Source organism: Micromys minutus, assembly GCF_963924665.1.
Source record: "Micromys minutus genome assembly, chromosome: 31".
Taxonomy (NCBI): Eukaryota; Metazoa; Chordata; class Mammalia; order Rodentia; family Muridae; genus Micromys; species Micromys minutus.
Window position 1 is genome coordinate 21596767 of NC_137966.1, and position 72089 is coordinate 21668855.

The 72089-nt window shown below is 45.8% G+C and overlaps 1 protein-coding gene across 2 annotated transcripts; it reads right to left on the reverse strand.

Annotated features, from left to right (window-relative positions):
* Window positions 1-6283: 6283 nt before the first annotated feature.
* Window positions 6284-54514, reverse strand: USP7 (ubiquitin specific peptidase 7). Of its 2 annotated transcripts, XM_080942003.1 has the most exons (31): window positions 53831-54514; window positions 33126-33230; window positions 28700-28898; window positions 27178-27316; window positions 26148-26236; window positions 25033-25141; window positions 23979-24109; window positions 23471-23525; window positions 22485-22565; window positions 22302-22392; window positions 20840-20922; window positions 18800-18909; window positions 17409-17565; window positions 16522-16666; window positions 16078-16208; window positions 15742-15876; window positions 15206-15307; window positions 14924-15029; window positions 14188-14280; window positions 14038-14105; window positions 13272-13372; window positions 12249-12402; window positions 11693-11760; window positions 11211-11319; window positions 11039-11116; window positions 10401-10501; window positions 9787-9886; window positions 9007-9126; window positions 8809-8880; window positions 8598-8688; window positions 6284-8355 (listed from the first exon to the last, which is right to left on the reverse strand). In XM_080942003.1, exons 1-31 carry the CDS (start codon window positions 53910-53912, stop codon window positions 8249-8251), a joined length of 3312 nt encoding a protein of 1103 aa, XP_080798129.1. In that variant the 5' UTR covers window positions 53913-54514; the 3' UTR covers window positions 6284-8248. The 2 variants fall into 2 exon arrangements, with proteins under 2 accessions (XP_080798129.1, XP_080798130.1); XM_080942004.1 differs by lacking the exon at window positions 22485-22565.
* Window positions 54515-72089: the final 17575 nt, after the last annotated feature.

Consider the following 72089-nt stretch of genomic DNA (forward strand, 5'->3'; position numbering starts at 1 on the left):
TAAGCTTACAAACAATTGACAAAGATATAAACTGCCCACCTAAATAAGATAAACTGACCTATAGAAATCCATCCCTAGAAAGTATACATATCTACCCATGGCTGCTCAGGGCTGTGCAGATGGGATGGATCATCCTCTCTTTCATGTTGGATCTCTCCTCCCCTCCTCCTTCCCAGACTTTTCCCCGCCTATCCTTCTCATCCAATGATAAGCTTCACCTTATCCTGGACCTGCCTTGTTGCATAATGATATCATCCTACACATCACACCTTCTATTTACTTTAAAACAAACAAACAAAAAAAAAACCCCAATTTTTCTCTCAGATGTAAGCTGTGCACAACTATTACCATTTGAAAATCATCTAAATGACTATGTTTTCTCAAAGCTAATTAGCTTGGGTAGGCTATGAGACTAAAATAATCTTCAACTCCATCAGAAATCTGAGAATGGCCAAATGTCTATAAATATAGAAAACCTAATACAGCTTCTAGAACTGAGACAGGTTGTAGAGACCAATCTCTACTAGCAGTCTCCTGTTAGCAACATGTGAGAGCAAGTCTTTAGTCTTCTGGCCCAGGATCATATCTGATGAACCTTCGTAATGCAGAAATCTTGAAGGACTGATAATTCTGGCTTGGCAACAATTATCGGCCGACTGTTCTGCAACGTGTTCCTTTTTGGACAGTAGTGGTCTGTAGGTGAAATAGGCAGTTTCTGCCCAATGACTAGCCACAATGTATTATCTCGTCTGGAGGCAGAGATGTTCAATTTCTTTCTTGAATCTACCAAAGGGGAACTGTTAGGAGCAAATATCACCACTCTCTACTTGGAGTCAGTGACTAATTTTCCCTGTCTTAGTTCCTCCGAACTGCAGGTGAAAATCCCCACGTGATTCGGGTGAACTCTGTGCTCTCTTCTTGTAACTATAAAAACAAACTTAATCACATTAAGTCTGTCTACTATCTTTAAAACAAAGAAACCAGCCTAAAAGAAAAAAAGATTTATTTTATGTATGTGAGTACACTGTAGCTGTCTTCAGACACACCAGAAGAGGGCATCTGATTCCTATTACAGATGGTTGTGAGCCACCATGTGGTTGCTGGGAATTGAACTCAGGACCTCTGAGAGAACAGTCAGTGCTCTAACCACTGAGTCATCTCTCCAACCCATAAACCAGCTTTTTAATACATTCTCTAAACTTTTTTTTTTTTTTTTTTTTAGAATCAAGCAGTTTCTAATCTCTTACTCTCTTACTCTCTGTGTTCAGGGTCACCTGTCTTCTCACAGCAGGGGGACCCACAGCCTGCCAGCAGAGGTTGCTTCTGTGTTTCTTTTATTTAAGGTTCCCACACTTGAGACATCATGTGACTCAACATGGCGCTGGCCCCCTCTACTTAGAAAACAACACTCTCTCAAGCTAATAATCTCAACTTTCTAGTGTATTCTTGCCTAACACGTTGGTCTGCTACCTGTTTTGGTAAAAATAAAATGTGGTAACCTTTTAACTGGCACTAGTGCTAGCACCCTTAGGGTCACATGGCACGTGCGGACCCAGCTGCTACTCTTCCAGATGATCTGCAAGCCGCCCTTTCCAAGTGGTTTCCTTCCCAGGAGGTCCACTCCACCCACCCTAGCTGCTTCTGATCCCTGTGGTCCACGACCGCCCCAGCACGTTGTTTTCACTCACTTTCCCTTGGCAGGTTGTTGCCAAGCCTTACACACATCCCATCTCCATGGCGGGTGGGCTTTGTGCGTCCCGCCACTACACCCTCTTTTGAACTCAATTAAGTCTCCACAACAAAGAACACACCAAGATACTCTGATCTAATTGGTATGATATAATTTGCCCACCTACATAAGTCAAAGCATCCTGTCCAATTCCACCCCTTACAAAATATTCATAACAACTTTTATCCATATAGAGATATGCCCCCCCAAAAAAAATCTACGTCTGCTTCCATGTTGTTCCTTCTTCAATCTCCCCTTCTCTTCAATCTCTCCTCTTCTCCTCCTTACCAAAACTTTATTCCTGCCCCACTCTCTACTGTCCAATTATGTATCACCTTGACCTAACTAGTGCCAGCCCTTGACAGCATATAGATATCAATCTACACTCAGTGTCCTGTGGGCTGCAGCTGTCCTCTGGTCACCTCCTAGCAGGTTTCCTCAGTCTTGCTTAAGTTCCCTTTCCCATCTCTCTAGACTTCTTTCCTCCCCTCCCGCAACCCCACAGCCTTTCCCCCTGGATGTCTTGGGCAGCCAGCAAAGACATCATGTTGGCATGGGAAGATGGCCCTGTAATTAAGAGGACTTGCCTCACAAAAATGAGGACCAGAGCTTGGATTCCCAGAACTCACACAAGTGCTGGCTGGGCAGGGTGGCACGCCTGTAATTCCAGCCTCATGAGTCACAGAAAGAGGCTCCCCAGAGCAAGCTGGCTAGTGAGACTAGCTAGCTCTGGGTTTTAGACCCTGCCTGAGTAAGGTAGGTTTGAAGTTGATCCTCTACATCAGCATGCATGTGCATATATGCACACAAGTACCCACACAGGTGCACCTACATATGTGCAAACACACACAGAAAGATAAACCGGCAACCTCACTAGGTCTTAGATCCCCCCCCCCCATAGGAATGGGCATATGGGAGGGGATGGTCTGGCCCCCTCTTCTCTCCCGATGACCTCTACTGCAGCCTGTCCTATTCAGCCATAGCCTTCCCTGTCACACACCTCTACTGCTCCTTCCAACCCTCACTGGCCTCCCCTGTGGCTGACAGACAGGGTGATGCTGTTAACGTGGACAAGAATCCAACATTTATTTGGGAGCCTGAGACAGAGATTGTCAGCCTTAGTTACATAGTAAATGCCCACCTCTCTCTCTTTAAAATCTGTTGCTGCTGTGGTAAACCAAAAAGATCCAGACTTGTCTTGGCGACAATCCTTGTCTGGGACCATGGTATGATTATATTTATGGAGGCAGGATGACCTGCCCTCTGTGGGTGGGACCAATCCCTGGCTGAGTGTTTAAGCATTGAGGGAGCTGGACTGAGCACACATTCGTCCATCTCTGCTTCCTGGTTGTGGGGATCATGCGATTCTCTCAAGCTGCCGCTGCACCTTTGCTTCTCCACCACGACCTACCTGGGAGCTAATCGAGTATTTTATCATGGCAACAGGAAAAGACACTTGGTCACTGCCCCAGACAGACCTCACAGATCATACTCTTCCCATAGGAGTTGATGTGAGACCACCTGTGAGGTGCTTCTTGCCTCCCTGCTGACCCCACCCAGGCAGCACCCTCCCTATACACCCCAGGACAGCCCATCCCTTCAGCAAGCCCACCAGCCTGGCTTTTATTTTCCCATCTTGTCCTCTCTTCCAGGCACTCATGAGCCTGGGATTCATGGTTCAGCCTGACATCCCTATGAACCAACAGAAACTTAGGCACAGGCTACAAGAGAAGCTGGGAAGGGACGGACCCTGAGTTTTTTTCTGGGGTGGGCTCCTCAACCTGACTAACTCCTTATAGCTCCTTTCCAGGGTTACAATGTACAGAAGCCAACAGGAAGGAAGTAGTTGTGGACCAGACTTCTGGGTAAAATGAGGACCATTAGGGGCAAGATCAGGAAAGTGGTGTCAGGAAATCCAGTTTCAGAATGGTTGGGTTTTGTATTTGTTTGCATTTGTGTATGTCAGGCAAGCATGCTACCATTGAGTTACACCCCAGACCTTCCTTTCAATTTTGAGGCAGGGAATTCACTAAATTACCTAGGCCTTGAGCTTACTGTGTAATCTCAGGCAGGCCAGGAACTCTATCCTCCTGGCCTAGTCTCTTGACCACTGGTTTGACAAGTGTGTACTACCACACTGGACACACTGGAGCTCCATTTCATTTCGAAAAACATAGAATATATTGGCACAGCTATCATCATTTGAATAGAGGGGGAGAAGAGACTTGAATTAAAACATTTGAAGAGAAAGGGGGACATGGTAAACTACACGGACGATTTCTCTTTTCTGGGGTTCCCTATAATACCCACACTCACCATAGGAGGGCAGTGTTGCCCCAGCTGACAGAGGGAGTGGATGGGCCACCAGAAACTCAGGTCTACTTCTCTGTATTAGTAGCTTGATATAAAAGGTGTGAACTTGTGAGTAGGTGCATTATGTGGGCTGGAGGTTTGGTGGGGTGATCCCATCTGCTAGCAAGCATTCCAGGCTGAGAAAGTCAGGTGTGGCACACTGCCCCAAGGCAGGCAGCTCTCCAGACCTGAACTCCTACCCCCCCAAGCTGGTCTACCACCTGCAACGAAGGGAATGCTGGGAAACTGGACTTCATAACTGGAATGAGCCTTAACTGCATGGAAACAGGTCTGACACCAGATCACATGATTGTGCCCAAGTCAGTCAGAATGGGCCTCAGACAGCAAGCCTTAAGACTTGGGTGAACCTTATCTCAACTGCAGCCTTCCCTGTTCACACCTGTTCTTGTCCCCATGCAACTTGTTAGCTTTGACTTGTATTCCTAGACAAGTCCAGACAGGAGTGTCTCAGTTGTCAACTTCACTGTGGTACCATCCCACACTGTGAGGTTCTGCCCAGGCTGTGACCCACACACACCAACCCCAGGGTTGCCCACCTCTTACAAAGAAACTCCACTGAACACCCACAGTGCAGCTGTTTGAAGGGTCTGCTGACTCAGCATGAAGTGAGGGGTTTAAGAAGGTGCTGATGGTAGACAGGTCATCTCCAGTCACCCCACCCTATAGGTCAGACCCAAGAGATTCCCTCAGCCTTATCACGGGAGCAGACAGGTGGGTGTGGTGTGCCATGGCTTATGGTATCAGCCGCCACCATGGCAGGTTTCTGTGCCCACCCTGTCAGCCCTGCCCAGTAGGTCCACCCTGGAAATCTGCCCTCCAGCTAGTCTAGGGACAGTGAGCTAGCACCAGGGCTAGGAAGAAAAGTCTGGCAGCTTTTGATGTGCCACTTAACTGGAAAGCTGACGCTGTCCCTCAACAGCAACGAACCTAAAGGCACACCCACCCCACCTCATCTCAACCTCTTCCTCTACTGCAAGTCCAGTTCTGAAAAACTGAGTTTACTAGTAGAGCCCAGTATTCCTGGCTGGCAGGAAAGAGGAAGTAAGCTTACCTCAGAGACTGGGGGCCTTCTGGAGTCTGCTCCAAACATGTATCCCAGAGAAACATCCCAGCTGGGACCCTGCCATTCATCCAGAACAGGTACCTGACCCCTGGCAGGGACAGCAGCTATCACACCCACAACTTTGCCCTCATGTTCTCAAAGCATGCAAGGCCCCATTCACAGATTGCAGTTCACAACTATTCATGTTCACCAACAGCAGAACCAAGACACACAGGGAGACATGGTCCTTGGAACTCCTTCAAGATAACAGGCTGCTAAGAACTGCAGCTCGGCAGCCCCTAGGAGCAAACTGTCAGTGGGTTCACTGGACTAGCCATGGCACCCTGTGGAACACATGACTGCCCCGTCCCTTAGAAACTGAACCCCACTCCTGGTGCTTAGTAGCCACAGGCAACCAGAAACTGCAGTGGGCACAAAACACTGCCACAGCAGCTCCTGTCTAAGAACACCGGGTTGGGAAAGGGATAGCAATGAGAGCCCTATACCTGAAGACAGCCCTAATTCCTACAAAAGCACCTGATCTTTGTCCCTGATCAGCTTCAACAAACTCCTCCCTCACCCCCATGTGGCACCACCAGACTTATAGTTTACACTATGTAGCCCAGAGTAGTCTCACGCCTGGGATCACTGCCCTGGCAGGGATTAATAGGCTCATCTTGATCAATATAATTGCACATTAACCCTAACAGCTGGAAAGCACCATGGTCTTCCCCTTACCGGATGTGGTCACAGGCAGCTGGTTCAATCAATGGGACCCACAGGGAGACCCGGGACACTGCCTGGCTACGAACCAGCATGCTCAAGAGCTCTGCTGTTGAAGACCCTAGTGGACCATGTCTGATGGTTATGTTCCTGCTTTTGTAGCCTGGGTCTCAGCTTGTCCCAGACCCTGCTGTGTAGCCAAGGATGGCTTTGAAGTCATCGCCCTGCTTCCACTTGAGTCTGCACAACCATTCCAGCTTCATGTACGTCCTGAGCAGAAAACTGTGTGGCCCTCACTCAGACGCCCAGCACTCTCCTACATCAACACCCACATGTCACAGAACAGAAAAATGAATGAGGCACACAAGAAACACAAGAAGTTCTTTGAAAAATAGTCATTTAATATTTAAGGGAGAATAGAAATCATGGGTATCTAAGTCTGAGCAACCCCAACAAACCCTGGAACAGGAACACCTTGGGGTTCAAAGGTCAACATTGGGTGAGCAGTCCTCATTGTCTTGCCTGTAAACTACCTGTAACTTCTCATTTGCAGGCCAAAGGGCCCAGTCGGATTGAGGCCCACCTGGTCCCCACGATGTGCTACTTTCCCCACTGATCTGTATACAAGTTATCAGAAGGCACACAATTCATAGTGCAACAGAGAAAGGAAGTCAGGTTACAGACTGGCTCAGAACCAGGAGGCCAGAGGTAACCCACAGCACAACAGTGGCCTCCCCTGGACACCTTACCCAGAAACACTGCACTTCCTCAGTCTGAATACATACATGCATGAATCCTACACGAGGACTCCTGCATGTTCCTTAGATACTGGGGATGAAGCCCAGGGCCTCTCACATACTAGACAAATTTCGTGCCGTCAGCTACATTCCATACTCCTGTCAGGGTCTGTGTAACACAGGCTGATTTGCTCCTTCCTCAGCTTCCTCACTGCTAGGATTACAGGCCTGTGCCACCACACCCTACAGACCCTTACTCATCAAGCTTCAGTGGGAAGCCAGGGGTGGTGTTCACACCTTTAAACCCAGCACTTAGGAAGCAGAGGCAGGTGGATTTTTCTGAGTACATAGCAAATTTCAGGCCTGTGGGGCAAAACCATCTCTCAAAAAAGGAAAATAAAAAACCGCCACCCAAAGGAAAAAGCTAGGTGAGAGAAACACATGGCGGCTGAAACCATGGCAAAGCTCCCAGGCCTCTGTCCAGGGAGAGCACACTCATCCTCGGCTTCCACAGCACTCACTGGATTATAATTTTTATAGAAAATTTTATTCAACATACAACATTTTCCAGCAAAAAGGCAATATACAGGAGGGTTGGTGTACGCTGCTGTTACAGAAACAAACAGAAGCACTGGGGAGGGAAGAGTGGCTTGCTCGTTCTATTCGCACTCCAAAGGACACACAGCTGGCATTAGCTCCAACGAAAAGGGAAACAAGGAGAGGACAAATAAAGCTACGCAGTGTCCAAGTCGGCCAAGTGCACTTGCACTCACCCAGCAGAAAATGACCTCCCGGGGCAAATTGTACAGGTTTCATTCATTAAATATACAATTTCATTTTCCATTTTTCCTTTTTTATTTTATCTTTTTTACAAAGTCAACAGCTTACTAACCACTAGCGAGCATGCGCTCTTGCTAAAAGGCTCTCTCCTCTGCCACTCGTCCACTCGGTCCTCACAGAAGCCTAGAGTGACTTTTCACCTGCTCAGATCATTATGTTTGCCGATGGGCAACAGAGTAAACTAAACCTTAATTGTATCTGACAGCGTATAAAAAGACCCGTTAGGACTGCACTCAGTGCATCCACTTTGTGAATGGGCTGCCGAACATCACTAGTTGACAAACTGACGGTTATTAAGAAGACTCCAGGCAGCAGAGGAGAACAACCCCAGGAAGGGCCAGCAGCGCCCAGGTGAAGGAGAGTGCTACTGATTAGGGCCTTTACAGATGCTCACAGGTCACTCAAAGTCTAACTGAAGGAAGAAATCGGACGAGCCTATTCAGCCTGACTAGTTGCAGTCAGGTGGCCAAGCTGCCTGCACCAACCAGATACCGTCTGCCGGGGACTCACATCCTAGGAACCTCTTCGCCCATGATGCTGATGGCTGCCTTGCACTGTGGTGACCATAAAATAACGCTCATTGGCATCCAAGCTTTATAAAAAAAACACCTTCATTTTGCTCAAAAAGGGCAGTCAATAGATACAGAGAAGCCAAACTGAACAGCCTCAACAAAATAAAATAACATCAGCAGCAAATCCTCTTGCTGGAGACTTCGGGTAGAGTGCACGTGCACCAGAGTTCTACGGCTGTTAAAAAGGGCACACACCCACGCACTGTCCCTCGCCTTGGACACGGGAAGGAAGTCAGTTGTGGATTTTAATTGCCTTTTCTAGGTAAGTGTAGCGACTCCTCTTTGGGGCTTTGTTGAAGTGGTCAAGCCCTAGCCAAGGCCGAGGATGAGACATGTTACCTGGCAGGGACAAAGAACAAATCGTTAGGACCTTAGGTTCTTTGGTAACCCAGATCCACAAGTTTCCTTGCTCAGTCAAGCCAGTGACCATTTGTTAAACCAATAGTTTCCACGGCCTCAGCCCCAAGAGAGCACCAGTGGAGACAGACTAGTGACCTGATCCCAGGGCTGCTGCCTCCCAGTGGTTGCACAGTCCCAAGACCTACAGTCCAAATGATGGCCACTCTTGAGAAGCCTCTTACCAGGTTGTGGCTCAAAGTCCTTCAAATTCACTTCATACTCATCTTCATTGATGTACTGATGCCGGCCCATCATGACAATTGCAAATTTAAACTGGAAAACACAAGCAAAACTTCCCCATTATCTTCTGCTGCCCGCCAAAGTGGCTCAGCTGCCTCACTCTGGGTTCAAGCGCTAGCCATTGAGACAGGGCCGGGCTCTTAGAGCACACACCTTCTCAAATTCCTTTTCCTGGATGTCCAGCAGGCTCTGAATCCGCTTCATTACTTCTCTGAAATGTTCACCCTGGGAAGACAAAAGACAGGTGGGCTCCATGCCAAAGCCAAGGTTGTCTGTGCAGGCAGCTGAGATCAGCAAGGCATTCAACATGCAGGCTCCTGACAGGAGATGCCCAGCCCTTTCAACTCTTACCTGGTGTATCCTCAGCAAAAATGGAATTCCAAATGTCCCAAACACCTCTTTGTGGAAATGTGCCACCGTGATTAGCATCTCGTTTTCCTTATCTATGTCTACCTGGTCCAAAGGTATTTCCTGGAGACACATTTTAAACAAAAAGATTTTAAGTTTAAATTCTAACCTGGCACTCAATGGGGCACACTCCCATTTAGATATAGATGGCCCCCAAAAGGTTCATGTGTTCAGTACATTGGCACTACCAGGGGGTGACAGAAACTGACTGGGATGGGTGGCCAGAAGATTAGGAAGGTCACTGCTGTGGCCTGGAAATCACAATAGGAGCTGGTGATTCCCAGAACCCACAGTGGATCACATCAGTTTCTCTAGCTCCAGCTCTGACACCCTGTTGTGGACTCTGCCTGCCGTACAGACGCAGATGCGAATGCAGGCAGAAGTCTGTCTCCCACACCCAGACCCAACCAATTTAAAGACAGATCCATAGATTCCCTCGTGGGGCCAAGGGTAGCAGGATGAAAAGGCAGGAAGCAGTGGTTGGGATGGACAGTTACTGTGCTTGGATCACCATGCACACTAGGTAGTGGCTCATTATCCTAGGCTATGTGCGTTTTCTCCTTTTGCAGCATTTTTTAACCCTGAAAAGAACTTTGAGAATCGATGAACTAACAACTCAAGCTACTTTGTGTACAGAGCAGATGCCATGGTGGCACAAGACAGCCACTGTACCCGAAGGCCCACAAGCTGGGTCTGAGGCCGGCAAGGTGACAGCTGAGTTACCTCTATTCTAAAAGTCCGACTCGTTGCAGGAGATAAGCATTCTAATAGTTCATCTTCTTGATGCACACCAATAATTTTGTAGCTCACAATTTCTAGCAGCCTAAAAGAAGAAAAGTGGGGCAGTGAGTTTATCTCATGGAAAGACTCCAGGTGGACACCACCACACACCCGACTGGAGTCTCGATCACACTCCAGTGACTGATACAATATAGGAGGGCAGCAGGCTCAGCAGTAACTGAGTCCTGCTGGCTGCTATGAAAATTCCTATGAAAGTATTTGGAAAACTAACCAAGTCAATCTCAAGGTCACCTTTATTTGAGATATCCAAATGGCAATACCATAGAAATAGACTCAGAAAAGTATTATCACTTTACAATCTGCATGGGGGCCACACCAGAAGTCTTTTCGACCACCCAAGATGCAAGGACATCCCAACTATCTTGGAATCCTGCTGTTCTTTGCTACAGGTATCACTCCACTACACACTACAGTTAACAGACGAGAAGTTGGGAGAAGGGCTGGGGCTCTGCAAGACAACAACTGCAGAAGGATGGGGCTGTTTGATTTTGGAGTGGACGGCTGTTCCACCCTCCTGCAGCTCAGGAGATACTTGCCTAAGTCTCCCTGATGCTTTGTCACCAAGCTCCACGGCTTTTTTACATTCTTCTAACAGGTCCCGGACACAGCCATGCTTGTCTGGGTATAGTGTTATTTCCTATGTGATGACAGGATGATAGAAGGCTTTAAAGAAAACAGACTTCTGCTACAACAAATGCAGTCACTAGTTCTAGTTGGGAGAGGCAGGATTTGATATCAAGGTCCTACTCAGTGGATTTAGGCACTGTAGGAGGAACGTCTCCACCAAACCAGGACTTCAGATGCTTCTTTGAAATCCTTCCTGGATTACCCTGAGAGAGCACCCCTGTTCTCAGCAGGAGACTGGTCAATAGCAGGAAGATAAAATGGCCTGCTGACCAGGTGTGGTGTAGTGAGCAGCACAGCTTGGCTGTGTGCACATTCCTGGCAGGATGTTCTCCAGTTAGGCTAGGCCAAGACTGCAGCAGCAGGGTAAGGATAACATGGCACTTGCTAGGCCAAGAAACCAGACTCCAAGCTCCTGTTCGGGCTCCTTTAGCTCAGCAATGCTCACTTTTGGCTTTCAAAGGCCACTACCAAATGCCCACAGAGAATAATCTCGTTTCAGTTCTAGAGGTTTGAAAGGGTAACGGTGACACTAGATAAAAATGCTTACCTCTTCCCTAAATTGGCTGTTTAACCATATACACTTAAAACTTCTCCTGTTCTCAAAGTCTGTGATTTTCATCTTAAGCTATCAAGAAAAAAGAGACACTTGTTTAAACACACTCCTATGAAAACCCAAGTCTTCCCTTTCTCACCCAGTTACATTGATGACTTGAACTCACTTGCTGATAGTAAAGTTTCTTAGGTTGTCTTGGCTTGAAGAATTGTAGAAGATCTCTTAAAGTACCTTCATAATTATGCCTAAGAGGATTACCAGGGCCGTCCCTATAACTGCAAGAAAACAGCACACAAATAAACTGTTTACTAGTCTACAACACACACTACCTAAGAACAGAAGCAGAGTTGGCTCTGCACTGTCTGAAAGGCGTGTGCCTACCTAGCTCACCTCTGCTCCCCAGGCCTTAGTCTCTTTCTAGCTGCATAGGGCCTTGGATCCAATGAAGGGCCAACCAAACCTAGTCCAGCATGAGAGGAGGTGGACAATTACTGCCCCACCTCTGGGCCATGTGGTCAAAGCAGAAGTGATGAAATATACTGGTATTTCAAACTTACAGGTGATCTAGCTAACCACCTAGTCAAATGTGGAGGAACTTGGCACACAGGAAAGAGCAGCCGGTGAGGATCCAGAGTGAGGCTCACTTACCCTTGAGACTTGAAAAACTGCAGCAACATGGGGTCAGTATTGAGCCTCTGTGCAACTGTCTTTGCAACCTAGGGAGTATAAAAAGACCAGAAGAAGGGAGGTTGGCACTCTGGAAAAGGGCTAGATATTTGCTAGTCTTGGGGTTCATTAGTTTCTTTAAAAAAAAAAAAAAAAGTAATATTCACATGCAACCTGAACTGAAATTCCCTAGAAATTTACTATTAGCCAGAACAAAACAACATTCTTAAATATGACACCAAGGAAGTAACCTATGTGAACAAGGGTTTTCAGGTAACTATAAATATATCTATACAGCATAATGTAATGTGACAGGTTGCATCAGTAGCTATAGATATGTTTACAATTAGACTTATGTGATAATATAGAACTAGTATTTCTCTGTGTTGTTTCACTTCTCAGCACTCTTTGGGGCGCCTTACTGTACGGCCCCGGCTGGTCTTACATGTGCTGTGCAGTGCCTGAAACTCACAATCTTTCTCAAGGCAGTTTTTCCTTTTATCGTAGGACTGAAACCACAAGGAGCCCTGTTCAATACCTGAAAATAATTCATCCTATTTGATAATGTGACCACAAATCCAGGGTCATTAGGAATCGTTTTGTCACAGAAGATGACGTCGACTCGGTGGTAGAGATCTCTGAAATATTCTTTAGCAGTGGGTAGCTCACTGTTATCATTTTCTGGGTCATCCCTGGGGAGGAACACCAAATGTAAACAAACATGGAAGGCAGACTGTGTGCTCACTGGAAGCTACAAGGGGTCTGCCTCAGCTACCTTTGTAACAAGGCACAACAAGGCAAGAATATGCCTGGAGAGGTAGCTCACAGGTTAAGAGCACTTCCAGAGGACCTGAGCCCCATCCCTAATGGCCATGTGACGGCTGATAACAAGGATCTATCTTGATACTCACTACTGGCTTCCACCAGTGGCAGGCATGCACATGGTGCATAGATACAAGCAGACAAAACATTCATATATGTAAAAACAGAGGCACATACTTATTGAGGCTCTACAGTAAGACCTGAGGCGCTCAGTGCCAGCTGCTAACTCAGTGACTGCACACACCCCACAGTTAGGCTTCCCTGCAGAGCAGTACACTAGCCTGGTTGCCCTCCACTAGCAGCCTGAACCTGCAGCTTTTGTCACTTATCATGTGCCAGTGTCCCAGCACAGACGGACAGGTGTGGACACAGGCAGCCAAGTGAGTTGCTGGAGGAGGATCTTCCACAGCAGGCCAACCTTGAGCACTTTCAGATGAGGAAATGGACTTGTTTGTAGGACATCAGAGAACTTAGGCTTGAGAGGCAGGCACTCACATTGCCCAAGCAGATTTCAAAACTTACACAGCAGCTCCTGGGTCCTCCAGCCTCTCTACCGCCCAAGTTCTAGGACTACTTTAAGTAAGGTCAATGTCTCTAATACCAAAACCTGACTCAGAATCCCTACTGTCCATGATGAGGACACTCCACTGCAGTACAGATAATAAAAACGTTTGCTGGACCCAGCACTGACCAAAGATCATTCCCTATACACAGAGATGAAAATGACAAAAGTACATACTTCTGAAACACTATGATGTCACCATCCATCAGCTCATCAAGGGCTTTATCTAGAGACACATCATAGTCCTGAATTCTCTCTGTTAAATTCGGCTTAACTTCCTACAGGAAGAGATAGCAAGTGGTTACATTTCAAAACATTTTCATGACCATATGTGGTACTGTTTTTATGCCTTCTCTACATCCAAGCCCTTTTCATCTACATGTTGTGCATTTTAGTTTCTGAGAAAGGGTGTCCTTGGTTTTTTTAGCTTGGCCCTGGATTTGAGCCTGAGCCCCCCCAAGAAACCAAGGACTCTAAATGTACATGACCACACCCGGTTTACACACATTTTTATTAAGCTATTTTATTAAAATATAAATGTAAAAGCAAATATCTAAGTATCTAATGATCCCCAATCCTAAACAGGTAAAAATTAGATATTTAAAATGTGTAGCAAGTAGGGTGTGGTGGGAAGTAGAGTTGAAGATTAGGGGCCAAAGTAGAAAACTATCTAATGTGTAGAGGACCTGGTGGTGGTGCGTGCCTTTAAATCCAAGTACATGGGAAGAAGAGGCAGGCAGATCTGAGTCTGAGGCAGCCTGGTCTACAGAATGAGGTTTTAGGACAGCCAGGGAAATCTTGTTTTAACACCCATCCTACCCACCAAGAAAGAGACAACCCAAATCAAGTACAGAGTAAGCAATAATGATTTTTAAGACCATGAGCATATCCCCCTCCCAAGCAGAAAGAATATAATGACTACAGAGAAATAAAACAAGCAAACCTCATAGAGGATAAGGCTAGTATCCTGGATAAATCCTGCTCTGTCACACATAACCGGGAGCAAGTCACCTAGAGTGAAGAAATCTATTAAATATACAACTGTAATACACTAAGCAAAATCTAGTCTGAAGAAAATGCAACCAGGACTTACGTATTTTACAGGATATGGGTGTGTAGATATGTCCACAGTAATTCAAGCTCCGTGTTTTAGGATCATACATCTTCAAAAATAACATTACATCATCTACAAGTTGATGAACAGGTGGTTAGTGTCCTAATCTTTAGTACAATGTTTGAAAATGCTAACAAGTTAGGGCAAGTGACAAGCCCTCACAGTGACAAGTTCCCAGAAAGTGACAGTGACACAAGGATCCTTCAGGAGGCTGACCCTGTGATGGCAGAGGTGGGCTCCACAAATCACAGCTCATGACCCAATATTTGAGAAGGTGAATAGGACACTCTGTATAACAACTGAGACTTGGCATGACTACTGGACCAGAGTTCCCAGGTGACTACCATAGTGGGGTATCCTCCACAAAAGCAACCCCTAATCTGTTCTTACAGAGCAAAAGCTGGTTTGTGGGACAGCTACCTGTTTCAACATACTTTCACACAGGCCATGAGGCTTAAGGTGCAGCATCTGCAAAGTGACCCACTACATGCCTGCAACCCTGACTAGTCATCTGACCAGAGTGATGAACAGGAGGCTCCCTCAGAGCCTGTGGCCTCCTCTTGAGCCCTCATCATGGAAGGGACTGAATGAGTAGTGTGGAGGTCCCAGGAGCTCCTTCTCCAAGGGAAGGAAGGTTCAGCCCTCTGCTGAGATCAATGACTGCTCCAAGCCTACTGACTGCTCTAAAAGTAGCAGGCGGCTCGTGGGCACTTACGATCTTTATCAAACTTGGGCAATGTTGCTCCACTAGCAGCCAGCTCAGGATCAACTGTTTCCAGGAATATTGTCCAAGGGTTCTCATTATCACTCAGTTCAATCATCTATTTCCAAAAGAGATGCTCATTTTAGAAGGTGGCAAAGGCTTAGGTGAGGGCGACTGACAACTATGCTTGAGTGTGCAGTGTGTCCAGCTCTGCTGAACGCAACCCACAGGGGCACAGGCTGCTAACTGCAGAGCTCCACACGAGACACCCGAGGGTCCGCCAACAATATTTACTGTTTTGTTGCCGTCGGCTTCGCTATCCAGCATCGCAGGCCGCTTTGTCCCGTTACTCCTCGCTTGCATAGGCCACAATCGGATCTGATCTTGTGGAAACCCCTGAAAAAAATCCAGAACTTTATTAAGACAAGCATCTCATTTACCAATTTAATGCTTCTGTGAGTCAAAGGGAATGGGAAAGAATCAAACGTGACACTCTTGTCCCGTGGCACAGACAATTTGTGCCTTCTAGAAAGTCAGTACTACTATGACACTCCAGGGCTCAGCCTAAAATGCTATTTTACCAGAAACTGGTGGTGGCAGTACAGGAACAAACAGTCCCCACAAGCTCCTTCTCAGATCTGCTACAAGGTTAGGTTTGGGGACTGAAGGAAGTAGATCTGAGATTAAAAATTCTGACAGCCGGGTCAGGAGCTTGGCTCAACATCTCCTTTTCAGGTAGGGCTCAGACACAAGTCAATCAATCAATCACACAAGGTAGTGGTATCTCGTGGTATCAATAGCCTAGGTGTGAGCAGAGGAGCTATACCCACCATGGTCTGGGAGAGGCTCTGAACAAACTCGGCCAGGGAGGAATTCTTCAGAACCTTGAACACGGTGTACCTCACTTTTTCCTCATCGTACATGTCATTTCCTTGGTGGCCACAAAACTGGTCCTCTGCAACTATCTGAAGGCACACAGAGCTGAACTTACAACCAGTGAGACACATAACCCTGAGCACACTCAAAAGGCTCCAATCAGCCAGTCGCGTCTCCACCTCGTGAGCACCTGAAGCTGTACCAATGCCCACAATGTTCAAAGAGCTACTGAGATCGGAAAGCACGGGCCCACGGCACTGCACACACAGTCTCATTGGCCTGAGGCTGACCTGCACTTGCATGTAGAGATGGGCTTCCTGCCGCTCCTTCCGCTTCTGAGCTTCGATCCTTTTCTCTTCTTGCAATCGTTCCACCAACTGCTGAGGAATATCATGGTCGGTGACAGCTTGTAACACTTCACCTGCAGGACAAATGCATCCTTTCACCTGGTGCTAACTCTGCTTTCCCTTCCTTCCAAGGGCCTTGTTAGGTCTTCACTAATAACCTAGGATTGTAGAAGGACTTGAGACCATATGTAGTTCATGCCCAGCACAGCTTGCTTTTTAGGTGATGGGGATAGAAAGAAGGGGGTTGGGGAGAACCTTTGGGCAGGCAACAAGGCATTCACTCCATGCTCTGTGGTACTGTATTATACAGTAGAAAGCCAAGGCAGTGAGAGCCTTTGTAGAACTATATCAAGCTGTCATAGTGTAACACAAGCCACTGGTACTCACTTAGCTTTGACTCCCTGATGTACACTAACATATAGGCATTTGTGCAGTGTCGAACAGATAGATCGTCATCATGACCTCCATAATTGTGCTCAATAGCTTCTTCTTTAGTACACCTGGATACCACATCATCATCAAATTTACACCACTGGAAAAAAAAGCAGGTAGATGTGAGTAGTGAACAGCATTAAAGGCACTGCTGAGCAAAAAACACACACCCTCCTCCAATATCCAGAGCACTTTTGCCTTTCTCGCTCTAAGTTTGAGGAAGGAACCATGTGCCCACTTGTACTCCTAGCTACCCACTCAAATAGCCTGTTTTCAACTTTCAATCATTCACATAGCAACAACCTGTGGAGAATCAACAGGCACGGAGTACAATGAATTCATTAAGTAAAAACTTCATGCTGTATTTACATAATTCAATAGATTTTAGTAAAAGAACAAAAAAAAAAAAATGCTGTGGCAAGCTTCTGACTTTAAATTATCTAACAATGATCTTCTAATTTGTCTTGGACAACATCATTTTAAATGCCTTGGCTGAAAAATATCTGTTCTGAAAACCTGCTTTGTCACAGAGCATCACACTCGGCCTTCATTCCCATTGTCATGAAGACCATGGCAGGGTGTCACATGAGGGACTGTGGAGGATGACGGCAGACACAAGCACAGCCCTGATGCAATGAAGCCCTCCTAGCCCAGACAAGGAAACTGCTGTGTCAGCACGCATACCTTCACACTGTCCTGTCAAAAATTAGCAAGAAAACAGCACTCCAAAAAACAAACACACATAACCTCCTTCTCCCCCAAAATACAAAGGCCAGGAAGGAATTCAGTTCATGAAGCATGAAGCAGAACAAGAGGCATCAGCATCCAGGGCCAGCACTTACTTTGCCATCCCCTTTGGGATTTAGGTAAACCACGTAATGTCCGCCATGATTATCTCCACTGTGAACCAAGACTGCATGAAGAATGTAATTCGCAGGGTCCTTAGGGTCTGTTTTTTGCAAAAATTCATCAAGTGGTAACTGTTCTGGAAACTCAAATCTATCAAAATATTTTTAAAAAGAGTATTAAAATTCTTTAAAAAGCAATATTGATTTGCATGTAAAATATGGTGTCCTTGAGAGCTTTATTTTTAAACTCTTATAACTGATTGTGCATCATCAATCATGAACTACGTACGGATGACTGAAGGCTCTTGAAGCTACTTCTAAAGGAGTACCTACTTACCAGAAAAATTATTTCTATCAATTTAAACTTAAGGAAAAATTCAGAGAACACTAAGATACTATCAGATTCACGTTCAAAGAGTTAACCCAACCATCTCATAGTAAATTTACACTGAACTTAGTTATGACTGTGTACATAAGCCTAAGGCATCTACAAATGTACCAAAGAAATCTTGGTGTTTAAGAGGGGCAAACTAGCCAGAAAGATGTGTGTCTAAAAAAGAGCTTTACCCTCAGAACACACTACGTTTGGTATAGTCCTAAATTATTGGCCTCTTAATTTGTGATTTAGTTTGCTAAATCTTATCAATGATAAAGCAAACTGTACTCAAGTATGGGCTAAGTAGCACAGCTGGTACAGTGCCCGCCCAGCATGCATGAGGCCATGATCTCTTTCACCAATTCAGTAAATGCCTATTGGCCCAGTTTGATAGAGCAAAGACAGGTTTATAGTCCTGGTGAGCTGGCAACCAGCCTGAGTTAAACTGTCTGAAAATTAAGTAAATAGCCTTCAGAGGTAGGAAGGAAAGCCACAAAGTAGAACAGAGAACAATCTGAGGGCTGCATGAATCCAACCATATCACCTCGGGACTGTTTGCTGAAAATGTCTGACTTGGACTTTAAGGAAAAATTTCGTAATTTCAGACCTCATATATTGGTAGCCAAACATGCTCCCAATGGAAGCACTTCCCTAAATTCTTGAATCTGTTATCTTAAAAATATGGATAAAAAACTTTAATGGGGTAGAAATATATACATCATCATTCTTGGAAGTCTTAGTGCACATTCTGGAAGCTAAAAATAAAACAATACACCGATTCAAGGTGGAAATTTACATTTAGTCAAAAGCTAAAAACTTTGTGACCTTGTCAGAAAACCTTGCCCTTTGCCTTCAATGTGGCAAAGCAGTGGGTTGGGGTCAGGGTATGATCACTGAGGGACAATCAACTTAGAACAACTACCCATCAGACAGCTCTATCATATTGAAGAGGAAGGAGAACAGAGATAGCACAGCAGAGGTTTAACAGAGCCCCTCAAACTTCTATTACCTGTCATTGATCTTGATATTTTGGTCCGTCTGAGGGTCATACATAAACCTCATAAGTTGCAGGTGTAATACTGGGGGCAATGTTAGGAATTTCACACCTTTCTCGGCTTCCTGGAAGTTAAGAAGAACTGGTCATTTTTAGTCCACCTCTGTGTAGTTTTTGTTTTCTTGGAGATGGGAGTCTCACTTTTAAACTTTGAACTTACAGTGTTCCCCCTACTTCTGCCTCCCAAGTTACCACTCCAGGGTTGTTTGTTTTTGGAGACAGAGTTTTACCAAGTCACCCTGGCTGGCCTGGAACCCCTCTCTCTGCCTACCAAATACTGGGACTAAAGTGTGCCCCATCATATCCAGCTTTACCTGTTTAAGCTAGAAAAGAAGTGTTTCTTATCAGGAAGATAGATCAGAGGTGAAGATAATTAAATGCCCCACAAGGGTGACAGACCTGATGTGATCACTGGAACCATATCAAGATGGAATCAAAGAACCACCGTGTCCAAAGTTAACCTCTGACCTTCCAACAGGTTTACACACATACACACATATATATACATCATGCATGTACACACAAATTAAAATAATAGTTTTAGCACTAAAGAAACACACTTGGGGAGTTTTGGTGGTAAATGTAAAGAAGTTTGGATATCTTTTTAGAGAGCCTCTAGCTCAGTATGAGGGAGATTACAACCTAACCTGGACAACTAGAAGGGTAACACTAGTCATTTAAAAGGCTACTTGCTACCATCAAACACTATGAAAAAAAAAAAAAGAGAGAGAACCACAAAAAATTAAGAAAATGGTGGCTAGAGACCAACCTGGTCTACAGAGCCACTTTCAGGACATCTAGGGGAACAGGGAGAAAGAAACCTTGTCTCAAAAATACCAAGCCCGAAAGCTGCTTGAAGTCATGTGAAGGAAGAGAGGTATGTGAGAACCCCCTTGAGAACAAGCACAGATGTAAACAGACCCCTTCCCTGAAGGCTGGCCAGACTCGGGGCTCAGGATGCTTTAGCCCTACTTGTCACCAACACCACAACCTCACCCCTGATCTTCATTTCTAACCCCTCTCCCAGTAAACAGATGGGAACCTATTTGGCAATAATCTCTGTAATACAAGAGGATGTTGAGATAGGGCTCCACACCACCAAAACCCAATGTTCCATTTCCACAGCTCCCCACTTAGTGAGCACTTCTTCCAGCTCTCTTATGTGCAGCAAAAACTTCTGACCCTCAGTGAGTCAGCAGAACAGAGCCATGATCCCATGAGTTTCAAGTTGGTAGGGCTGTTAAGTGATCTGATAATACAGTCCCTAACTCTGGCCCAGCACCCACCTTTACTCTAGGCCTGTGGGAGGCAGAGGCAGACAAGTCTGAGGGCAGCCTGGTCTACAGAGCAAATTCCAGGACAGTGAGAAAAAACAAAGAAAAACTCTGCTAATGAATGAATGAAACTCACAGCCAGTCAGTCCAGCTATAAACCTGAAAAGGAGCCTGGGATGCCTGAGCAGCAAGCACAGCCCAGCTCCCACTGCAGTCCAGGTCACTTGTTCACAATCAGTCCCTTGGGCACATCCTAGGGATGCATTCCTTACCCTATAAGCTACTGCTAAGCATGGCAGCAAACAGCACCTAAAAGCAAAAGGTCCACAGTTCCAGCAGATCTGCCAAAGAGGCAGAGGCAGATGGATTTTTGAATTTGAGACTAGCTTGGTCTACAATGCAGGCTGCAGGTTAGCCAGGGCTACACAGAGTAAATCGTGTATCAAAAAAATGATACAAAACAGTAACAGCCAAGAAACTTTTTGATAATCAGGCCAGAAAATGTTCTGATGAAGCATAAAACAGAAACTGTCAGTTCTCACAGCACACTTCACCTACTCTGCTGGTATAAAACACTTCACTTCTTCAATCAGACATTCCCTCACCTCATCAGACCAGTGACTCAAAAGAGAGAAAATGCCTGTAGGCTCAAAATCTCAAAAGCATAAGAAACAGCCCCGCATAGCAGGTCAGGGACTGGAGACACGGGGAGGGACGTTACCTGCAGGCCGTGCTCCCCAGCGTCGTACTTATTGTCACCGTCTAGTTGTTCTACTGCCACATAATCCACAAATGATTCAAATACTTTAAAAAGAAATAAAGAGAACAGGTCAGTTGGTGTGATCAATAAAAAAGCTCAAGCACATAACACAGGCAGCCTGGGTGTACATTTAAATAATAATGTGACTAGGACACCAGCAGAGTACGAACAGCAGCTTCCCCATCCACTGACACAGGACACTACACCGTCCCTGCTGGAAAATGGCAGAAAGGAAGGGAAACTCAGGTACTTCCTTTTTAATGTTGCCCAAACACTTCTAAGCTTAATCAATGAGGACAGCATGGGGCTGCAACATAGACCATCTGTGGGCTGGAAATCAGATGTGAAACTCAAAGGGGCTGGATAAAGAAGAACCAGGCCAAAGACGGGCCTGCATGGTCGGCCCTGACGTTCTGACACAATCAGAACAGTGACAAGAACAGGAGCAACTACTACAGTGACCACTAAAATCACCTGTCATTAAACATGAGGAGGTCAGGGGTCCACACAAAGGCCTTCCCCTCCAGTAGGGATGGGATAAACACAAGAGGGTTAGCACTCACAGAGGGCAACAGGTGCCGTGGGGTAGAGGTCCTGAGACAAAGGAACAGAAGGGCCAGAAAGAACGAGAAGAGAAAAATGAAGCAGAAGTCAAGGCAGTAAGCATTGGACAGCAAAGCAGACCCATGCAGCAAGAGGCTGGACAGAAAAAGATAGTGATACCTATGCAGACCATGGAAAAAAACGGAGTGGACAGTAATCAAACTCCAGCTTAACAAAAGAAAAAGGGCCCCAACAGGAAGACAATGGTACAAATAAAACCCCTGCCAATCTGGAATCTATGCCCAGGAAAACTTTGACTACACATCAGAGATGCCTAACTTGTTATATAGGCTTTACAATGAAATAAATATACAGAATCAAAATTTTCATTACCTTTACTTCTATGGAAAACCATGTACATTGATCACTAAACTTATTATGTACCCCTATCAAGAGATAAAGTTGAGCCTGCCATAAATGCAACCAGAAAATGAGAGCAATGGCGTGAACCTGTAGATAAGCAATATACCTGTAGATGAAAGCCCCTAAAATGAACTAGGTGATAACCAAGCCACCGGTCCTGTAAGGCACACATGAACACAATGCTGAAAAAGGCATTAAACTACAACGGGGCTGGCCCAAGTTGCTGAATGCTACAAGTGTCTCTCTCCTCTGAGGGGTTAGGGGATCCAGAGACTGGGCAGGCCGGCCACAAGAGGCTTTGGGGCATCTGAATATCTGAGAGTTGGATACGCAGAAGCAGGTACACACTGAGTGTGCTGCATGCTTAAGATGTCACTCGCTACATCTAACCTTAATCACTGTACAAAATAAAACAGCAGGAGATTATAAGCTTATGAAGTATGGAAACAAGACTTACTGTTTTTCTTTCCTTTTATACTTAGCTGGATATCATAATAATCTTCTCTCCTATCAGAACGGTAGTCTACTTCTTTGCACTGAATATAAGACTGTAAAACAAACAGAAGGCAGTTCAGCGTTGGTTGTCAAATCTATGTTTATAATCTTTGAAAGCCGCTCTTTAAAACCAATGCTCACATACCACCATTTTGCCTCTGAATAACTTTGGAATGGTGCCCTCTACACATGTGCCTTTCATTTTATTTTCCACATTATCAAGCAACTGAAAGAGAAGATTTGGGCATTAAAAAAAGGAACTTATACTTGAATAATACATAGTCATTTAACATTTTACTTGGAAATGGCAACAGTCAAAGAATTTCTAGACTATAATATGTTACCTTTGGCATGCAATTATAAAAAAAAACATACAAATCTTTCTTGGCTGGATTTTGTTGCTTTTACAAAAGTATCTACATGCAATAGTTGAGGTTAACCTTTTATACAGTCTTTGGAATGAATTAGTAATCTGGAGTGCCTTTAGAAGCATGTTTTATATTTATTTTACCTCTGTGGAAAAGCATGTAAATTGATCACTAAACTTAACTCGTAATGGTCCACACCAAGAGATTAATGAGGTTGAGCCTGTCAACAGGATTGACTGGTTTGTCCATGGATATTTAATGAACTGATTCAATCCAGCTAGTGCTGCAAGAAAGAAAACACACCTTGCCCAGCCAATCACCTTGAACAGCCATTCCACGTCTGCGTGAACACGCATCTATGTCCTTCCTCAATCCAGGAATGAATGTACTAGTGACTAATGGGGACAGGCAACAGTACCACTTCTGTAGTGTCTGTGGATGCCTAAGTCAACGTGTGTACTCCTGGCTTCAGACTCCTGTGCATATGCTCAGGCAAATAATGAGAAACCCACTACTCACAGGTACATCTGTTCAACCTTCCCCAGCATCACCTATGACTGACTCAGTCCTTCCCACAGTCTGCAACTAGAGAGCAGTAAGCCAGGCATGGTGGTGGGACCCCAGCACTCTTTAACTGTGGCCTACAAACATTAGTCCTAAACCATAAGTGGTCTGCTCAGCTTTGAAATTCTACTTGGTAAGACTTCTAGCATTGCCTCAAACATTCACTTTGAGAACCAAACAGTTACTGCTTGAAACTTACCACTCGACAAAGCTCTTGAACATCGTGTTGCATGAAGCTATCTAAAGTTTCCCACCTTTCAAAGAGAAAAGGAAGTATCTACATTTCAATTTCTGTATTTCAAGGGAGTGAATTAAGACGCAATCTAGACTGTAAACTAAATTGAATAAACCTTTAGCCTCAAATTCAGTGTGTTTTTTGGTATGTAAAGAGTATCTTGGGGATTGTTATAATGCAAAGATTAAACTGAATTTTATTAGAAGTCAGAGAAATTAAAAAAAAATCTAGAAGGTGGGATCTACAAGCTACACATACATACATTTCAAAGCTAGACATGCCCCTTTGTTGAAAAGCAAAGTGGTGAAATCTTTCAAGAAAAACTCTTAAGACAAAGCCTTACTTCCAAGAGGGAAAGCATAGAAGCCCTGGGCCAGCGGTGAGCCTGCCTGAGCCGGATGCCGTGTCATTCCTGTCTCCACTCTTGTCCCTTACACAGAAAGCAGAATGGAGGTGGATTGCTGATACATACCCAAATGACTTTGTGAGCTTTTTTGTTCCCACGGGCTTATCACTGTGCTGTAATTCATAGAATACTCTTTGTAATGCCAAAGGGACGCTTTTAGATGAATCATCGCCCTCTGTTGGCATCATGTACACAGCCTAAAAGAATTGATTTAGAAGTGTTTAATTTTAGGTAAAAGTATCATTTCTAATATCATAAGGAGTAAAGCAATTTGCTAGGGGCTCTTAACTATGCCCAAGTTTGTAAAACCATCAAATGTCTGTAGAGACAATTTAGAAAAAACAAGAGAGTGCAGAAAAAGTCACTACAGCTCACCACCAGAGCACTCTCTGGGGGCAGTGCAAATTTAGCCTTGCCAGTGTTTGGAACCAGAAATGAAATGCAGATGGGATTCAAGCTACCACGCCACACACTCCCACCTCAGAGGGCCACTGTCCCAGAAGTGAGCAAATGAGACACACCAGGAGCCTACCTATATATAAGTAACCCGCTCTGTCCTACTCCATACTGTCTGCAAAACACCCTCAGTCAGAAAAGTACCACCCTCCAGTATTAGACTCAAACTGCTTATTAAGAAGCTGAGGCAGAAAGATCACAAAGACTACTACTAAGTGAGTTTAAAGTCAGTCTAGGAACATATGTAACTCTCCCCCTCCTTAACTATGTAAGGAAGAAGGTGTGTGGGGCTGGGTGTGAGTGGTGCCACCCATCTTTATCCCAGCACCCTGCAGACCAGGCAGGCAGATCTTGGTCAGCCTGTCAGCTACAAAAGAGCCAGTACTACATAGACTTTGTCTCTAAATAAGGTCAGGGGGGCCTGAGAATATCATTTAAAGATAGAAACATTAGTCTTATAATCAATTAATTGTTATCATTATGGTGTTTGTATTTTTAAGTTTCATCACATAAATTAGCTGTAAGAGCAGGTGGACTGTACCAGCATCAGAGCCTGGCAAGGCCTCCCTGTGGGCTGCTGTTTGTTTTGGGAGGACACTTTGCTGGGCCTTTAACATACCTTGTAGAAGGCAGAAAGCTGCTGAAAGGAATACTATTCATTTACCTTTCGTAACTGATTTGTGAAAAACAAGGTCTGCAGCAAGCTATTCATGTAACACGTCGCTCCCTGATTCTTTAAGCCGACATAGCCAGTATGCTTCTTTGAATCCCACCTGAAAAACAGTCCAAGTTTGAGGGTCCACTGCACAGGACAACTGGCTTCTACAATAGCAGTTTGCAATTTGCCCCTGGCATCTGTGTAGCTGAGCATCACCATCTCTTTATCTTCTGTTTTCTCGAATCCTGACAAAGAACGCTGTCCACAGATCATTCCTCCAGGCACAACACCAGGAACTGAGGCCTCACTCACATCGAAAGAATCTTTCATTGCTGTGACCATTCAAACTCAATTTCAGCATTCACCTGTCTCCTAATAGTTTCAGCACTTCTGTCATTTATCTATAAAGATCAGCACTCAGACGCCGGGGATCACCTTTACATCACATATGACTACAGAACAATCTGAGTGCCCCCCACACATGCGCGGGCTCACGCTCTCTCCCCTCCCTGAACAGCAAATGTGAATGTCTAATGCCTCACTGAGGTGTGGCAACAGCTGAATACTGCAGACACCCTACCACCAAACCTACAAAAATACACTTATGCAAAAGGCAGGAATGTAGATTTTGAAGTTTTAGAAAGCACTTTTAAAACCCCAAGGATGGCACCTCTTTGGTAAGCTATCTGAGTGGCTACTTAAAAGAAATGGTAGTCTAAGCTGTGTTTCAGATATTTTCAACCCACGTGGCCACCCAGCAGAGAAATCTACCGGTAAACAGAAACAACTGCTTCTTTCACACACGCTAACAAGAGTATGAGCCAACACCAGAGAGGACGAAAGAGTGTGCTTTCGCAGGGCATGGCTAACAGCCCAGATTAGAACCTCACACCTAAAAAGGGGCTGGACCTGTCAGTAGTGCCCAGCACATTCCCTGTGTCAGGTTGTACACAAAGACTGTGACTGGAAGCAGTGCTGGCTGGCTGTAGCCAGAAAACCCACTGGTAAGGTGTGAAGTAGGCAACTACGATGGAGAACGTTGGGGCCAAACCCAAGATAGTAAGAAGCATTCTGGAGCATCGAAATACAGCACAGGAGTACTCAATTCAACAAAAACTTACGCAACTCCATGGGGAGCATCCGCCTGTACAAAAACTTCAAAGGTGACTTTGTCATCATCTATAAATCCTTTCTCAGGATCAGTCACTTCCTGTAAAATAAGAACCACAAGCATCCCCTTTACTGAAAAGAAGCGATGTCTTTGCACTCTGCACTCTGTTGAAGCACTACTTCGGAATTTAACGGGGCACGCCTTTAACATTCTTGTGCAACTGTGCTTTAGTTTGGAGAGGTCCTTTTTAAGTATGGCCCCCTGGTAACTTTGCAAAGGTAAAGGTGCTCAGGGTTTACAGTCACAGCTGAGAGAGCTGGTGAGGTTCTAAAGTACTCTGACTAGAGAGCAACATGCAATGACCACCCAACTGGCCACCTCTGCAGAAAAGATTTCCACAGTGTGACTAAAATGTGCTGTAGTGGGCTAAAGAAACAGCTCTGCCTAACAGGTGTTCTGCTGTCATGAGAATCAGAATTTAGTCCTAGCACCCACACCCCACAGCTCACAAGTGCCAGGGCTCTAAACCCAAAGAATCTGACAACCAGTCCTAGCCCCTGTGGCACCCTCATACACGAGTTTTTGAAAGATATTCTAAAAATTCATATTTGATGCCAGGTGGTGGTGGCCTGGTCTACCTAGTGAGTTCCAATACAGCCAGGGACACACACAGAGACCCTCCATGCCACGCCTGAGGAGCCAGTGAGATGACACCAATAGCACTTGCCATCCAAGCTTGAATCCATGATCTGAGCTGAATCCACAGAACCCACACAAATGGACCACACCCTAGCTCATGTGTGCCCACAGCCATACACACCAAAAACAATAAAGTTTGCACACCATGCACACACAGCATAGTTCACATAAATTTAAGTGCTGCGACCCGAATCCTTAAATATATTGAACACATAATGCTGGGAAGCCAAAGCAACTTCCAGGTGCCTACCTGCTCAACCCATATGGCAAAATTTTTGAAGACTAAAACAACAAGACCAGCAATACCAGTTGAGATGTTGAGACTACACACTGTCACTTACACTCCAGGCCATGAAATTAGAGAATCCCCAGTCGTTTTCCTTGTGGAAGAACAAGTGACTGATTCTCCGGCTGAATGATTTGTCGTCATCCCTGTAATTTATTATCTTCAACACTGCTTGTGCATGACAGGACCATGACCTATCGGGGAGGAAGGAAACAAAACCCACCAAGCCTTAGTTGGCATATTTAACTGAGACCCACACATTTTTAAAACATCAAAACCAGCACATGAAAATCTACTTTGGATAGGAAAGAAAGATTTGAGGTCACAACTGCAATAGCCTCCTTAGCTCATGGTTCTAGTCTCACCATGAACTTGGAGGTCTACCTGCCACTCTGCGTTCTGAGGGCAAAGATTAAAGATGTGCACCATGACCTGGCTTGTGCTTATTTTTTAACCCCTAAAGTGTTAAATTGTTAAGTATAAAACACAACTTCCTGCCTAAACTTTAAGTATCTTAGGTTTTATACAACTGTGGCTAGGTGAGGAGCATAGCTCAGTGCTTACTCGGCATGAAGTAAGTCCCTGTGACAGCAGATACAAGAATAAACAAAGAGTGGTAGCACAGACAGAATCTCTACCACTCAGGAAGCGGTGGCAAGGGGATTACTGTGAAGTCAAAGCTATCCTAGCACCCTTCTTCTTCCTTCAATCCCTAGATGAAGATGGCCGGGTGCACATCTGAGAGGCTGGCTCCCTGCACACCTGCCCTATGTATCAGGAGGGAACAGGCACAGAAGCATGTGATGCCAATAAGGACACAAAAGGGTGGGTCCATGACTTCCAACTATGCAGTCCAACCTGGGCACCAATTTACTACTGGAGACAAGAAAAATCTTAATACTGACATCAAGGATGTAAATTAAAGGGATGACCACAAACTTCTGAGATTAAACCAAAGGGGTAAAGTTTGAAAGACTCATAGACCATGAAACCTCTTTCATGTAATTGGAAGGACTTACAAGACATCTTTGTTTCTCGGTTACTGAGACAGAATATCATTTATTCCAGGCCGGCCTTGAACTGAACCTCCTGCCTCCATTTCCCAAATACTGGTATTAAGACAACTTAAAAATAAACCTCCCTTTGAAAAGTATGACCAAAATTTTCCCCACAATTAGGCCAGCTCTTTTTAAGCACCTCACTAACTTCTGTGAGGTATACTTTCCAACTAGCCCATAGGCATGAGCCATCAGAGAACAGAAGGGCTATGTCAGCTTCTGACAGCCATACTTAAGGCATCTACTTCTGGGGACAAGTAGTTAGTTCAGTAGCTGACAAAGTCCGAATGGACCCAGTCCAGGCTGATAGGTGCTTTCATACTAGTTACTTTTGTATTACTCTTAATAATCAGGGCTGAGGCTGTAACACAGTAGTAGAGTGCTTATGGAGCAAGTCCTAGGTTCCATCCCCAGAGTCAAAAGAAAAGGGGCTGACAGTTACAAAGAAACTTGGTAAGACTGATGGAGCGTGTCCTCCAGAAATCTGTGCATTTGTAGTTGCATCATTTAAACTCTTACGTGGAGTCAGATTCAGCATTGCACTGGAGAAAGAATCCTACGCTTTTTTGGTGTGGTCTGTCTGGATAAAAGCGTGGCATCACCATAATCTTCCATGGCAGATTTCGCACAAAACACGGAGGGCTAAGAACCGACTCACTCAGTCTGCTGAAGCGCTCGACAGTGAACTGAAAGGTTGCCTCGGAGCGCCAACTGGTGTCTGCAAGAAAACATGCCATCAATCACAGAGCCAGGGCAAAAGCATATCAACACTGCAGTAAACTGCTCTACAAGATCTCAGTCCAGTCCAACTGCTGATGCCTCCTGGAAATGAGTGTCCTTTCCAACTTATAAAAAGACAATAACACAGCTGGACCCACACCTGCCTTCCTCAGAGAACTAAGGGCTTAGGGGGATGAACATATACTTCACTTTTCACCCCCCCAAACCTGGAAGTCAACTGAGGGGACAGACTTGGGAGGGAGAAAGGCAGCTGAAAAGGCCAGCTGTTGTGCTAGGAGCACAGTAGAGCATATGACTGACTCCCTCAGCTTCAACGTCTGTGAAATAACGAGCCAGATCCCTTATGGTAGCAATTTGTTTATAGAGAAATCAAAGTTCTTTCCAATATGAATATTAGCACAAGAATGAAGGTTTCTGCTCCTTCACTGCCTCTGCTCAGAGGTTCAGTATCTCAATAAAAATTGTCTCATCTAAAAAAGAGCATCATTTACCCATCACTGGCAAGTGGCTACTGGCCGGCCAGTGAGCTGATGCAGTCCCAGGGATGTCTGACTGTTGGCTTCTCAAGCAATAGCGAGTGAGCCCTCTTCCGGAGCCACTCTGACACAGTTGCTAGTGACAAGCACCAGAAAAACGTGGCAAAAGCCACAGTTAGCCAATGGGCTGCAGAAGTTTCTGAAGGAATCACTTTCTGTGCTTGTCTTACAAAGAGGAAGCAGTTCCTGACTGGTAGAAACTGAGGGCCATCTCCCCACCCTCACAGAATCAGGCACTGACTTCCCTGGCTACTGGGTCCTAGAACATAATCAGAGGACCATGCATAACTAGATTTATGAGGAGTATGTTCATTAACAGAGACGCCCTGCCCTCTTAAATTCCCAGAGTGCTGAAGGCCATTAAAATAGAGCCCTATAACCCTTTCATCTCCAAACTGTACAACATGGGTTTGTGGGGTCATCTGGTCTAGAAATTCCAAAGTTGCTAGAAGTTTGCAACTACCTGGGTCTGTTCTTAAGAAAACATGTCCATCAGTCCTCACAAGAGGGTATCTTTACCAAAGCCTCTCATAGTTAGTTCCCTCACCCCTTTTTTTGTAACCAAGCACATCCTGGCTCACTCAGGGCAGGAGCACAATGGAAGAGCAGCTCCAGGAAGCTGAGCCAGGGTGCTGATGACTGACCTAAGTCTATATTGGGGTCAGATATTCCTGCATCTGCTTGAAGGGAGAAGAATTCTGTCTATGAATTCTTCTATGAAAAGGACTTAGCAGAAAAAGTTAACTACATGCTTCACTGGACATACAAATCACACCTGAGCAGCATGAATTTTCACTTTACAGATAAGGAAACTGAGGCATACTGACATTACAAATGTCATCCGTGGAGACACCAAGAACAGTGATGGTGCACTCTATAATAAAGCTAGCCCGTCCTTACAATTCAGACTTGTAAGATCACATTTATTCCCACAAAAATTGGAGTAGACTACAATATTTTTGTTCTTCCATGCCACACAGTCAAATCGCCAAATTATTCTTTGAATGTTAAGTAAGAATAGTGGACATTGACCTTAATGTGTAAATTTTTTAAAAGAGAACCTGGCACTGTCCATGGTCCCTATTTGCTAGTTTGCTTCATTTATGTCATACTGGATTTCTACATTATATATACTGAAGGCACATTCTTAGAACAGGCTAAGGAAGTTGAAACTTCTTGTGAATAACTTGAGGGCAGGGATACAATCCAATCAGAGCCAGCCTGCAGCTGACATGATGAACAAGGCCCTTGGTGCTCAAACAAGCAGGATAAATGAGAATTTAAAACTGCCACAGGAAAGGCCTAAGAGAAACCTGAAACCCATCCACTAAAAGCCTGCTGATTACCCTCCTAGAGGGAATTCCTCGAGACTGACCAACCTAGCAACGGCCTTTGCCCAAGAGCCAATGCAGTGGTGCACGGGAGTGGGCTCTGTAGGGAAAGCACTGACAGGACTAATGTCTCCTTACGATGACTCTAGAGGGATGGATGCCTTCTCAAACCTTCCGACATCCTAGTCATTCTAATACAAACTCTGAAGGTCAGCTCATCACAAGAACAGGTTGTTTCCAGAGACCTACAATTTAACACAGTTCTATCTGAATCTGCACAGCCCATGTGTCTGCTCTAAAACTTCTTGTAGTCATCTAAGGAAAAGTGTTATTTGAGGAAATAAAAATAAATATGATAAGGAAGTAGCTCTAAAGTCTGTCCATCCTGTTAGTTTGTTAATTAGGCACTTTAAAAATACTCTTCCTCAGCTACACATGTCCTCCATTAATGTCTGCACTGTCAAACTACCTAAGTTCTTACACAAGAGACGGCTCTTTATTGAACACAATAAAGTCACAGATCATTTGGTTACAAATTGGCCTCAACCCAATGTTTTCTAGATCATGTATCCTAGTTTAATGTTTTTAAAAGAGCTAAGTAAAGGGGTTCAAAGCCAGAGTCTAAGGGATCAGTAAGAAAACCCCCGGGAATGGACAGCTGATGAGCTCCTCAAATTTCCCAAGGTTCTGACCCTGTCCACATGACACATACAACCTACATCAGCATTTCAGTCACATTTCTTCTGGAAAAAGCTCACCCTAAGATCTGCTCCAGAAAACAGAGCCCCACCCTCCCTTGCATATGCCCTGCTTCGAACAGGCCCAGGTATAGCCCTTGCTGAAGACACTTCCAACTGCAAACCAAAAGGACTGACGCTCTGCGTCCCCACCTGAGAAGCCAAGCAGGGCCACTGCTACTCTCAAATCTTGGGATAAAGTGTGAGCACTTAGTACTATAAACTCAGTGTTATTTACCCTAACATAAGATGATGTTGGCTCTTAACCATGGTTCAATCTCGGCCACCCAGGCCCCCAGGAGACACTTTGCTCTTTAAGAGCAATGTCTAGAGACATGGGGTTGTCTATTAATGGCTGCAGGGAGGAAGTAGGTAGGGTTTAGTGAGAAACACTGGTGTCTTCTAATACACAGAATAACTCACTGTATCTATGTCTCCTTACACACCTAATAAGAGGAACTGCTTAAAACAAGCTACACTGGGAGAGCTGATGGGGTGGGCTTGGCTACATACAGTTCTACATACAACTCCAATTGACCCCAAATGCACACTGGGCAATTCTGCCTGGCCAGTTTCCCAAATGTCCTCTCTGAAACGATCCTGGCATCTCTGGTGTCCAAAGAGAAATCACCAAACGCCCAATAACCAATAAGACCACACCCACACCGATGCCCTTCATCTACAGTGGAAAGCGCACTCCACGGGGAACAAAGCAGCGGGGTGTAGCCCACGCCTCTTTACCTTCCTCAGAAATTGCCTCAGCCAGCTGCCAGGGGTAAACCGCACTGTGAGAGAACTCTCAACTGCGGCTGCAGTTTCGCATGGAGGCTGAACTTTTGGCAGGAGGTCTGAACAGCAGTCCTTCTGGTGGTGCAGCCCGTGCCTGATGGTTTCTTTCAACTGCCCCGTTACTCCCCTGGGAAGGACACAACCCTCATGAGGATTGATGGACATGCTTGTACAGAACACGGTTTCATATTACACTGCAAGATTCCAGGGGCCGCATAAAATTACTGGCTGCTCCCTTCTCAGGACTTTGGCTTGCAAATGTTTACATCTCTTAAGATGATATAAAGATTTCTCAAAAGAAAAAAGTGATCCCTGACACAAAATGCCCATGCATGTACATATGCATATGCTTTTCCACATGGAGGCTACAGAGAAAACAGAGGAGGTGTGGGGCCCAGCACTTGGAGGCGGGAGGCGCTCTCGATCATAAGACTAATAAAGACACACAAGTGGGATGCGGGGGGAAAACCAGATCCCAATGCCTGGAAGCATCTTGCTGCAAATAAGTGGGAAAAGAAAAATTCCCTGGCACCCTGAATGCTAACAGCGGCTGGAGACCTGTGGGTATGAGCAGATACCCACTCACTATAAACCTCTGGATTTGAACCCCCTTGCCTAGACTGAAGAGAAAGCAACTTACCTTGAAATTTTACACAATCTTGAAATTCAAAACAAAAATAGGAGCCTAACTTGCCCTCAGACAACCTGAAAACTAACTACTTTAAAGACTAGAAAGTACTTAAGGAAAAACTACAGGTGGGTGTTATTTCTGACAGTGCCCCACGGCTGTGAGTAAGTGAGCAGTACTTACCATCCTCCATGTCCTCCTCTGTGTTGCTGTGCCCATCACTCAGGGCTACATTCCCATTGATGACAGGGTTCTGAGTAATTCTTGGTGGGTCATCTGTATCTCCAGCTTTAAGGAAAAATAAGAAACTCGTGAGTTGATCTTTACAGTTGGACTAGATACGAAAGAGTATATTAATGCTTGATAATTTGTAGTCACTAAATTCTAACTGTATCATAACTCTTACATTTACTAATACAAGTTTTTAAAAGTTTAAAGGCAGACAGATATTGGCCACAATGTATGATAATCTGCTTCATTTGTAATTAATAAAAGGAAAGCTCTGCTTATGTGTATTGTTTCTTATTTACTTTTATTCTGTAATGGCTAATGGCTTAGATTTAAGGGCCTTTACATAATTGATATGGAAAGTCATTTTGCAGTAAGCTTCCTACTAATTAAAATGTAATCCTCCAGGGTAGGGCTGTAGGTCCTAGGAGAGCTCTTGCCTAGCATGCATAAAGATCCTGGGTCCCACACTTAGCACTGAAAAAAATAAAAATAAAACTTAACCCAGAAACGAAGAGATGGCTCAGAGGTCCAGAGGTTAAGAGCATTCACTGCATCTGCAGAGTACCTGAGTTTGGTTCCCAAAACAGGATCACAACTGCCTGTAAGTTATTTCCCAGGGATATAATGTCCACATCTGAATGAACCGTGAGAGTACCTGTACTCACACGTACATATACTGATCTACACGCGCGTACGCACCCAAAAAAAAAAAAATCTTTGAACAAAAACCTTAACGACACAGACTTGAGTTCACTAAACATGTGAAAACAAATTTGGGTAGGAAAACTATGAATTTTGGGTTTGTGATGTTCAGACCACAGCTGGAGCCACCACATCTGGCTAATCTTGGGGTTAAACCAGCCCCTGCACACTATTCCTAAACACTGATTGCAGAGAAATAGGTCAATTCCACAAAAACTGCCATCTTGTCCAGGAGCTTTGCTTTTTCCCTGCCAGGACAAATACCTCCAGCAGAATATCGGTCTTACTACCTGAAGGAGGCATGCTTTTCTGAATAGCTAGCTAACTAACTAGCTGTGTGCTGGACCTTCATAATCCCAAATATCACTGTTACTGGGGATGGACACTGGGACAGACATGGAAGAACATACCACATATTCTCATTCTCTCTCTCTCTCTCTCTCTCTCTCTCTCTCTCTCTCTCTCTCTCTCTCTCGTTTGCTCTAGCACGCGTGCGCGCGCACGCGCGCACACACACACACACACACACACACACAGAGTGTGCTCCCGCTCAGAACCATGGACAGAGCTGAAGCTGTTCCTCCGGCTGTTTGGCTCTTAGCCTAGCATGAAAACTCTCCAACAACTCCTGCTTCCCCATCTCTGTATCTCAAAACTCTCAAAATAGAAATATATTCTATCCACACTTAAGCAAATTGAAGATCACTTCCAATCACAGGTTCGTAACACACAGTTGTATTATAAGATGCTATGTCTAAAAACAAACATTTTAAAAAACTGGCCCACGATCTCTAGGATGAGGGTTCAGGGGATGTGAATATTGGAAGTCTTCAAAGGCCATCTTCTGGCCAGCCTAGAACTCACAATACCTGCCTTGGGCCCCAAGTGCCAGCCAGGTGACAAATCAGTAAGTGACAAAGGCTCTGTAGGAGCTAGTCAGACTCTGCTGGTTTAACTAGTCTAAATTGTCTAAGTAAAATTTAGAAAATCAGAGCTGCTGGGTGAGCTTGAGAATCTTTGACCTCCATTGATTCCCTCACTGACATCAAATCACCCTTCAAAGTTTTTAAAAGCTTTGAGACACTCTATTAGTGTTGCCTGTGTTTAAAAGGATCACAAACTAACTTCTCCACATATGCTGTTTATTTTTCAAAAACTGCTTTACACTCAAGCCTCTCTGCTACTGAGCAGGGCCAAGGTCAATGTTTAAAATGCGTGCTACAGAGTCCCAGTCCTCTGAGCTCCATGGATCCACCATATGCACATTTGTTCACGTTTTCTCAAGCTCTCTGCCCCAAGATCTCCCTCACCAATACACACACACACACACACACACACACACACACACACACACACACACACACACACACACATATGTGAACTGGGCATGGTGGCTCATGTCTTTATCCCAAGAGACAGGTGGATCTGTTTGATGCCAGCCAGAAATTCGAAGTGAGACCCTGTCTCAAAAATAAACATCACAAATATAAATCTGGGAGAGCTGTGTGCTGACATAGGCAGAGCGTATCATTTACTTCCTTGACAATTCCTCAAGTGTGTAAGGACCTACTCCTACTTGACCTGTCCATCAGGAGCCTCACAGAATGTTAGGTGACAGTGACCAGTCTGTTGCACACACACGTTTGGAGGTGTCAGATCCTAAAGAATTCTCTTCAATTACACCTGGCAGTAGTCTGATTCCATCACAAATGCCTTTAAACATAATTCATGTCAAATACTAACCTGATAAACCACTCTCCAAACATCTAAATTACAATTGTCCTGAAACATTATTAACTAAAATCCAAATATGACAAAATAATTCAGATTGCAGCTGAAAAAGGGTCGTTTCAGTTTTCAAGAATTAAAGCTGTTTGTTGAAACAAACTGTGCTGGTCTGGGTGCTTTCCTAGCAAACTGTGTTATGCAAAACTTGAGTTCTAAAAAGCTATGGCTTCCACATGCCACGCTGTGGTTGAAATGAGCAGATTCCCTGGGCTACAACATCAGACTGCTGAGTCACAGCTTTTGTTCCCCCACTAAGGAGGGCTGATCTACAGCTGGTAGATCCAAGGAGAAAGTAGAATCTTACAGTAGAGCACTCTTCAGAGCCACAGCCCAACTCACACCCAAAGTAACCCACCACACAGGTAGAAAAGTTATGGCCAGGTGGCTATAAAATGTTACAAGGTCACTTGTTGGTCTTGCCAAGTGCTGGAAACAACCACGGAAAGCTACTAAACAACAGGCCAACCAACTAAGCCTATTTCCCAAAGGACAGAATATCCAGTGTGTAATGTCATTCAAACATTTAAAACTTAAGATATGGTCATTCTTGGGTCAGAATAAGAACTACACTAGAAGACTGGTTCCTTTATTTTGGCGCGCACACTGGTGGAAGAACTGTTTATAGTACATAGGAGTTTTACTCCCGGGTTTTCTGTCCAAATGACTGGGTAGGTACGTGAACAGTCAGTCCTTCACCAGTGCATAATGTAAAGGTCACAAGCAGACATCATTTGTCTTCTCACTTCCCATGTTTTATTTTGGGGCTCAGGAACTCTAACTGAACATGACTCTCACCGACTGCATTAGACTGGCTGACTAATGAGCATTCAGGATCCACTTGTCTCAAGCCTGCCCTGACTCCCAGCCCTAAGCACCGAGGTTACAGGTGTGTGCATTTTAAGGTTCCAAACAAAGGTCCCCAGGCTTGCTCAGCAAACAATTTACCTGCTGAACTCTCCTCCCAGCCCCTAGCTGAAATTTTACAAGTAATTTAACATTACTTCGCCAAACAAAAACTCCAGTATTAATTTTGACACACAACCATCACAAAAAATGAATCATTTGGCTAACAATGACAATGTATAAAGCTAGAATGGCTAGAAAAGAAGTCCCTGGGGCTGGGAGTGTGTCAGTGATAAGAGCACTAACCTAGCAGGAGGTTCTTGTTCAATTCTGAGTATGCCCCTAGCATCTGCAGAGGATGAAGCTACTGCCATTCTAAAGTGGGTGTCACTCAGAAGAGGGTATATACTTTTCATCATTGTATCAGGTTTAATTTTGTGTGCTTATTAAAAGGTAAAAAAAAAAAAAAAAAAAAAAAAGTCTCTTTTTTAGAACCACCCAGCTGCTTGGCTAGTTACAAAGTCCAAATAAACTTCCTCCTCCTTTCTGGGGAGGTCTAGGCTTCCTGCCATCTACCATTTGTGATGTCATAACAGGACTACCATCTCAGCACAGAACACTTGCCAAGTGCTATGGGAATTGGCAGCACTAATTTACTAGCACCTTAGTCTCAACCCTTGATAAGATTAGAGCTCAGAAGAAGAATCTCAAGTGTTAGTCTAAAAAGGATAGAGCAAAAAACATAGTCGATATCCCAAATAATTACCAAAATCTGCTAACCAAGTATCTGTGTATTGCAACCATATGGTAGCCTTGACTGGAAATTTCCAGCTCTTTCTTTAGAGCAACACGCATCTCTTCAATTAACCCCACTCCAGACTCAACTTGTGCTAACACCTACTAAAAACCACCCTGGACTACAAAGCAGAACAAACAATAGAGGGGCCAGTCCTCAGGTCTTGGACAGGTCACACATCACAGAGCAGCACATCTTCATCCCCATCCCCCACTCTACCTACATGGCTCCTCCTCCAAGAAATATTACATTCAGTTCATATTACTTAATACAAAGTATTTAACAAAACAGGGGTTGGTATACAGTTGAGTGTTAAAGTCCTTGCCTAGAGCATTCATGAGGCCTGGTGTTCAATCTCTAGTACCAAAATAAATAAATAAAAATAAAAAGTGGGGGAAGGAAAGTGGGGGAGAGATTTTAAAGGACAGGGGCACAGAAATGGAGAAAGGGAGGTTAGGGGAAGGTATAGATTATTCTGCATATATATCTTAAGACCGATATTACTTAATCCACAACCCCAATCATTTGAGGGGTAGCTGAGCTATGCTGGTATTGGTGTGGAAGTCTTCATTCACCTTCTTGCCCAAGCCTGTAGTTCCCAGCCATGTCTCATGGCTCTGTAGCCCAGGGAGTCTGGGGGGCTCTAGAGGGAAGGTTCTGTCGTCCACAGCAGAGTGAATGCATAGAATCTCCAGGAGCTGTACACCCCAACATTCTTTTTTTTTTTTAAAGCATCCTGCAAAATTCTTGTTTTTAGGACGACAACAACAACAAAGCCAAGACAAGGCAAAATGAAGATCTGACCAGGATATTTATGGAAACACTGATGCCACAAAAGCAGCCTTAAATAGGTGGGCAGAAGTGTAGGTAATAAGGTCAATTTCACATCTGTGAATTGATGGGAGATAAAGGGAAATGTAACAACTCTGAAGCTTCTCTGTAAGTCTCAATGACTCCAAAATTTTTAAATTACTAAGTCCTCAGACCTAAAAAGCAAGGAAAAGAACTGATACAGTGTGGGGTAGTCTATAGTAGGCCTTGTCAAGTACATGAACAGACACTGACCTGAGTTGATCTTTTCCTTCCTACTGTGTGGGACTCAGGATCAAATAAATGCAAGCAAGGCTTGGTAGCAAATACCTTCACCCACTGAAACATGGATGACTCCCTGACAGTGTCCCACAGTGAACAAGTGTGCTAGAAGGGAGCAGATGCCAAGAGATATGAAGACAAGAAGAAGCCCTGAGTGTGTGGGGTTCCAAGGAAATGAATGTAAAGGCCGCAGCCTCAGGCTTATGTAGAAAATGGCAAAACACCCTTACCTCCACAAATAGTGAGGCCAGAAGGGATGACAAAGCTCTCCAGCTTTCCTCTGGTCCACACACAGATGTTGATGGTGTACACAGAAGATGCCCAAAATATCCATCCCATTTACAGCCCTAAATCTGTCCCCCTAACCAAGATTAGCTGAGCCAGCTTCCTTGGCACTCAGCTGTATACCATAACCTGCCTCTTGATTCAGCTGTCTGTCTGTATGCATGTATGTACGTACATATCCTGTCTCTCTGAATATACTGAACCACATACATATACTACACTAAGCTGGGATGCTGCCATTCCCAGAGTACCCAGTCCCCCTGATCTTGGTTTTTGTATGTGTCTGTGTATGTTTCTCTTTCTTCCTTCCCTCAACACTCCTTTCTGGTATGTCCCTGGATATATTGGACATAGAAGCTCTCTCACTCTCTCATTGCTATCTGGATTGGAGCAGAGGCAGTAAAGAAACACAAACATCTATCTCACTAACCAACACCATGGTGGTACACGATGTAGAGTGCAAGTTTTAAAATCAAGTCAGAGGGACCTGGGGTGTGACAAAGCAAGAGAACGCTAGCCCAGTGTGGGCCAAGTTAAAACTATTATGTACCAGGTATGCAGGTTCTCAGTAATAACCACAGGCTGACTAAAGTCACACTGGGACTTGTGAGAAGGTGAACAGTGCTTTAAATAGGTATAGAAGCGTTTAAAAAGTTTGTACTGAACTGGGACTACGGCTCAGTTGGTAGAGATCTTGCCATGTATACATGGAGGCCTGGGTTCTATACTTTGGAATCACATGGTTCAGTGGTGGCCAGCACTGGGCAGAGAAGACAAAGGAAAATGAGGGACCCAAGGCTAGACTATGAGATGCTAATAATGCAGAGACTCTGTTACTCTTTTCTTGGTTTCCCCTACTGCAAACAACACTAGGTCCTTGTCCATCTGGTCCAGAAGTGATCCACCAATCCTAAACATGATTCTCAGCACTGACTTATTGAGTCTGTATAATTTTATCACACGAGTAGATTTGTATCCATTATCAGAGAAAGACCCTTTCAAAAGAGTTCTTTAAAAATTATTTGTATGTGTGTACTCCATCCCTCAGTCAGAGGCGGAAAGAAGGCATCAGACACCTAGAGCTGAAATACTGGCAACCGACAAAGTGGGAACCGCGACAAACTCAGGTCCTCTGGAGGAACAGCACTAAACTGCTGAGCAACTTCTCCATCCCACCTGTTGTACTTTTATAACCATGACCTGGCAATGCTCCCTCGGATCTTACGCTGGGCACAGTAGTGCACACCTTAACCCCAGCACTCTAGAGGCAAAAGCAGGCCGAGTTCCTGAGAGTTCTCTGAGGCCAACCTGGTCTACATAGTGAGCTCCAGGATAGCCAGAGCTATATTAGTAGGACCCTGTCTGTAGGGAGCAGGAATATATATGTGGGAGTGGGTGGGGATCCTCTGACATTAATAGTGCTGCATAAATGCTCTACACTATGCAACAATGTTTTTTCTCACCTCCAGAAGGGATGAAAAGAAAGCACAGTGTGACCCCTCTGCTCATCTGTGGGAGTCTTACAAATAAAGCTTCCCAGAGCATTTCTGTTCAGATCTATTATTTTTTATTTTGAAAGATGACAGACAGTCCTTCTGTCCTCCAGGCTCTCTCATGTTTGCACACGCAAGGATGCAGTAGGCACTTTTCTCATGAAAACAGCACTCTTACACTGCACACATCAATCAGCCATTGGATGGAGATGCAGTTGCATACTTATTCTAAGGACAAGGTTATCTGGCCACTTATAATGATACAACACACAGCCTAGTCCTGTACCTTAGGTCCCTGGTGAGAACAACCCACAGCAGCTGGCTAGTGTAAGCCACAGAAGGAACAGAAACAAGAGTTATGCAGAAAGCAAGGTTGGAGAAAAACAGGACCACAACTCTGGAGGACCAAGGCGAACTCAATCACCTTCTAAGAGCTCTCTCCCAGCAGGTTCCCCAGTGGATAGAGAGAAATCCACTCACACTATGAAAGGACACCATGGCCCTGACAAAGCCCATACCTCTGTCTGTCTTGACCATCAAAAGCAAAAGATCCCTTCTAAGATACTAGTTCTGCAAAAGTCTAGATAAAAACTGACCATTTTGCCCTCACCCCACCCTATGAACCTCTATTTGAGGTGTGTGCCAGTCACTCTATGAATTCCTTTCAAGATTGTCTCAACTAACCTCATGAAGCTAAAGTGCTCTGACATGGGTTTTTGCACTGGCTATGTAGCTCCACGTACCCATCTGATAAAGTAGGAAGCCCAATGCCCACACAGGTTTAAAGGCAGTGGACCCTGAAAGCTAGAAATAGACCCCATTTTACAAAACAACATCTCTATGGTCTAAAAGAGCCCTGATTTAGTTACATGAAAATGAAGCCCCAAGGAAAGACACATGTAATTTATACTCCTTAAATAAAACTGGGGCTTGCAGTTTAACACTATCATGTAGAAATGTGTTCCCTGGAGATCCTTGTCCTAATGTATCTTCCAAACTCTGGTCTGAATGAACACTGCAGTGGGAACTGAAAAGTACTAAGGAGCCGCTGTCTATGCCTGTACCGCTTTTCCAAAAATCAAGTCTGCTAAACTGTGGTACGCACCAACTACCATGCAGGCAAGGAGGATCATAAGCATGAAAGCAGGTACACAGGAGTGCTAGGCATCACCTGCAGCAGCAAGGAGTGGCCAGGGGAACAGGATGCCCAGTGCACACCGGCTGTCCCTGCACAGAAAGGGCCTAAATCCCCCCAAAAACCAAAAGCAGTTTCCCTCTGACCCTATGGCTCCCTGCTTTGGATTTTTCCCCCCAGTGAGTCTGTAGCCTTATAAAACCGTGGACTTGCACATACGATCACACACAGTATCAGTACCAAATTACAACTAAAATATTAACTAAGTCAAGACCCTCCTTAGGTTGCCCTGCAAGCTCAGGACAGGAGCAAGCACAGCAGGCACCCAGAGCTATCTGTGGCCTAGAAGATCTTTAACACCTTGGAATCAGCAACATCTTTCCTTTCATACCTAGCTTCCTTTCAAAGTCACTCAAAGATAAGCTAGTTTAAAGAGTGAAGTTAGAGTAAAAAGGATGTAACAAAACTTTCCAACAAGAGGTAGAGAGATGGCTCAGCCGTTAAGAGCACTGACTGCCCTTCCAGAGGTCCCAAGTTCAATTCTCAGCAACCACATGGTGGCTCACAAGCATCTGTAATGGGATCCAATGCCCTCTTCTGGTGTGTCTAAAGACAGTGACGGTGTACTCAATAAACATAAAATAAATCTTTAAAAACAAAAAAACAAAAACAAAAAAACAAAAAAAACAAACCTTTCCAACAAAAGGACCTATAATACAGATAGATACTCTTGGGGCTGAAGAGGCAGGCAAATCTCTGGGCCGGTGTGGTCAACAAAGCAAGTTCCAGAACAGGCAAGGCTACATACAGTGAGACCTTCAACCAATGTTGTTGAGGAATTTCACAAACCTTGTTCCTTGATTTAAAACTACTGATAAAACTGACTACAGGCAACTTTGGAGGATTTAGAGGTAGGTGGATTTGAGTTACTTGGTTGTGGGTGAAAAGACACTAGGTAAAGAAGGTGCAAGGAGAAGGAAGGAGGAAGCTCCCGTGAAGGATGGTGGACTATGAGCACATGGCCAAGAGAAATAGCAGTATTTGGGGATATGCTGCTGGGGAAGTAGCCAGGCCAGCAATTAGAAAAGTAGATTAGAGGTTACCCCCCAATAATTGTCAAAGTCAAATAAAATAAGCAGTGTGCGTCTCATTTATTTGTAAGGTTGTTAGGGATGAGTGTTAAGTGCTGCCACAAAATACACAGGCAAGCATGGTGGGCATACCTGATCCCCAGAGCTCAGAAGGCAAAAGCAGATAGGTCAAAGCCAGCCTGACCTACAACTGTTAGTTAGAACCCCGTCTTAAAGAACTAAAGGTAAATAAAAATAAGCAAAGATTTTAAGTTCTTTTATTGGCTAAGACATAGCAATCTCTAACATGAAATCTAAATTTATTATATTTATATGAGTACACTGTAGCTGTCTTCAGACACACCAGAAGAGGGCATCGGATCCCATTACAAATGGTTGTGAGCCACCATGTGGTTGCTGAGAATTGAACCCAGGAATTGAACCCTCTGGAAGGACAGTCAGTGCTCTTAAGGGCTGAGCCATCTAAATTAATTTCTTTAACACTTTCATGATGGCCACACAAATTTCCACTATGCCAGGTTCCTCTCCTTAGAGACTTTCCCCAGCATCCTTTCTTTCATTTAAGGGTTGAAAACCTAGTGCCCAAAGGTACCATGAGTCAGATTTCAATGTAAAGTGAAAGGAAGCCACCCCAGGTAGCACAATTGAATTTACAGAGCAAAGGTGAGAGAGAAATACAGACTGTCCACAGAGCACACAAATACTAGCAATGAGGTCAAATCACCGAGGAGATTTATAGGGCTCGCAGATGGGAAGCTCAACATGGCAAACATGGTCCCCTAAATTATACATTTCAGGAATCAATGTCAGAGACTACACGTCCTGTGAACAGTGAATGATAATGAAATCCTGTGAGGAGGCAAGACAATCAGGAGCTCAATATCATTCTTGGGCACACAGAGAAGCTTTAGGCCAACCTATGCTACATGATGTACTGGGTGGGGAGGGGGCACGATAGACAGACAGACGGACAGACAGACAGACAGACAGAAGATGAAGAAAAGGTCCAGCAGAACAGCACTTGTGCAACTGTAATGACTGGAGTTTGGATCTCAGCACCCAGGAAGCAAACAAGCCAGGAACATAAGTACACACTTTGTAATTCCAGTTGCCCTATGGGGAGGAGACAAAAGGCTCACTGGGGCTTGGTGGTTTTGAGCCTACATGAGAAAATGCAAGAGCAGATTCAGAGAGATGATACCTCAAAGGAATAAATAGAAAGTGGTAAAGAAATGCTCCCAAGGACCTCTTTTGGCCTGGCATTCAACACAGGTGCACATCTACACGGGCTTATACCACATTAGCACACACTAGTTCAAGAGCATTTTAAAAATACCAGGGCCACTGAGCAGGTGCAATAAGCAAGATGTAATGTTGACAAGGATCCTTTGTCTTAGAGAACCTGAAGAACAGAAGGGAATCCAAATGCAGACTATCAGGACTCAACCCAATAAAACACAGTGATGCACACCTGTGACTGGAGAAGGCCAGAGACCTAGTAGGAAGGTCTGCACTACAAATAAGCTAGCCTGGACAGGGCTGTATGATAATAGTGTGTCTCCAGTTAACTAGAAAGATAAAACAGATGACAGAATGGGCAATAGATATTCAGCAAGCAGAACTCAATGAAAGAGGACAGTCATTTTAAATGCTACAAAAACAAACAGGCATTTATTATAGGTGAGCTAAACAAAACTGGTTGCTGGTGAGATGGCTAGGTGGGTTAGTAAAGCTCCTGCATACAAAGCATGACTTCCTTAGTCCCCAAAATCCCAGAGTCAGACTCAGGAACCCACCTGTCAGCACGGTGCTCCCACAGGGAGAAGGGAAGATACAATCCTCAAAAGCTGCCAGCTCAGCTAGCAAGAAGCAAGCCTGCTGAAATAGAGACCACCTCTGGCTGTGGTACTGTACACCTTTACCAAAGCACTAGGGAGGCAAAGGCAGACCTGAGCTCAAAACCAATTAGTCCACATAATGAGTTCCAGAAAGTGCCCATGAAGCCAAAGTGAAACCCTGCAGGGAGAGAGGGGGAGCTGCACACATACAGAACCTCCTATAGTTGTCATCTGAACTTCATACGTGTACTCATAATTTTCTTACATTTACTCATTTGTGCTTGAAGTAGGCCCACAGGTGGTAACAGCAGACAGCAGAAGTCAGAGGGAACTTATGGAAATTATTCTCTCTCCCTCCACCATGTAGCTCCTGAGGATCAAACTCAGGATCCTGCTTGGTGACTAAGTCATCAAGCCAGCCAGTTTTGGGGCTTTTGTTGTTGTTTACACAAAAACAAAACAAAATATACTTCTGAGGAAGTTTCCTCCTGCTGTAGTTGTGTGAGGTGTTCCTTTACTTGCTTAGTCCTGAGTTTTGTGGTTTGCTATATGCAAGTGTGAACGCAGCCATGAATGAACACACAGATATGAACATATGCACACGGAGGCCAGGGGTCAATACCCACTGTGAATGCTTTTATTTTATATGTGCACATGGTACGTAGGAAGGCATGGAACTAAGAAGGAAACTTTGGGGCGTGCTCTCTCCATCTACTTTAACTTGGTTTCCAATTCAAGCAGAGATTAAACTGGAAAGCAACTGCCTTTACCTCTCTGCCGACACCTCCCAGCCTTTCTCACTGTCCTGATTTTAGTTTCTGAGATAGGATCTGAGGTTGCTGCTAAACAGAGCTTGCCAATTCGGCAAAACTAATTGGCCTAGAACTTCCAATTTCCACTACCTCTGTACTGAATTACAGGTGTGCACAGCTGCAGTTAGACTTTTAACACAAGTACTGAGGATGAGATCCTCATGATTTTGGAACAAATAGTCACTGAGCCATCTCCCCAGACCCTAGGCCCTAGTTTCTATGATTCAACACATAAAAACAGAAACAAAAACCCTACTTTTCAGAGCTATAGGAGTGACTTCCCATCCCTGACCTGCCCACTGGTATCCCGCCTGTCCACCACATGTGGTCAGTAAACTTCTGTGGTTTCCTGAGGGCCTTGAGGCCCTGAATCCATTCATCATCCTCGCACTGCTTCCGACTTACCTCAGACCTCACCAACTCCCTGTCTGCTGGAACCAACTGCCCAAACTTATAGAAATCAGAAGTATGAAGTAGCCTTACTGGTCCTGGCTATAGTCAAGGTGTGGCTGGCCAATACCCCACCTGTCCAGGTCCTGTCCAAATTCCTGAAGGCACCCAGTGAGGAACTTTAAAGCTAGGAAGGCTGCTGACATCCTTGCATAGGCCAACTCAGTTCCACCCTCCCTCCTGTATGCCAAGGACCCTAGCAATTACACTAAGCCCACTGAACAATGCAATATGGTGGTACCATTGGGCACCTTGAATTTAATTAATCACATCTGCAGAAGGGGTTTTGACAAGCTTACTGGCCCTGTGGATTAAAGGGAACATCTTTGAGGGGATGGAAATGCTACTCTGCTCACTGTACGCCCTAGTGAGAGTGAGAAATATCAAATAGTCTCCCACCTCTAGTCACACTAGCCCTTTATTTAGACTCTGAGAAGCATCCTCTGATACATGCCTTTCCAAACACTTCCAAAATACCCCATCCACATTAGGGGTCTGTCTAGTGGGGAAAGGAGAATAACACTGTGCCTGCTGCCTATAAACATTTCCTCTAAACATGTGCTTTCTGCACTTACTTTGTTTGATACAATGTCTCTCTACGTAGCCCTGACTGTCCTGGAACTGACGACTATGTAGACCCAGCTGGCCCTGAGTTCCAAGATCTGCCAGCCTCTGCCTCCCAGGTGCTGGGATTAAAGAGGTTCATCACCATGCCCAACCCAGTTTTATTATTTTTCCCCAATTTTGTTCACTCTGAATACAATGGCTAAAATGTAACCTTATGTTTTCTTAACTTGCTAATAAACTGAGACTTGGCTGAATTGTTTCTATACAGTATTAGCCACAGCACTGGAAAACTAAAAAAATCTTGACCCATTACATTCTGATTTGCCCTGCTCTACAGTCTGAGAACCATTTATAGATGAATTTTCACTGCTTTTTCTGGGATGTAATAGATATTTTCCAACATTTACTGTAACTTCAATGTCATTGGAAACATCTAAGCAAGAATTCAATCCCACCAAACTGACTGAGCTAACACTGCAATAAAGCAGAGCTGGTGATGTGCTCTGATCTGCACACAGCAAGCAGAGCTACCAACATTTGAAAAATCTCAAATTTCCATCACCAGAGAAATGCCCTGCATAGCTGCTATGTATGTGATTGGATTCTTAAGGGTCTTTTTTAACAGTCCCTTTGTCAGAATATAAAAATGAAAACTGGATGCTGAGGTTCATTCTTATCCCAGCTTTGTGCTACAGGTTCAAATCCTACCTGGTCTATAAACAAGACCTTCTTTCAAAATTTAAAGTGTAAATAAAGCCAAGTTTGTTTGTTGTCATCATTAGCAGCAAAGTTTAGAGACTGCAGCCCACTTCAAGGGCTACATGAGGGAGCCTCAAGGACAAAATGTAAGCTTATTTCCCTTTGCCTTTAGTTCTCAGAAGCACAGGGGAAAGACAGACTCACCTGGGGAGAAAGTGGGTTTCTAACATAGCTGTTTGGTGTGGTGGCACTCATCTGTAATCTCAGCAGGAAGGCCAAAGCAGAAGAACTGCTTCCACAGCCACTGTGACAAGCCTGATCCCAAACATGACACACCCAAAATAGAGCATTTTAGGGCATTTAACCCATGGCCTGTAAGACAGCTCACTGCATCAAGGCAGGTGCCATGTGCAAGCCTGGCATCCCAAGTTCCATTCACACAAACACACGGGAAGAGAACCAATTCCACAAATGTGTCCTTTGACCTCCACATGATTGCCACACACTAAAAATTTAGAAAATACAAAACAGCCAGGTATAGTGGCACATACCTTTAATCCCAGAAATAAGGCAGAAAAAGGCAGGTGGGTCTCTATGAGTTCAAGGCCAGCCTGGTCTACATACAAGGGCCCCATAAATAAATAGCCAAAAGGAAAAAACTGCAGCAAAAACAACACAGTAAAAGTATTCAGAAACTTTTCACCAGTGTCCTTGGCTTGATGAAACTCTCTCTTGTGAGGTCACAGAAGAGGAAGAGGTAAGGACTCCCACAGGCCCACCCTGTACTCTGAAGAGAGGTGCTTACCTAAGCTGGCACACACATGCCAATTGCTACATGTTTTTATTTTAAAACAAACTGCTGGGGTGGTCAATTAAGACTCTTCAAATGTTATTTATTCCCCAAAGTGGTATCAATGAGACACAGCCCAGGCAGTGGCCTACAGCCAGTGTCTAGTGTTGTTAGATGGCACAGAGAAGTGCCAGGTGTTTTCTTTGGTGAGGCCTCCTTAACCTTTTCTGAAGGTGCCATGGGCTGCTGGTAGAAGAGTCAGTTTGATACCCAAATACCTGTGTCTACATCTGGGGTGTAACACAACACAGAAGAAGCCACACTGTACAACTTATTCAGAGCTCAGTTTATCAGAACAGACCCTTCCAGACAGCATATTCTGGGGCTAGTGCCTAACCTAAGTTTCTGCTCTTCCAGCACAGAATGTCAAGGAACCTTAGCCACTGGTATGAGATCAGAAGAGAGGACTCAGGCTTTACCAGTCAGCAGCATGCCTAAGAACCACACAGAGCTCTCTTCCATAATCTTTCATTCTCAGTCACCCAGAAGAATGAAGGTCCACCCTTCCATCAGCTTGAAACTAGGACATCACCCAGCTGGCTCCCAGGTTTCAAACACCAATGGATTTGAAGCAACTGTCAGACAGCATGAGCTATTTGACAGAACATCTGGGCCTCTATCTACCAACAACGGTGTCTCAGCAGTGATCTCCACCCTTCACCTCGGGGGTTGAGCAAGAATTAAGAATTCAATTCAAAAAAGTAAAGAGAGTTAGGTAGGCTGGGTACACAGCCCGAGCTCTGACAACAGACCACCCTGCCACCCTTCTTTCTAGTGCAAGCACTCTGATTCCCAGGACAAGGCTTCTCCTGGGCATCCTTCTTCCCTTCCTGTTTGGGTCACTGCTAGTCTATTCTGAGCATCCATCACCTTGCTCCAGCCAAGGGCAGTGTACTGTCCTAAAAAACTCTGTAACTGACTTTCCAAGAAGAAGCTTCAATTCTCAAGCTCCGCCAGGTCGACTTCTGGCTAACTGTGACTCCCTGCTGGCCATGGCATGTCTAATCTGTGCATGAAAACCTTCCAGGCTGGAGAGATGGCTCAGCGGTTAAGAGCACTAACTGCTCTTCCAGAGGTCCTGAGTTCAATTCCCAGCAACCACATGGTGGCTCACAACCATCTGTAATGAAATATGATGACCTCCTCTAGTGTATCTTAAGACAGCAACACTGTACTTATACATAAAAATAAATCTTAAAAAGAAAAAGAAAAAAAACAAAACAAAACTTCCAACTTTCTAAATCCCCAATTAGTTCATAGCAAGAATGAAACAGGTGAAATTGAACATTTGCCACTGTAAAGAAATACCCTTGTACCTACAACTTTGTTCTCCAGAGTTCTACTCCTACTTGGAGAATGAGCAGTGATATTCAGGCTCAGTATTTATTCTTCTAAAAACTACAATCATTAGGAGACATCAAAAGCCTTCAGCAGACCTTACAGATAGATGGTCTAGGAAAGCCCTAGTTGGTGCTGGGGGGGCAGAAAGGGCTTGTTTCTCTATATAACTTCCAGTAAAAGGCAATGAAAGGGAGTCAGCAACTATCACAACTCCTTATGGTTCTTGCACCCTCTTTCATAACGAGTGTCCCGCCAGCCACTAGCTTTCTGCTCTACTGTCCAAATTAAGCTCCTTAAAAATTTCAGTCCTGCTCATCTCCTGAAATCCAAAGAAACTTGAGATGGTCATTTTCCAAGCGAACAATCCAAGGGCATACCAATGGCTGACAAGTAGGTAGAGCAAAAGATCCCAGTGGTTCCTTTCCAGGGGCTGTGACTGAGATGACCTGCAAAGTGTTTCAGGAGCAGTGACACCCAAAGGGCTTGAGATCGCCTTTGCTGTTTTATGGGATACCAAGTGGAAATTTGAATATGTAGCCCATAACCACCCAGAACTTGTGATTCTCCCGCCTCTGCCTCCCAAGATAGGGACTATCTACCTCCTGCCCAGCTATGATTGGTGCTATGAACCACTTTCCTTCCTTTTCATAGGGCAGGGCTAATGGTCCCATAGACGGCCAGTTTGGCAGTAGCAGACAATGAAGAGAGCTACTGCCAAAGTTCCAGGAAGATAGTGCCTAGAAAACCTGATAATGGAATATGACAAGAACTTAAGGCTTCTTCCTAAGTCTAGAGGCCTGGTGACCTGTCTTCCCTGCCTCCACCACCTAGTATTCAATCACTAGGAGTGACACTACAAAAATAAAGCAGCTGTGGGTTGGTGCACACCAGTAATCCCAGCACTTGCAGGGTGTTCAAGCCCAGATTGTGCTACAATTAGATCCTGCCTCATGGCAGTGGTAACGGGTAAGGTATCTAAAGGCTGGCCCTGCAGACCTCCAGAACAAGGGTCCCCAGGCACCAAGCAGCAGCAGCCACTGCCATCCATTTCGTTTTTATTACATATCCCTACTACAGGACATCAATACCAGGAATTAGCTGGTCATTAACCTAGAGTCCCAGCACTTGGGAGGTAAAGAGCAGAAGCTTACTCAACACCAGTCTCAGCTGCATGAAACCTGGCTCAAAAAACAGGTATAGGGAAATCTGGGGGTGTAACTCAGACTGTCTGTGTGGCTGGCAGGAAAACCTGGAGTTGGTCCCCAACACTACCTAAAAAATAAGATTGATCCACTCAGGGGTTCAGGAGTAACAATGTCTGAACTGATATTGTTACTCCCTACCTACCCCCATTCTGCCAAGATATAATTACAAGCAGGCATTTCTGCATGCATTGCCTTTGGTATGTTTCCTCAACTCCAAGTCTGCCCACATCGCTCCAACACTCAGCTCACATCTGTGGTTCTATCTTGTGCCTGTCCTTGACAGGCCTGGTGACACAGGTTTCAGCACAACCTTGGCAGATTTGCATGACCTCTTTTTCCTAGGATGTAGAAACTGAGGCATCAATGGCTTAAGCAACAGGCAGAGATCACATAGCAACTAAACACAAATTCTCAATAAAATCCTGCCCAAATCTGCCATAGGACTACCCCACTTGTGAACTAATCTAATGGCCTGCCTGCCCAAAAAACTAACTCCACAGGAAAAACATAAAAAGCAAGGGTAGGGGCACACTTTCTCCCCTATAAGTGTTCTTATCCCTGGACTGTGGTTAGACACCAACCATCAGGCAGGCAGGCTGAGAAGACAGACTGGGAGCACCATGGAAAGGAGCAACTCTGCATCAAGCAAACCCAACTGGTTGGCATCATGGGGACACATTTCTGGGCCTGAACTAATTACTCCTCTACTGGATTCTCTGAGGTGATGCTCACTCTAATCTCTACCATGAATTCTTCCACTGGGGCTGGAGAAATGGCTCAGAGGAATAAGAACACTGGCTGCTCTTCTGGAGGAGCTGGATTCAATTCCCACCACCTACATGGTGGCTCACAACTCCAGTTCCAAGGGATCCAGACACTCACACAGACATGTGTGCAGGCAAAACACCAATGAATATAAAAACAAAACTTAAGATTTCTTCCACAAACCAAGCCTACCTAAGGAATGTGATTAACCTCACAGGATCACTGGGTACCAACTGCAACCAGTATCATCTGGGTACCTGTTTTAGGTACAAAGTCACACAACCAGGCTATGCTGGTGGGCATGTGCAAGAACTCACCTTCCTTTCATAAACATGCAAAAAGGTGTCCTGAATTTTCCATCTACCAATACAGATATAAAATGAGCTGGCCACTACCAAACCCCTCAGAGTCTGGGGACAACTCTACTGACGCTGCAGTGACCATACAATTTGCTCCTGACCACAAGAGTCTGTCCATTTACTTGGCCTTCAGGTACTACACTCTGAAAAAAGCAGTGCTCGAGGTGCAGAAGTGCTACACCAGGGAACAGCACATTCTCCTGTTAGGGCTATTACTGTGGGGCAAACAAAGCCTCAGAAAAGCTTGTGTGTCCTCAACTGAACAGACAGACCAAATTGTCTGTCTTAAATGTAAGCCACCTCTTCAGATAATGGGTCAGTGAAACTAGACAATAAATAAACTGTTAAATAAATTGACCCCCAGTCAGATCTACTAGAGGCTCTGCCTCCACCTCCCAAACAAGAAGCAAGTTGCTTTTCAGGCCTTACAGACAGCAGGCCTGTGGTTACACCACCAGCAAACTGTCCCTCATTTTCTCTCCCCATACTTTTCCTAACGTTCCTCACCACTCATAACACATCTCAAAAATAACCAATTCTTTAGTGGATGTACAAGCACTGTGCAGTCAATCAAGAAAGAAACGTAACTCCAATAAAGTGAGGCAGGACAGCAAATGAGGGGAAACTACAACCAACAGAACCAGTCTCCCAGCCTCCCTCTCTACCGAAACCACCCTGCCCCAGAGGGCAGGCACACAGGATACGCCTCACAAAGCCTTCCTTCCCAAACTGGTTAGAACCCACCCCCTTCCAGATGTTGGCTCTACCAAATCCAGGCAAAAGATGTTACATGTCATTAGCCCCCATCCAGATCCCATCCGGAGCCAGACTTGTGAGGCCTACCAAAGTTGATAACTCTCAATTCAGCTATTCTGGATTTTGGAAGAAATGATCTATTCTTCCTGATACTAACTGACAACAGCACAGTACCCTATTTGAGGAGTTCAAGACCACCTAACTCCTGTGCTCGCTTGCACGATTTTTATGGAGTAAAGCCTCATGACGATGTTCCACCATCTTAATCTCTTAGCAAAACTTCTGGACATAGACATTTTTCAGATACAGAGACATGCCGTCCGGAGATGTCCAGTTTTACTCTCAGTACACAAGCCCTCTAAGCAGTGATGACAACTTGAAAGGGAAACAGGGATGCACACTGGAACTTTTGATTCCACCTGAAGCCGTTTGAAAAGGAAGCAAATGCAAATACAACTCACCACATTCGAAGTGCATGAAGTACAGCATAAAAGGAATACACTAATCTCCCAGCAATGACTTCCATCAGCGATTTGGTTTAATCTCACGTACCAGACACTGTGAAATTACTGACTTGCTGAGGCCAAGAGAAATAGCCTAGTCCTTGGCAGGAACTCAGCTTCTCCCCTCCCCATTGCTGCCGTTGATAAGACCCACTGGATAGAGCCTTTTTCATCTGCTGCATGGTCAGGCAGTTGCTTGATACCCACTAATCAGCATCAAGTTAAAAGGGGGTCATGGGTCAGTATTCCTATCCACACCGCGCAGAACAAATAGTTTATCCCCAACTTCCTAAGCACCTCCATTCATTTATGAAAGCCACCATCTCTGGTTGAAAGTGAGAACAAGCCACTTAATGGTCCATTCTAGTGCCCATTCACTAGGATTCCTGCCTGGCTGACCCCTTTAAGGCACGTAAGGTAGCATACTGTTTTCACTTACTTTAAGTACCAAGCCAAAATAAAATAAATAAATGTATTAGCCAAGGCTATAACGTGGGATCCAGAGTCCCTTCCCTCCAAAGCGCTTTCACACCAAACCCTGATAGCCAGGCTCTTCTTATCTACAAGCAGTATGAGACTCAGTACTCCGGCGCCTCCGGTAGAATACCGAGCTACCTCCAGAACCTAGTTTGACTCTGCCGTAGGCAGCCGTGTGCGGCGGAACTTCCAGTTTCAAGCACACTGTTTAGCCGGATGTGGACGGCACCACCTACAGCCAGGTACCCAAACTCCGCCACAAGCCCAGGTAACTTATAAACTAGGCGGACCTGAGTGCTCCCTCCCAGGCAGTCCAAAGGCTGAGGGCAGCTGCGCGCCTTGCAGGTGTCTCCGCAATTAAGCGCGACACGGGGCAGCTGACTTAGAAGTTATTGGGGGGAGGATCTCCGGGGGCGCACTCAGAAGCAGGTGCAGGTGAACCTGGCGCACCCGCCCCCACCCGCAGCTCAGCGGCCGGGGAGCAGGCCCAACCAGCCTGGCCGGAGCCACACACCCCGGAAAGAGGACGGTCCCCGGGGCCCGCCTCCCAACCTGGGTGCACGGAGCCAACACACCTCGGTCCTAATTTACAACTCCGGCGCTTTGTGCCCAGCAGCCCGTGCGCTGCACAATGCGCGAACTCGGGGTCCAGGGCCACCCCCCGCCGGGCCGCATGACTGTGCAGCCCCGGCCAGGCAGGAGCGCCGGCCGGACCCGGAGCCCGGCCTGGTTAAAGATGGCGAGCCCCTCGCGTGGCTCCCGGGGCCGCCCGGACCACAATGAAAGCGCCGGCCCCGCGGCGGGCCTCACCTTCCATCTCCATGTCCTCGGGCTCGCTCAGCTGCTGCTCGCCCGCTTTCTGCTGCTGCTGCTGCTGCTGCTGGTGGTTCATGTCGGCCGCGGCCTGGGCCTCCCCTGCTGCCGGAGGCCCGGGCTGCGGGCCCGGCGGGCGGGCGGCTGCTAGCCGAGGCGGCGGCGGCGGCGGGGCGGCCTCCTCCTCTTCCTCCCGCGCGTCGTCGGTGGCGGCGGCCCCGGGGCGGCCCGCGGCGGGCGGCGGCGGCGGCGGCGGCGGCAGGGAGACGCGCACGTACTTGCTCGCGATTCGCCCAATCTCGGCGCCGAGGCGGGCGGACGGCCGGCAGGCCGAGCCGGGCGGCCTCCTCGCTCGCTGCGGCCGCCGCTGCCGCCGCCGCCGCCGCCGCAGGGCCCGCCTCCCGCCGCCGGGGCCGGGGCTGCGGGGCCGCGGGCTGGCCGGGGGCGGAGGGCGGCCGGGCGGGGGCCGCGGAGTCAGCCCCGCCTCGGGCCGGGCGCGGAAGGCTGGAGGCCCGGCGGGCCGCGGCGAGCCTGTGGGCCCGGGTGCTGGCTGCGGTGGCTGAGGCTGCGCGGGCGGGTGACGGGCCGGCCGCGCTCGGGACGCTGAGGCCTCCGCCTCCTCGGCGTAGTCGTCGGTGCTCCGGCAGCGGACACGGCGCTCAGCGGCTCGGCTCGGCTCGGCTCAGCTCGCTCTCAAAATGGCGGCGGCGTGAAATGTCACATCCGCATGGGGGGCGAGAGCGGGGCGAGCGAGACGAGGGCGGGCGGCGGGCGGAGCGGGAGGCGGAGCGGGAGGCGGAGCAGGGAGCGGCCCGCCCGCCGCCGCGGAGAAGCACCCGCCTCGCGCGCCCGCCGCCCGCCCTGTGAGCGAGGCGCCCGGGTCTCTTCTGCAAGGCGGCGGGGCGCAGCCCAGGCCCGCTGGGGCTCCGGCCGAGGGGAGGGTGCTCGCGGGAACTGGGCCCGATGAGGAGCCCGAGGCGCGGCGGCGTTTTACGGCCCCTAACCTGTCCCGGGTTTCTCAACGGGCAACAACGTGGGAAACTTAACTCTTTTGCACCCCAAATCCAATAAGGCAGTGTAGTAGTCTCTCAGCGCTCACCTACCCCAGCATTCATTTATTTCCTCGCTAGGAGCCCAAGTTAGCCACATTGTCTCCTCCGAGTCTCGGGTATTCCGAGCTGGCCTGGAACTTGTTAGGGTACCTGATGAACACCTGATCCTCCTGCCTCTACCTTTCTAAGTCTTTTGGCGTCAAATATTTAAAAAGCGAACTTTTCTTCAATACTAGAAATTTGAAGAAGAGAAAAAGCACTAGTTGACTTGGTGTTTGGGTGTGGTGGTTTACTAAATATACATTTAAATATAAATTTTAAAACGAGGGGTGGTGGTGGGAGGTGTGACCGAGTGTGGTAGTACAGGCCTTTAATCCCAGAATTTGGGAGGCAGAGGCGGTAGAGTTAAGAGGTAGGTAGGCCAGTTCCAAGCCAGCCAGGACTCAAACCAACAACAAAACAAAAACATCTTGGCATGAATGCTTCCCATTAAGGAACTTTATCCTACCAGACAACATAGGCAACACCCGACTCACCAGAAACCTGCCCCTTCCTAGTTTCCAAGGTCTCTCAGAGTTAGGTTCGAGGTTGGGGTATCTCACTGCAACTTCTGGCAACTACTATTGAACAACTTGCTTACACACACACACACACACACACACACACACAAATAATAACAACAACAATAATAATAATAACAACAACAATAGAGCCGTTTCTAGCACTTCATGATTTGCAAGGCAAATAACCGGCTAGTCCAGGAAAAAGTGCAACAATTTGCTATCTTGGCCAAGGACACCAGCCAACCCAACTGCCTTTGCTGAGTTCAAAACCTTAACAGAGGCCAGCAAAATCGGCAGAGTGGTCAAAGGTGCTTGTCACCAAGTCGTACAACCTGAGTTCGATCCCCAGGACTCGAAGTAGAGCTACATATTGGCCTTTGGTTTCCACTGTGAGATACCAATGCGTGTCACCTATAATAGGAATGAGTTATGCTCTAAGAAGACAGAACAAAGGCTACAAACAATTCCACCTCCATCAAGGTCCTTAGCAGGCAAAGCAATTTTAAGAAAAAGAGAAAATAGATTGATCCTTGGTGGCTAAAGACTGGTGCTGGGGCTCAGAATTGAATGCTGTCTCTGAAGTTTTCAATGAAAGATGGACAACAGACAGCCCAGGACAGCTTTGGAAAACATTCATTCAAGATCATGGTTCACAGACAAGTCTGTGTCTATAGCAGACCTGACTTCACCGTGCACTTTAAATATCTTTTTTATTATATGTACACATGTGTGCATGTGCATGCCCACATGAGAAGGCCAGGAGAGGGCATTGTGGAACTGGAGTTACAGGCAATTGTGAGCTGGCCAATGTGGGTGTTGGGAACTGAACTCACATCCTCTGTAAGAATAGCAATTGTTCATAACCACCAAGCCATCTCTTAGCCCTAACTATACATTCTACTCTTCTTTTCTTTAATTGCTCCGTAACTATGATTTAACATCTTAAGAGCCCTTTGGCTTGTTAGCCTCTAGACACAGCTTGCTTTCTCTTGTGTGTAGTGTCACTGGGTGTATATATTCCACATTGATGTATGTGTGTGGCTTACTGGAGGAGCTGTTCTATTGTAAGCCTGACTAACCAGCTTGCACTGGGGTTCCCCTTCCATCCCTCCTATGCTAGGTTTACTAGGTTTACAACTCTGCACTCTAAATGGGTAAAATTGTATGGCACATAGATTACTACATCAGCAAGCCTACTGTACTTCCTTGTAAAAACATCCCAAGAGGACCTGTGAAAATGGCTCACCATTTTCTTAACCCAGAAAACCCTACAGGATCATGCAAATCCAGAGGGTCAGATCCCCCTGTTCGATTAAAAACACTGGGGAAACTGCCCAGGCTATCAAGGGTATTGCATATCTGAAATGCCCACGTATGTGAGCTATGTAAGGAAGCCGAGAGTACCTCCCTCCTGGTGCTACAATGGTGGGGTTGCTAGGAGCGTCCAAGCACACAGTGCAGCTGGATTCAGGGTTGGTGACCCAGAGAGTGCTGAATTTTTGCTGCCCAGGCCTAAAAATGCAGGTGGTAATATTGAACTTGGAGAATGGGTGGAGACTCTCTAGTCACTGAACAAATCTGTATGAAGAATGAGGCTCACAGTGTTCAGAGCCAGGCTGGCCCATACATAAGCCTCCAGCCACACTGACATAATCCTCAGTCTGTTCCAAAACCAGAATAAAATGCAAGTAAAAGTAAAAACAAACAAACAAAAGCCTACTGAGACGCTCAGTTGGCATCTAGTTAGAAGTCACAATGTAGTTCATTAAAAATCTGAGTGCAGGGGCTGAAGAGATGGCTCAGTCTTGAGAGCTCTGACTGCTCCTCCAGAGGTCCTGAGTTCAATTCCCAGCAACCACATGGTGGTTCACAACCATCTGTAATGGGATCCAGTTATATCTGGTGTGTCTGAAGACAGCTACAATATACTCACATAAATTAATTAATTATTTTTAAAAAGGGGATCTGAGTAAAAAATGTCCCAGCAAGATGGGTCACATACAAAGGCACTTGCTGCTGGACTCACTCCCATCCCTATAATCCCCAACTCCCAAAGGTTAGCCTCTGACCTCCACTGACGACCAGGTCACCCGGACACCCCCCACCACCACACGAATGCACAAACACAAAAATAGAGACTCTTAAGTTGAAGATATGTCAGAGATGTATATACAGACATCTTGAAAGCCATGGGTGTGGAAGCCATATATGGCCCATAGACACAAGCCCAAGGCTAGTGAAGAAATTCACATAGAACCTCTCTTGCCCCTCACCTACACGCCTGCTCACTTCCTGCATTACTTTTCTTTGATTCTGCTGAAGAGGAGACGGAATGACAGTAAGAGCCAGGGACATCTACAGGGAAATCGCATTTGTGTGACATGACTGGGCTATTCCGAACATGAACTCGCAGCATCAGAGACTGCATGCACAACATCTAAGCAGCCAAAAGCTCAGCATGGGTAGGAAGGGGCTCTCGGAGTCCAAGCTGAGTAGCTATTGACAACTGATGGCTGTCTGGGGAGGGAGGAGCTGTTCTCCAAAGCTGTCCCTGCTCCAAGATGGTGCCACCCCTTCATGCACATAAAGGTAGCAGTGAATGGGCTCTAAGTGTCATAAATAAATAAGCAAGCACATGAGACTGAAGAAAAGTCATGGGTGCTGGCTGTTAGGTTTCAAACCTGGAACAAATGGCCGAGGAGCCTCTCTACAGTATTAATGCAGGCCCGGTCTCTCAGCAATCTCTAGGCCCTACCGTCCTGGCTGGCACACCCCACTGTCCACCCTGAACTCTCCAGACCAGGTGGTAGGCTGCTCTTCTGTACAATCCAACCATTTTTGTACCAGCTCTTTTTGTACGTTTAGGCCTCCTTGTCCCTACTCTTCCCTCCCCTTCCCCTACCTCTCCCAACATAGCATAGCTCAGTCTGGTCACATGCAGTCTGGACTCTCCCAGATGTCTATCTCTCGCTGAGTTCCCCTGCTTATCTACAATAAACCTACTTCTCCACCATACCCAGGAGCAGTCAAGCTTCTTCCTTTCTTTCTCTTTCTTTTCTTTATTCAGTGGGAGCTAGACTTAGTCCAAACACATTCTATGCATGTGTGAAATTCTCAAACAATACTGAATGAATAAACAAAAGAAAAAAGGTTAAGCCAGAATCAGTGCCTGCCCAACCCTGGCTTAGAATCCCAACATTCCAGAGGCAGGTAGATGGCCCTGAGTTCAAGGGCAGCCTATTCCATAGGGAGACCATTGCCAAAAATAAGCAGGAAAGTAAAGGTTAATCCAGTTAGGTCTCTCATAATTGTGTTGGCCTTTAAGCAGATCCCTAGGACTGGGTGTGTAACTGAGTTGAACTGCCCAGTATTGTCTCCACATTGAATCCCCGGCCCTGGGACTGAATCCTGCAAAAGAGCCTAGGGTAGTGGTCTTCCATATGAGCATCCAGTCCCAGCTTTGACTTGAAGCAAGCAACCCTTTAAGGAGACTGTGGGAGTCCACTCAAGTGTCTCATCCATGATACTAGAACACAGCGAATCCTTGTGTGCAGTAGAGCTGTTGGGTTGCAGAGATGGCTCGGCATATAATGGCATCTGCCACATCTCATGACCCGAGTTTGAACCCTGTGACCTATCTACATGGTATAAGGAGAGATCAAACTCCCCCAATTGTCTTTGGGCCTCTGTACCCACCCTGCAGCACACATGCACACATGCACACATATACACACACCCTCTACACAAAACCTGAAAGAGAAAGTAATTTCGTCAAGTCTTGTGAGGCTTATTGTTAGCACCCACCTTTAATCCCTGCATTCAGAGGGCGGATGCAAGCAGGTTTGTGAGTTCAAGGCCAGCCTAGTCTACATACTGAGCTTCAGGACAGCCAGGACTACATACAAAGTCCCTGACTCATAAAACAACAGTGAAACAAAACAAGCAAAAAAGATCCCCTTCAGAGGACCCACACGTTTGATTCCCAGCACCCCCATGGTAGCTCACAGCTGCCTAACTCTGAAACCCTATCCTGTTCTCTCTACAGACTACACATGCACATAGTGCACAGACAGGCCTGCAAGGGATATCCCTTGCATAGGATAACATAGATAACGAAGAACCACATTCCTGCCCTATCTATAGACCAGAGGACCTGGAGGAGAGAAAATGGCTTGCTTACCACTGTCTTTAGCCTCAGCATATAGTAGGAACTTCTCAATGAAGACCTAGTTCCTCACAGTTCATGTTTACTAGTGCCTAGATGTTAGAGACTTCCAGAAATACAGAGGGGGAAACACAGGTGCTGCAGCCTGGGGAGGCCACTCCTACCCTTCAGATGTTGGGTGCAGATGCAGTTTATTTCCTGGCCACCCCAGCTTCTAGTAAAAGCAGTGCTAGACTCAGGAGATAGAGCTCTGTTAGTAAAGAGCCCGCCTGAAATGGGCGGGAATATATGGATATTCCTAGGGTGCTTGTGTAACATGCAGGGAATCTTTGGTTCAGTTCCCACACTGTATAAAGCCCGTGTGATAACCAAGCCCTTGAGTGTGGTCTGGCATGGTGGCTTGTATCTGTGATGCCATCACTTGAGTGACAAAGGCCAGCCTGAGCTACATAGTGAGACCCTGTCTAAAAAAAAAGACAAGAAATTCAGGAAAAACAATGAAGAGGAAAATGAAGGTACCAAGGCCTAAAAACCCAAACCTGGATTCAATTACTGTGGAGAACACTTCTGGCCTGTTTCCACCTGGCCCAGTACAGTGTGTACAAAGCCCATTTGCACACTAAGGGCTATGTGGAAGAACCTTGGGCCTCCTGGTAGCGCTCTGGAAGGGAAGAGAGCTAGGTGCCATCCTTGGCCACTGCTAATTTTTTATTTTAATTTATAACTTTACCTTGAGTTCAACAACTGAGGCCTAAAGAGGCAGAACACCCAGGAGAGGGAACCACTGGGAGAGATCCATTTGTCATTAAAGCTCTAAGTGCAGGGAGGGGCTACCCTATCATTAGCTGTGAGCAAAACACATTTTGCAGCTCTGGGGCAGGTACTGTGACTCAGCGTAAACATTGGGTTGGGTTTTTCTTCTACAGAACCAAAATATTTACCTATCTGGAAGCAATGTTGATGCCTGGCCGATAAGTAGTCAGAGTGCATATAGAATTGGCAGGCCTTGTTTCTTTTAACCACTCCAAATAGTCTCCATTATCCACAGGGGAAGTAAGACCTAGTCACACTCAACATTCAGGGCTTAGGTTCAATAGCTTAGTGCAATGGCCAGGGTCAAGCCTTATTTTGGGGGGAGGAGTGGGGGAGGGAGCCTAGATTTTGTTTTGCTTTGAGTTTTTGAGACCGGGTTTCTTTCTCTCTTTGTAGCCCTGGCTGTCCTAAACTCAAAGATCCATCTGCCTCTGCCTCCCTGGGTGGGATGAAAGGTGTGCGCCACCATGCAAGGTGAGCTTGGAAGGCTTTATTATTTTACTTGGCAGTGGATCTTGCCAAGCCCTGGCTAACCTAGAAATCACCATGGAGCCCAAACTGGCCTCTGCCAGCCTGGCAGGATCAGAGGGAGAGGTAAGAGCATGAGAGACCACCATGTGAGACCCAAACTGGTCAGGGAAGGAGGAGGATAGTTTGTAACTGAAGTGATAAAGGTTGAACCACTCCTGTTCAGGATGCTTGTTGCTAGAACAAGAACATGAAAAATGAGCTATGAGGCGAGTTCCTCAGCCCAAGCAAGACTCATCAGTATTCCACTCGACTCTCTACAGACCTAAAGCCACTTGTGTCTTGGGAACTAAGAGAAATGACAACCCTGCCAGGCAGGTTCAGCACCAACCCCAGTTACAGGTGAACTAGGGGCCATTCTAGACTCTGGGAGACCCAGTATGAAAACAAAGACAGCAGATGGGACAAGCCTGTAACTCTAGTGTGTCCTGGGGGTGTTGAGACGAGAGGACCAAACTCTCTTTTTCATACAAAAGAAAAATCCAACTTTCTGCTGCGAATATGGTTCAGTGGTAGGACATGTGCGTATTCCACAGGAGAGCCTGGACTCATCAACAAGAGACCCTAAATAAAACCTACATAGGAAAAGGAGGCATGGTGGCACATACTGAGCAAGAAAAGAACCAAAACAGTGTGGTGGCCTGCACTTGTGATCCTACCACTTGGGAGGCAGAGGCTTGCAGGTCTCTGAGCTCAAGGCCAGCCTGGTCATCGTAAATTGCAGGTACGCATAGGTTGTTAAGTTTGATCTGTGGCTATGCATTGTAATGCTAAATACTGGCCGCCTAGGCCTGGTGGCCCCCCAGAGACAAGAGAATTTGCATGCTCAAAAATGATACTAAGTAACCTTGCCCCATCCTCCACAAAATATCCCTAATTGGGGAATAAAGATACCTACAGCCAATAGCTGGGCAGAAAGAGAGATAGGTGGGAGTAGAGCTCCTGGGTTTGGGGGTCCAAGGAGAAAGTTGGAGAAAAGGTGGAGAGATGCCACTAGTTAAATCATGGCCATGAGGGCTGGCCAGTTAGAATTAGGAGCGGACCAAATGGAGTGTGCTGGCCATATCTCAGGTTACTGGCAGGGAAGTAGACGGAAGCATGGAGAGAGTAGATTCTGCCCAGCTCTGGTGCTTTAAAGGCTTCTTATCAATAAAGGTTGTGTGTCTTTTACCTGGGAACCGAATGGCCGGAAAGTGAGGTAGAACCCCCAACTGAAATTAATTACTTGTTATGACAGAGATAACTACAGAGAAACCTCGTCTCAAAAAGAACTTAAAATTTTATGATCATTTGCATATATTCACCGCCTGCTCACAGTGCCCATGCAGCTGTGACCTGCCACGCAAGCATGTCTGTGTGAATGCTTGCACAGGTGCCAGGTGCCCTTAGAGCTAGTGCTACAGGGGCTTGTGAACCCCGTGACAGAAAAGCTAGGAACCGACTTCAGTCCTCCAGACCTAAACAGCTGCTTTGGTACAGAGAGGTTTGCTTGTTTGCAGTAATAGGTCAGAGCACAGGACCTAGACAAACACTCAACCATTGAGCTATAGCGCCTTGTAGATGACCCTTTCAAAATAGGTACGTGACCTGCCTTTTATCCCAGCACCAGGGAAAATTATGAGGCTGGAAAGATGGACCTGTGCTAAAAATCACTGGCCACTCTTCCAGAATACCTAAAGCCACCATCTGTAATACCCCAACCCCAAGGGCTCTACATGTGACAAGTGCATTTATCTACACATATATAAGATAAAAGCAGACACATCTTTTAAAAGCTCAACAGAGGCCTGGAGATGTAGCTAAATTCCAGGACTCCTGCTCCAGCTCTGTGTCCCTTCCTTAAATTCTCTGTATGAGAAAGAGAACACCCACTATCGGAGGATGCGCAGGACATGTACGTAAGTAAACAAATGAAGAAGTGTGTTTCTCGGAATAAAAATGAAGTGTTTTCTTTTTAATGCAAATCTTCATTTGCTGACACTTATGGAGTGTTTGTGTGTATGCATGTATGTACTGTGGTGTGAATGCAATGCTCAGTTTTACAGAAGTTTGTCCCCTTCCATGCCGGTGCCAGCTCAGAGGAGACCGCGTGCCCACTGTGCCCAAGGCTCTGGGATGGATAAAGTATGTCATTTAAAATGTGTGTATGTTAGGAATAACAAAAAAAAAAAAAAAAAAAAAAAAAAAAACCAAAAAAAAAAAACCAAAAAAAAAAAACCTGAGACTTTTTGGAGTGACAAAGGAGCAATGGGAATTTAGCCTTTTTGGTTCTTTGAGTTCAAGTGCTGAGAAGGGAACCCAGGGTCTTTCTTACTCTAAGCCAGCACTGCGCCCAGGAGCTGCTCTCCAAGGTGGGCTCCAAGTGGGAGCACAACTGTGTTCAGACGTTGAAACTCTGGCTGCTGGGGGAGGTGTTGCCCTGGAAGCAGAAAGCAGCCTTGTGCAGGTGTGGACAGGTAAGAATGAAGACATGAAGAGAAAGGCCAGAGAAAGCAGGATCACTGCCTCCAGCTATATATAGTGATCCTTTGTTTCAACCTCAGAGAGGAGCCTATAGGATAATATAGAAATCTGGTCAGACATGAGGGGATCACCTGACTCCCCAGGTGGCTGATACCCTCCCTATGCCCCTTTAGACTTTTCAGAGTTCTCCAAGTTGTCGTTAGGATTTTGTAAACCTTACCCCACAGTTCCCTGGCACTATAAAAGAAGTTGCTTGCCCCCTCCTCACTCTCTTGTTCTCTTGCTTTCCTCTCTTGTGCCTTTGTCCCCCCCCCCTCCATCTCTCTCTGCCCCTAGTACCCTCTTAACTCCCCTCCCCATGTCCTGAATAAACTCTATTCTATACTATACAGTCCTGTGGCTGGTCCCTCAGGGGAAGGGATGCCTCAACACAACACGGGTCTGCCATGTCCCTTCCCCCAACACCTCACCACACCTCCATAGAACATATGCCCCTCCCCGTTTTTCCTAACATTGGTGTTGAAACCCAGGACATAGCTTTTCTTTATCTTTTTATAAATGCATCTGTTGTCACCTATAAAGTTTGCTCTCATCCAGCAGTGGTGGCACATGCCTTGACTCCCAGCATTTAGGAGGTGGAGCCCCATAGTTAGGAACTGCCTCCTCTGTGCCTTCATGAAATGACACAGCACTGCCAGAAGGGAAACAGCAGATTCGTTTGTAAATTTCTGTGACTTCTGGTGTTACCGAGCCCTCTTCCTCCAAACCACTCTGGGGCCTAGGTAGATACAAAGGATAAAAACAAAGTTTGCACGAACATCTCTAACCTGAGGGACTCTGGACACACATGCAGTAAGTAGGGCAGGAAACCAAAGATGTCTACATCTGCCACCCACCACTTTTGCCAAAATTAATTCAGAAAAGGTTAAAATGAAGCCTGAGAGGAGGAAAGGCTCCCAGAAACCTCGAAGACACATCACACAGACCGATTCACTGGGTTTACTGCTCTGAGACTGAATATCATCAGCACAAGGCCCAGGATTGGCCATGAACTTGCTATGGCAAACATGTCGGGGCCCTCAACTCTGAGAATGCCTGCCTCCGCTGGGATTAAAGCTGTGTGCTCATACCTGCCTTTGGTTCTCTTTTTCTGAGAAAGGCTTCCATATAGCCCAGGCTAGCTTCAGTTCTATCTCAGTTTCCCTATAGAACCAGTTTTGTTTCATTGCTTGGTTGGTTTTGGAACAGGATCTCACTCTGTAGCCACAAATGGCCTTGAGTTCACAATAGATCAGGCTGGCCTTGACTCAGATCCCAGTCTCTGCCTCTGAGTGTGGGAGTTAAAGGCATGTGTCCCTATGCCTGGCCCATAAGTCCAGTTTTCAATGTTAATTTAACTCATTTCACTTGGTGCCATCCTTGGACATAAAAGACATTTATTTGGGGCCCATGTATAAGGAGATTGCTAAAAACACAGCTACTTCAACAGTGTTCAATAAAGCCATCTCTTCCTACCTGGAAAAGACACTGTCTACAAAGATTACAGAGTAAACCAATGATACAAACTGAGTTCCAAGCCAGAACCAAATAACAATAAAACCCTATCTCAAAGGAGCAAAAAAAAAAAAAGAACTCAAAGTGCTTATGGAGTATGTCAAGATTAAACATGACCCCTCTGCCTTGGATGCATCAACCCTGAGGCCTTGAACTCTTAATAAAACTGACCTCAGGGCGCCCTGCTCTGCTGCCTACCCCACCTCAGCTCTCTGCTCACACTTGCTCAAAATTCTAATCTCATTCTCAGTGGCTGAAATGACTGCCGGTCGCATCTCCAACTCGGAGAAAGGAACAAAGATGGAGTACAGGCTCAACTCGAATGACATACTTGCCAACAATTAGAACCCTCAAGAAGTTAGAAAGAAAGAAAGAAAGAAAGAAAGAAAGAAAGAAAGAAAGAAAGACAGACAGACAGACAGACAGACAGACAGACAGACAGACAGACAGAAAGAAAGAAAGAAAGAAAGAAAGAAAGAAAGAAAGAAAGAAAAAGAAAAGCCAGAGAACTGGGTGGTGAGGGTGTACCCCTTTAATCTCTGCTTTCAGGAGACAGAGGCAGGTAGATTTCCATGAGTTCAAAGCCAGCCTGGTGTAGGAGGACCAACACCTCTGTTGCACAAAGAAACCCTGTCTAGAAAAACAGCACCAGCAGTAGATAATAATAATAATAATAACAACAACAACAACAACAACAACAATAATGATAATAATTCCTTAAGGTGGCAATGGCAACATTTGCAAGCTTTAGAAACCAGCAGTAATAATGGCGCATTAAGTGATCTAAGAACATTCATTAGGGTCACACACAACTTTGGTGGACAGTGAGACTCTGTCTCTAAAAAGAACAGATTATTAATCACCTCAGCATCTGGGAGACGAAGACAAGAGAACTGCTTAGACCTAAGAGTTCAAGATCAACCTAGGCAACATAAGGAGATTCTCACCACCAAGAATCCATACCTTGGTCTTCAATGCTTTCATACCACGGACAGTTAACCAGTATAAATTTGGTTATGAAGCTGGTGCTGGGAACTTCTGGAGGGGTGTACCTCAGGTACCAGGGAAGAAGCTCTGCGATGATATTAGCTTGGGAAGAATAGATTGTATCCTGAGTAGAAATCCTCCCAGAAGGGGACCTTGGCGGTGATGTGGAGGATGCCATCAGGTTAGTTCTCTAGAGCCTCTCCGAGCTTCTTCAGTTTACTCTTTGGTCTGCACAAGGAAAGAGGAGAAAGCAGTTTCAGACCTATGGCTTCCCCTCCAGACTCTTTCTACACCACCCACATCTCCCCACCCCACCAATCCCACCCAGCAGGTAAAAGCTGGAACTATAATCCATACTCACTCGCATAACCTCAAGGCTTACTCTATGCAAGGTCAAAAGACTAGACTAAATTCATTTCCAAGCCTCCTTTCCCGGAGAACCCGACAGAATCCCTTTGTATTCAAGACGCACTTTGAATGTGGCCCCTATGTACTCAGAGGCTGAGGGTGGTGCTGAGTTTGAGGCCAGCTTGGGCTACAAAGTAAGATACTGCCTCAAAAAGAAGGCTGAAAAGACAGCCCAGCATGGAAGGGCCGTTGCTACCAAGCCTGTCAACCCGAGTTCAGTACCCACAATCCTCGTGGTGGAAGCAAAGAACCGACACCAGCAAATTCCTCCGACCTCCACTTCTGTGTGTGCTGGCAGGCATGCGCACACAAACACACATGCACAATAAAATAAAGGTTGAAAAAGTAAAACAGAACAAAAAGGTGGTGGACGATGGTGGTCAAAGCGGGAGGGACAGAGTCGCCCGGCAGTGTCAGCTCCGTGGGAGCAGGAAGGCAGGCAGCAGGCTGCATGAAGCAGAAAAGCCACTCCAGGCAAACACGCTCTCCAGAGACAACCTGTGTTACTTTAATGATGGACTAAACAAATACATTAGTGATGAATAATGAACACAAACGTAGCAATGGTAGGAATAAGGATCACTTGAATATTGTGAAATATGAAGGGTGTGGCAGCCCATGCGCACTTTTATCCCAGCACTCGGGATCTGAGTCCCGAGGCAGGTGGATCTGAGTCCCGAGGAGAGCAGGCAAGGGAGGCCTGCGTAATGAGACCCATCTCACCAAAAAAAAAAAAAAAAAAAAAAAAAAAAAAATCATCTTGTGCACTTTCAAAATGCAGATTTTAGTGGGTATCTCCGGTGCTCAGATCAGATCCACAGGGTTTCATTGTTTTCTTTATAGAATGAGAGCTCAACAGGTAACTCTGGCTCAGAACCCATAGCCTCGGCCTCCTGCATACTGCAATTAAGACTTACTACATCTAGGTAATAGTCGTGCAAAACGTTAAACCTAGCACTCTGGAGGCAGAGGCAGGCAGATTTCTATGAGTTTGAGGGCCAGCCTGGTCTAGATTGAGTTCCAGGATAGCCAGAGTTATACATAGAGAAACCCTGTCTCAAAAACAAAACAAATGGGGGCTGGAGAGATGGCTCAGCAGTTAAGAGCACTGACTGCTCTTCCAGAGGTCCTGAGTTCAATTCCCAGCAACCATATGATGGCTCACAACCATCTGTAATGGGATCTGACACCTTCTTCAGGTGTGTCTGAAAACAGTGTGTACTCATATACAATAAATAAATAAGTCTTTTTAAAAAAAAAAAAACAAAACAAATGTACTACACCCTGCTTCAGATCCAGTTTTGACAGTCCTTATTCCCTTAACAGGTCATCTCATTGCTAGGTCACGTTATAAAAGACCTTCATACAATTAAAATAGTTAACTGCATGTCTGTGTTAATGGGAAATACTAATTCTTTACATACCAGTTTCATTCCACAGTTCTTTATTTTTCTAAATTTTATTCCATCATCATCATCACCATCATCATTATTATTATTGTTTTTGTTCAAGACAGGGTCTTTCTATGTAGTCTCAGCTGTCTGAAAACCAGGCTCTGCCTCTGCCTCCCAAGTGCTGGGATTAAAAGCATGTAGCCACTATCACCTGGCTTATTTTTAATCTTTTAAAAATAATTTATTTTTATGTCATGAGCATCGCTTGGTGTCTTGCCTGCACGTGTGTCTCTGTAAAGGTTAGGTTCAGATCCCCTGGAACTGTAGTTAGAGACAGTTGTGAGCTGCCCTGTGGGTTGCTGGGAATTGAACCCGGTCCTCTGGAAGAACAGCCAGTGCTCCTAATCTCTAAGCCATCTCTCAGCCCCCTATTTTGAAATTTCTTTGTTATTTTAAATTCTGCGTCCATGTGTGAGTCAGTGTTTCTGTGTATGTACATGAATACAGGTGTCCTCAGAAGCCCGAAGAGGGAATCAGATACCCTGGAGCTGGAACTGCACTGAGCTTCCCTACCTGGGTCCTGAGAACTGGACGTGACCTCAGCAAGAACATTTGCTCCTCCCCCCAGCCCCCAGCATTTGCTCCTAGCCATCTCTACAGATTCCGGGGTGATTTCTATCCTGTATTCAGATGTTCCTTAATTTACACTGGAGGCGTCCTGAAAACCCCCTTATAAGCTAGTAATTGTTAGCCGCAAAGACACAGGATCCACACAGAGTCCCTTAGTGCTTATACAGTCTACCTTCACCATTCTGGGAACACTCACATTAGCCTACAGTAGAGCAAAGCCAAAGCAAAGCAACCACCTGACAACTCAAAGTCAGTAGCTGACCACCTGAGTGGCATGCAGGAGACACTGGGCCCAACCAGTCCTGTACGACAACTTACTAGCTAACCTAATGTCCCACCTAGTTAGGCTTACCATTGTTATGATGAAACACCATAACCGAAAGTGAGTTAGGAAGGAATAGTTTATTTGGCTTATAACTTCCATATCATTAGTCTATTGTTGAAGGGAGTCAGGACAAGAAATCCAACAGAACCGGAACCTGAAGTCAGGAGCTGAGGCAGAGGCCAGAGGGTCTCTACATACTGGCTTGCTCAGAACCCACTTTCTTAGAGAACCCCTAGGGCCACCAGTCAGGGATGGCATCATCCACAATGTACTGAGCCTTCCTCAACCAATCACTAATTTAAAAACTGCTCTACAGACTTGCATACAACACAGAATTCCTCATCTCAGAAGACTAGTTTGTGTCAAGTTGACATAAAACTAGCCAGGACACCGAATGAATGAACAATCCCACCAAATGCATACCAAAATGGGAGTTTGGAATCTGCAGTCTAGACGAGGCTGGTCTTAGCCTTACATAGATGGATGGAGATTACCTCAAAGACTTCATAGTGGCTGGAGGTAAAGACAAGATGCTGAGAATACAAAAGTGCTGAGGACTTAGTCCCACACAATACACCCACTTGGAGGAACATTCTAGAAGAGGGGGTGGAAAGACTGTAAATGCAAAGGATGAGAAAGAATGGGGGGCTGGGAAATAGAACCAACCTTCTGAGCCATGGCAACTACAAACTCACAACAGCTGTGCAAAGAGCTGGGCCTCCCAATGGTCAGCGACCACTACAGAGGAAGAGACTCAAGTGACCCTGGCCCATACTGTACAGATTCTGAGGGAGGGGAGAGGCACAGTGAGTCCCCAACCAGGTTCTGATGGTTCACAGACAGCCCTAATTAAGCCCTGTGTAGGACAAAACCAAACCCAAACTAATAAACAGGGGAAAGAAATCAGAGAGGAGGACCACGGATGGGAAAAGAGAAGGTGGGCAGTGACCAAAATACATAGTGCACATGGGTGAAAATGTGAACGCATGCTTACTAGAAAAGACATGGATGTCTTATAGGCATGATAAGACGTGACTAGAAGAAAATTTAAAAGTGAATTCACCCCAAATGTACCTCAAAACCACTGACGGTTGTGGGGACTGTGGGCTCTCTTTTGGACCCAACATCTTCAGAGTAGCGTGACATCATCAGCTATGGAAAGAGCAGAATCCAGGACTGGGGTGGAGGTGGGACAGCTCAGCAGTCATATGCCAGGTCACTCTTCCAGAGGGCCTGCTTCAATTCCCAGCACTCACAATAGAAGCCCACAACCATCTCTAACGCCAGGCTGAGGAGCCATGCCCTCTTCTAGCCTCCCTGGGGACTGACATAAGGTACTCCAACGTGCTTGCAGACAAAAGAGCCATATGCTTAAAAAAAAAAATCAGGTTACACTGGCCTTTGTGGCACTCCCTACCTCCCCCACCTTTTTATCTGAGACTGGCCTTCACTGTGTAGCCCAGGCTGGCCTTGAACTCAAAAGACCCACCTACCTCTGCTTCCCACAGGTCTTTAATCCCAACACTCAGGAGGCAGAGCCTCTGTAAATTCAAGATTAGCCTGGTCTACATAAAGGGTTTCAGGCTAACCAGAGCTACATAGAAACTAGCAATCTGGGACCAAAGCATGGCTTCCATCGAACGTCTGCTGCTTCTGCATGATAATAAAATTTTAAAAATAGGTCAAGGATTTAGCACATCAGTAGAATATGTATTCATTGTGCCCAAGGCTCTGGGTACAGACCCCAGAACTGCAAAATAAAGAAAAAGAAAAGCCATTAGTTGGCAATGATCCATCTGATGTGTCTGCTGCAGATGCCTGAAACCCACTGGATTGCACAGCACTGGTTAGTAGGCTGGGAGATAGCATTTCAGATTCTTTTGGTTTTGAGACATCATTTCATGTAGCTCAGGCTAGACTCCAGTTCACACTATAACTCTAGTTGGCCTGGAACTCCTGAGTCGTCAGCTTCCACCCCCAGAGTGATTCTAGACACGCACCGCCACGCAGCTTAGACTGCTTTCTTCTCTCCTCCTCTCAATCCCTTTTCCTCCCCCAGGTCTATGGGTTGAAACGAGGGTTTTACATAAGGCAAAGGTTCTACTGAGTTATTCCCCAAAGCCCTAAAGAATATTTTCATAGTCTGGGGGTACAGCTCAGCTGGAAGACTTCTCACCTAGCAAGTTCAACCCCAAGCAGCACTGAGCGTTGTGCTACACACCTATAATTTTAGTGCTTAATCTATTTGACTTTAGGTGTATCCGGATGAAATATGTGAACCTAATGTGTCTACGTGCTGTGGAGACCAGAAGACAGTGTCAGACGCTCTGGAACTAGACTTACAGGCAATTATGAGCCACCATAAGGGTGCTGGAAAGAACACTTGTTTGGGGGGGTTCTTTTTCTTTTCCTTTTGTTTTTGGTTGTTTTTGAGGCAGATCTCTCTATATGGTAGTTTTCAACCTGTGGGTTACAACCCCTTTAGGAGTCAAATGACCTTTACACAGGGGTTGCCTAGGACCATTGGAAAACACAGATTATATTTACATACATTACAATTCATGGCAGTAGAAAAATTAGTTATGAAATAGCAACAAAATAACTTTACGGTTGCTGAGCCATGTTCTCTCCAGTCCTACCAGTTGGTTCTTACTATCAAGGTTGTTGTAAATGAGGGGACAAGCTAGAGATACGCCTCAGTTGACAAAGAGCTTGCCTAGCATGCACTCAGCCCCTAGCAGCACATAAACACACACACACACACACACACACACACACACACGCACGCACGCACGCACTCGAAAACCCTGAATTTGAGGACAACCTGGTCTGCATTGCAGGTTCCAGTCCAGCCAGGGCTGCAAAGAGAGACTATCTCAAAATTAAAGATAAAAAGAAAAGCAACTGAACAGGCAAAAACCCCCAAACAAAAAGGTGAGCTGATCGCAGCTTCAGGATCTAAGCAATGCCTCCCCTTGGTTCTCTCAGGTCCTCCCTCTTCCTGCCCCTTCATATCTCCGTCTCCCACACTATCTTTAAACTGAGCCTTGAAGCCAGGCTAAGAAGGGAGGGAGGGCTAGAGACAGCAGCCTGGAGGCCAGGGGAGGGTAGAGGCCAGCAGGGCAGCGAGGGCTCAGCTGTTGCTGTTGAGACTTGCATGCACGAGGCACTGGTCCCACTCCCAGACCCCGAAAAACAAAAGAAAGCAATACAGACAGATAGACCTGGAAGGTAGTGCTGGCTGCACGTTTGACAACGAGAAAGGGCCCCCGGGTCAGTGTGATTCTATCTTTGCCTGCAGAGTGGGAGTGGATTGTTTGACATTGTCTATTGCGGTGACAAACCGCCACACTTGCAGGGTACTGTCCATTACA

Coding starts and splice junctions, on each gene's coding strand:
- USP7 (XM_080942003.1), bottom strand. CDS start 53,912: ATGAACCACCAGCAGCAGCAGCAGCAGCAGCAGAAAGCGGGCGAGCAG. Junction 14,281..14,923: donor GCCCAAGTTTGATAAAGATC/GTAAGTGCCCAC, acceptor ATCAACTTGTAG/ATGATGTAATGTTATTTTTG. Junction 8,689..8,808: donor AGGAAAAGGAATTTGAGAAG/GTGTGTGCTCTA, acceptor TGTGTTTTCCAG/TTTAAATTTGCAATTGTCAT.